General features: G+C 35.5%; 1 protein-coding gene across 1 annotated transcript; it reads left to right on the top strand.

Annotated features, from left to right (window-relative positions):
* Positions 1-482: 482 nt before the first annotated feature.
* Positions 483-42,633, top strand: LOC149777172 (sodium/potassium-transporting ATPase subunit beta-2-like). The gene is made up of 6 exons (XM_089942789.1): positions 483-668; positions 12,024-12,164; positions 18,946-19,056; positions 28,823-29,016; positions 31,776-31,877; positions 42,285-42,633. The coding sequence occupies exons 1-6, from the start codon at positions 521-523 to the stop codon at positions 42,522-42,524; spliced, it is 936 nt and encodes a 311-aa protein (XP_089798915.1). The 5' UTR covers positions 483-520; the 3' UTR covers positions 42,525-42,633.
* The last annotated feature ends 18,315 nt before the right edge of the window (positions 42,634-60,948 follow it).

Here is a 60,948-nt window from a genome sequence, read left to right as displayed (position 1 = left end):
TAACGTTTCAAAGATGCTGGCTAAGGTCTAGTACTAATAATAAATACTCATACTTCATATCGGTATCGTTATCGCGCTATTTGTACCTGTAATGTTGTGTAGGTTTGTTGTGCATGATTTTGCACGTTCATTTTAATTTACCAAACGGTATCCTAGATTGGTGCTGTCCAACGTTTTTGACACCATGGGCCACTTAAAAATGGTTTTCTTGAAGCCGAGGGCCGCAGCAGAAAACTGGAAAGCAACGACTATATAGGTGTTCGAGCTCTGGCGGGCCATTTAAAATCAGCCCGCGGGCCGCGGGTTGGACAGCACTGCCCTCGATTATAATACATATATAGCGACTTTTCTAAACCGAAAGCGACACCAGACATCAGAAGTCGGGGTTGACACAGTTATGTTGAGTCGCCTGATGAGCGGTTATCAATCAAATGTACACCGGTTACCGACGAATCAAGTGTGGTAGGTCATGATATGCAAATTATACGCAGACCAGATCGTTCCGTTGTAGTACAGCAAAATGGCATCCACTGTTGGAAGCACGGCTGTGGACCCAACAGTTTCAGGGTATCAAAAACCCACGTTGAGGAGTCGGTTTCAAGATTTTGCAACTTTTCTTTTCGACCAAGAGGAAAGCACAGTACTTGGAAGAACTGCTCGAAGCTGGGGTTAGTATGAACTTGTATATTTTATTCGCCTTTAATTGAGGGTATAAAGTGACTGCCGCGCATCGATTTAGAAACAAATATAGGTCTCTTGAGTTACAGTGGCTCGTTACGAAGAAAACTATGAATATATATCAATGGACAGAGTGCTGGGGGAGGTGTCTGTCCAACCTGTCTATACGGTTACAGGCCGATTGCTTTCTTTTGATTTTGTGCACCTTAATTGTCATGAAGACACTTCAAGACGAAAAGGATCGATTGCTGTGGAATTTTAACAGTGGTTGCCAGGTACTGAGCGGGTCAAGAAAAAAGAGCTCGTCCAGACTAATCGTCACAACATAGGGTAGTACAAATTCAGTGCGGACTGGACTGGATTACGCCTGTAGGTTGACCTCGTCCAAAAGTATCCACTACGTTAAAATTGATTTTGCCCTAGGTACTTCTCCGTGCACGTAACTAATGACTTTCTAAAAGAATATGGACATATGTGGGACAAAATAAGTGAATAATTGAAATTAAAGCATGTATAATAAAATTCTAAAAAAATGATACCCATTACTGAAATAAATGATGCCGAACGCATACATGACCCGTACGACTTTTTTTACGTTAGAAACCGCCATTAATGCAAATGATTGTTGTTGATCTAGGGTTTAACGCCATTTTTCAGCACAAGATAGGCTATACATGGCGGCCAGTATAACTGGTGGAGGAAGAACCCTGGAAAACCCAGGGAAGAACCACCGACCCACGAGAAGCTACTGGCAGGCTTTCCAACGTACCCACGCTAGCCGAGCCTTGGACTCGAACCCACGCAGACAGAGGTGAGATGGCAGTGATCCGGAACGGTGAGCGCTTTAGACCACTCGGCCACTCGGGGCCCAATGCAAATGATATCTTGTGCATCCCACAATAAGATGAAAGTTTTACGCGTTTTGGACGCATTATCGATTTATGAACAATAACTAATCGCTCCAGACACCTTGTTTGCATATATAATGTAAATAAAGAGTAGTCAATTAAAATCAATTTTTAAGCTATAAGCCTTAATTTTAGAATATTTTTTATAATTCTCATTTTGTCCACCACATTATACACAGTAATGTTATAGCTTCTTTTTTTCAGTAATCGATGGAAAGGGTTGGAAAGCCCACAGTGAATTTTTTTAAAAAGAATCTTGAAAACATTATTGACTGATGGTTAAGATATAACAGTTACTTGTGTCAAACTTAATGCAATTGTTAAAGGCATTTATAAATTACATGTAAATAATAACAATATTTTTACATAATTGACTGTAATTAAATAACGAAAATTGAACAGTGTATTCTTTATTGTGTGCTCTCGGGATAGTTTAAACAGCTGTATCAAATAGTCAAGAAATTTGATTAAATGCAGTCTAAAATATATGTACCCCCCTTGAAAATTTGACAGTAAATATGAAACGCATTAATTGTATCGCACTACAAGCTATTAATAAATTTATTTCCTAGTAAATTGTTTGAAACTAGTAATAAATGATCAACGTTATATTTTTCTAAGTTATGAAAAGAAGAAAGAACATTTAATTATGATATATTTAATTTAAAATATGTATACAAATATATTTAATTTAAAATATGTATACAAATACAAGTATGTTTTCTAAAACTGTTGGGTTAATTTTTTATTGTCCAAAAATGTTAGAAATTAATAAAATTGAAAAGAATATCAAGCTATACAAGTTTTAAAGAGTACAATTAAATTGTGAGTTTGCGGGACTTGTTAGATAAAATTGTTATTCTATTTTGGTATTAATTTAAATTTATTTTAAATAAATTGACAATGATTGTACTTTTGTTTTCAGGCAGACTGTTATCTTCAAAAAGTTAGTGAAACAGTAAACATACTTTCGCAGAGGGAAAACTTAATTAGTTTGCTATTTATTTATTTTCAAAAATCCAAAATAGAAAACAAATTTGGTCTACTGAGAATTGATAAATTACAATGCCAGACAATGTTCTTGGGGCAAATATTAGTTATAAGTGATAGTAATAATTTTTTTCTCCTCAAAATAACACTATACTGATTAATATCTTTGAATATTATTCCCATGACACGCTGTAGGACTAACTGTGACAAGAACTTGTCACAAGAAATAGAGCTTGCCAGTTGAAGACTTTTCTATATACAAAATTCTCTGTATTATAAATGAGTAATGGAGAAACTGGGTTATTGCATACATTCTTTTGAGTTTACCTTAAAACTTCTAGATTATTATGGCTCTATTGTCTAAAATAAAAGAAAAGTGAGAAGCAACTAGCTTTGGAAAATTTGGCTTACTTTCCTATACTACAAAGTAAAATGTAAAAGAAAGAACTGACAGTATTGGAAATTAAATCGCACATAATCCTAGAATTACTAATGCAAGTCCTAATGAAGAAAGTTCTGAATAAACTTTAGTGATATTCAAAAATTAGTCCAGCGTTGATGTACCTGTGATGGCCTGTGTCTTGGTGATGGGTCAACAGTCTTTTGTTGGGTCATCATAGTATAATCCAAGTTTGAATTCACTACAATTCCAAGTCTGTCTGTCTGAAAATATTTTTTATGAGCACTTGTAATTCCAGAGAAGAATAATTAAATTAAATAATTTCACCCAAATGAAAATACTGCACAACAATAATACAGCTTAATGTTAAAGCAAGAATGACTAATTAAGTCAACAAGATTTATGTAAAAACCATAGACATAAAAGAAAACCTGGATGAGGGTCAGAAGTTCATTGTTGCAGAAGAATTAGGTCTGTTGCAATAAATCATGGGGGCCCCAAGTGGAAGTGGTCTAAAGTGCTCAACTTACGGATCATTGCCAGCTACCTGTGTCTTGGGTTTGGCCAATGTAGGTATGTGTGAATGCATGCCAGTACTAGCTTCTCATGTGTTGGTGGTTCTTTCTGAGGTGTTTCCCCATAAATAATTAGACATTTTGATGCTGTTCTTTGTTTTTAATATCTAACTTAAATAAACTATTCAATATAACGCTTGAAAATAAAGTAATCAATTCACCAATTCATATTAAACACATATATATATATTTTCATGAAAAATTTTTAACTTGATTTAAATCAAATTTTACACTTAATATATTGATTTTTTTTTTCTTCTTCTGTTTTAGCTAGACTTTCTTCCACTTTTCTTTGTCTTTATTCTGTTGAGTTTTTTCTCTTTGCTGCAGCAATCTTTGAATTATTCGTCATCTATTGCTGTTATTGCAGGTGAAATCTTTACATTTGATGAATTTATTTTTTCCAACCTGTCGAGTGTTTATTTTTTATATATGTACCTAGATACATGAATTCTGCCTATCTTTAGCTGTGTGACGAAACTGTGAACATTGCTTAGACATTACTTACTATTTAGGTTTTGAAAAAGTGAGTGTGTGATTTAGATTTTTAATGGAGCTTTAACAGTTGTAGTCATATGCTATCATGTCTGCAGTATGGCGATTTATAGTGATGTCTAGCACTGGGGCATAATGTCGCAGACATGTAGTATCATGTCCCACCCAGTCACATTATCCTGACATAAGGCCAACCAGTCCTAACACAAACCTCTTAATGCTGTGTGACAAGTGAGGAAGCTGCTGGTACCATTTTTATCTCTTTGTTATGACTCGGCCAGGGTTTGAACCGTTGACCTCCCACATCCAAGGCAGATGCTCCAACCATCTTGGCAACCAGAGCAGTCTGGTTTTGAAAAGTAACTACGAGCAAGTGTCAATATTTTAGTTACTAATTGTTAGTTTTTGTCACAAAATGTCACTAATAGAAACTTTCTAATTGTAATATTAAGGTACGGAAAGCGATACATTGATCTTATTATCACTAACCTGTTACCAGCAGTCGGTTCAGCGACCAAAATCCATGTTATACAAAAGGGTTGAGGTATTTTTTGTGCATTATATCCAGGGACCATGCATGTCATAATGCATACATGAAGTTTATTCTGTTGCAGAATTTGAATGGTTTGGTTTAGTTTTGAGGGGTTTAATACAAGTACATCACAGGCTATACATGGTGGCCAGTGTATTTGGTGGAAGAAGAATCCGGGAAGAACTACTGACTCATGGGTAAGTACTGGCAAACTTTCTCACATACCCTGTGACATTGGTCAAGTCAAGACTTGAGTTCACACAGATAGAGTTGAGATATGCAAGTGATTTGTAAAGGTGAGGGTCTTAGACCATTCAGCCTCTGGGGATCCCCAAAATGTAAATGGCAGGCTCCATTTTCATGTTGCTTCATGTTGTTAACAGGAATAGGTCAAGAAAAAAAGTAGCTGTGTTTCCAGTAACCTGACCACCCTTGAAGTTTACCTGATTTTTAATGCTGACCCTAATTATTAGTCCCTAATAATTTTCCATGATATTGATGTGATGGAGGGGGTAGAGCAGGAGGAGAGAGGGTGGCTACAGCAATGTGTCATAAATGCAGAGGAAAAGAAACTTGTACCATCATGAATCCCAAGTATCAGAACAATAGATTCTTTTTTTCTTGAAGATAGCCATTCAGTTATAATACGTGTATGGTATAACATTAAAGCTCTCCTTTGGCATGAAATTTTGTAATAAGATGAGGGACAAAATACAACTATGATCTCTTCATTTTATCTGTGAGGACTCCATATCCATTCTGATGAATTGCTTGCAATGGTAAGATTACCAACACAACATATACAAATTATCAATCATGAATTGCTTGCAATGGCAAGGTTACCAACACACCAGATACAAATTATCTATCATGAATTGCTTGCAATGGCAAGGTTACCAACACACCAGATACAAATTATCTATCATGAATTGCTTGCAATGGCAAGGTTACCAACACACCAGATACAAATTATCTATCATGAATTACTTGCAATGGCAAGGTTACCAACACACCAGATACAAATTATCTATCATGAATTGCTGGCATCTATGAGGACTCTATTCATTTCAATGAATTGCTTACAATGGCATGATTGCCAACACATCATATAAAAACTATATGATGAATTGCTCAAGGACAAGATTACCAGTACACCATATAAAATGACCTTTTATCTTGGCCTTGGAGGTTTATACAATTATATAGGGTATGGCACCTTGGAATATCTTTTAGACGTCATACAGAGAATAATTGTCATTATAATTTCAGGTATGATAATATTTTTGGATCTACCTATGGTGAGAGCAGAAAGGTAGGTCAGTGCTTCAATCATTTTTGCTACTCATAACTGGAATCATACTTAACAATATTCACTGTGTGAACTCTGTGATGTCTTCAGCATGTTGTTGTGGATTTGGGAGTGGATAACATTTTAGTATGGCCTATGCAATAACTTATTTTTTTGTTTCACAGCAGATGGCACTTTAGCATTTAAGTTTGTCCTATGCAAATAACTTTTTGTTTTGCTTTACAACAGACAGCTTTTGGTTTCTCTTTTATTATTTCACACTTTATTACCAGTCTTTTGTAATAATTGTGAACAGTTCTTGCAGCTAAATTTCTAAAGGTTTTTGTTTTTTTGGTTTTGATCTGTGCTTATTTGGTGCTTAGTCCAATTATAGTTCTACTGGTTGTATAGCAGAAAAGCTTAGGTGATGTCCTTTTCTCTGGCATCTGTTGCACCAGTTTGTTATTGTCGCTTCTTTTAAACCAAAAGGAGTATTTCCATGAAATGTAACAAAACATTTGTTGTAAGAGCTACTTGTCCATAAGGAAAATGGTGCCTACTGACCAGGAAGTTTTCATTAACTTGTATGTCTGGTTTGTCCTAATTGAAAATTTTGTTGGAATGATATATGATAGAGACCCAATATGGCCACTGCAGAAGCCATCATGATAATCTTGTCACTACTACTTCAGCAATAATGTCATATTATCATGGGGTTTTCCCTTTGCTGTCCTGAATCAAAACTGTTCTCTTCATTCCATTACTACTCACAGCTCTAAAGGATCATAGATTGACACCTGGTGTCTCCTCATTTGCATGCTGATGACAGTCAAATATACAAAATTATAGTTGAGACTACCATCCAAGGCATAGAGGTGCATTTCCAGTGTGAAGTCATGCATGACATGTAACAAGCTGCAGAAGAATGATATATATTATCATGTGCAGTGCGTGCTCAGCCATTTAATAACATCATCATCAACATGCAGAGCCTGCAGTCCACCGGGGAACTTTGTCATTGGACAGTTGTTCACAATGTGTGACATGGTCTTAAGAACTCCACAGCAAACTGAAGTCATCCTGATAACTACATAAAGGCTTATTCATTTGAACACTTTGCCTCAAGCAATAGGTATCAGCAATGGCAACATTAAATTTACACGCCTAGGTGTCACTCTCAACAGTTCTCTCTCATTACACCAACATATGATGAACGTATGCAAGGCTGTTTATCTGGAGCTGAGACACCAGAGCTCCATTTGCAGTTTTCTTTCTGTTGATGCCACTGAACTGCTTGTGTGTTCCTTATTACTTTCAAGAATGGACTATTGTAATTCACTTCTATCTGGTTTATCTCATTATCTACTACAGAAACTTCAGAAAAAGTTCAAAACATGGCTTCTTGGTTCATCCTTACAGTATGAAGAACTGAACACATCTCCTCCTTGCACTTTAACCTTTACTTGTTACCATTAGATCCAGAATCAAATCCAAAATCTGTTCAGTATGCTACATTTTGTTGACTGGCTTCAGTCTAATATACCTAGCTGACCTTACCCATTTGTACACCCCATCTAGAAACTTATGCTCCTCTTCTGACACTGGCATCTTTACTGTACCCACTGTTAAAATGAAGTCAGTTTATGTAGCAGGGCCCAGCTTCGCAGAATGAATTGCCATAGATCTTTGACACAAATCTTCATGAGTGGTCTTAAAACACATCTATTTCAACCACACGAACAAACTTGAAGTCTTAAAAATGTTTACTTCCTTAATTATTGTCAGCATGTTTTTATTTTGTAATTTCTTGGTGTTTGTTTTTGTAATCTTGTTGTATATGTTTTTATGTGTTATCTAATGTTGTTAAGCACTTGGAACTTCTGAAGACAAGGTGATGTACCAAGTCCACACTATTCTTATACTGATCTGACATCCAATATGGTCATCATAGCTGCCATCTTGAAAATCTTGTTTTTGCTGCTCCTCATGAACTGATGGTCATGTAAGCATGGGATTTTCGCTAAAGAACTCTTATGCTCTCTAGTGGGTCCTAAATGATGGCGGCGATCATTAGATATCCAGTGCAGTTGTCACAGTGGTTATCTTGAAAATCATGTTACGTTATCACTAATCCTCCTAAATAGATGATAGAATCAGAGAACAGTTTTGTGACCAAATTTGTAATGTTCAAGTTCTGGTGAATATCAGAGATGTGTTCAGTATTCAGTAGTAAAAACAAAATGATCTTTTCTTGGATTCCTGGAAATTCTGTTTTTACAGTACTGTCCTTTTTTGTGGCCATCCTTTTCTTGGATTCCTCTTTGACAGTACAGCGTTGCTTCTTTTTTGGCCATCCTCTCTTGGATCAATCTTTGACAGTATAGTACTGCTTCTTTTTTGGCCATCCTTTTCTTGGATTCCTCTTTGACAGGATATCATTGGTTCCTTTGCAGCCATCCTTTTCTTGGATTCCTCATTGACAGTACATCATTGGTTCTTTTTCAGCCATTATTTCTTGGATTCCTCTTTAACAGTACATTAGTGGTTCTTTTATGACCTTCCTTTTCTTGAATTCCTCTTTGACAATACAGCATTGGTTCTTTTGTGGCCATCCTTTTCTTGAATTCCTCTTTGACAGTACAGCATTGGTTCTTTTGTGGCCATCCTTTTCTTGAATTCCTCTTTGTCCGTACAGAATTGGTTCTTTTGTGGCCATCCTTTTCTTGAATTCCTCTTTGACAGGATATCATTGGTTCTTTTGTGGCCATCCTTTTCTTACATTCCTCTGACAATACAGCATTGGTTCTTTTGTGGCCATCCTTTTCTTACATTCCTCTTTGACGGGATATCATTGGTTCTTTTGTGGCCATCCTTTTCTTACATTCCTCTGTGACAGTACAGCATTGGTTCTTTTGTGGCCATCCTTTCTTGGAGTCCTCTTTGACAATGCATTAGTGGTACTTTTGTGGACAATTATTTCTTGGACTCCTCTTTGACAGTACAGCATTGGTTCATTTGTGGCCATCATTACATTGGATACTTCTTTGACAGTACAACACTGGTCCTTTTGTGGCCATCCTTTTCTGCATGATGTGCTGTTGCATCTTTCTCTAAGTTTCTTAAGTCTGTTTGCTTGCCTTGAATTTTAGATTTGTAAGTTTAAATTTAAAAAAACAAACTTTGTATATGTATATGTATGTAATTCTATTAGTTATGCATGCATGTTCAGGTGTGTGTGTGTGTGTGTGTGTGTGTGTTCATACAAGTATGTAATTATCTGTATTTTATGCATGTATTATGTGTACATATTATCATTATATGGGTATTACAATAATACTGTCTTTAAAGTCTTGTTTTAAAAATGTATGTTGTGCATCAGTGTATGTTAATATCTCAATGCTTTATGTGTATCTTTATGTCTGAAATAATCCACTTGTTCATTATATGCTTTTGGTTCATTGTTGTGGCTCTCAGAGATAGTGTTCAAGTACCTAGCTAACATAAGGGTAGTTACCTACTAATAGTAACAAAAGATACAGTATTAACCTCAAACATAAGGATTGTTACTAATAGGAACAAAAGCACCTAAATTACATGAAAGTAGTTACTAACAGTTACAAAAATCCCTAGTTAACATAACGGTAGTAACTAATAGGTACAAACTATTTAATCATTTCCTTTCTGTTTTTTAACTTCTAAAAGATGTGAAACCTTCCAAGACATCTGCATAATCTTTTTTTTAATTGTACCCTTAAACACCTATGTAAAGGCCAGTTACTGACCTGTAAAAGATGAGTTCAAATGAAGCAATGACAATGATCTGCCAAACTCCCAGCTTGAAAGGAATGTTTTTATTAGCAATTACCGTAATGTAATCTGCCAATAGGATCTATTAGCTATTACACTTCATTACATCGTTTTCTGCTGTATTTTTGTTATGTCGTTTGGCCAAAAGATGATACTGAATAAACACAGAGATCAGAGTCAGACTTTATTTTTCGTGATTTAGGGAATTGGTTCTGGCCGTTAATTAATTTATTGATTCAAATTCTTTTACAATCAATTCCATTGAAAGCCATATGCAGGTAAAGAGCACTTTCTTGTGGAGTTGACCACAGGTGTCACTTGATGTTGTCTTCTTGATTCATAGTTTGATACACGTCTTGTATCTAAATTAAGTATTTGGAACAAAATATTACAACTTTTATGTGTTATCAGCAGACCTTTTATTGATCTAATAAATTTTGCTTTTAAAAAATATACACAAACTTGTAAGTCATATACAAATCTTAATTAAAGCCAAACTGTAAACAGACTGAAAAAAGGCCTTACAGTTTGTGTATAGAAATTAAAATTGGAAGCCAACAATACATTTTAAGTCTTTTTAATGTGTAAGGCAATTTTGGTTTAATGTTTTATGGCACAGCTACACAAGTTGTTTATTTAGTGTTGGGCAATTTGGATGTTGTAATACAAAACCAAATCAAGCAGTTAGACAGTATTTATGATTTGTTTGCATAATAGTTTATTTTACTTACCTATGGTGAGTAAAGTGAATTGTGAGATGTATTGCATCAGAAGTTATAGGCAGGCATCAGTTATGTGGAACTGCACCCACCAAATGACGCTTTGATTTGAAAAAAAAATACCTAATTATCCAGGATAGGAAATATTACATTATATTGTTGCTTCATTCATGTCTGTTACATTTTTTTATTTCTCCACGCACTAACATGTGTTGTCCAACATTTATAGTTGTCACACATTATGGATGACTTGCACATGGGTTAATTGAAAAGAAACAAATGTTTCTGCACAGTAAGTTCTCCCCAATGTACAGTTACCATACTTTGTAGATTTTTTACACTTGGGGTAATGAGAAACCTTGTTGATCTCAAGTCTAAAGGAAAACAAATTGTTTTTACAAAACAACATCAGCTTTACATCTCAGACTTGGACCAAATTGCATGGATAGCACTGCACTAAGGTTAGAGAAGCATTATTTTGACCTCAGGTCATTAGGGCAAAGGGCAAGGTCACTGACTGAAGTATAGTGGTTTTGGAACAAAAGTTTCAGTGTTGGCAATATGATTTCACACAAGTTTCTGAATGACCTGCACATGTTGTAAAATAGAAGCCTGTAAATTTTTGGATCAAAGGTAAAAGGTCAGGGTCATGGACTGAAAGAAGAAAAATGTTCTTTGTAAGTAATGTTAATTCAAGGCCATGTGTTATGACAACAGTTTGTGTAGGTCTTGCACTTAAGGTGTACAAGAGACCTGTTGATTTAGGGTGATAGGATAAAAAGGTGAAAATTCAAGGGGATTGTTTCCACAACAAGTTTTTGACTAAACTCTTTGGGAGACTAGGTAAGTGGAACAAAGGCCATGGTCATAGTACATCTAATAAGAAAGTAATGGTTTATGCCGAGTACTAGTTTTGATCAAGGCTGCCTTATTTGACCAAAAGTCAGTATCATTCAATAATGTACAGAAGCAACTATGCTTTTGTTGTGTATGCACAGAGTGTATTAAACTTTAGGTTGATGTGTATTTTATTCATTATGGTTGTAAGATAAATCCCATTCACTGGTAGAGAATTTTGTCATACTTGCAGTGTGGTATCAGGATTATTTCGCTGTTCATCCCTGACCCACCTTCTGACCCTCTGGCAAGGTCAAGGTTATATGCAATTCTTGGTTAATTTTTCAGTTTAGTGGGGTTTTTCAGCATGGTTTATAAGCCCCATACCCTGATAGGTATAAGCTGCCATGCTTAGATTGTAGAATCTATAAATTAAGGTCTCATGTTTAACGTTCATGCTGTCCTGCACTCCTCTTTACCCTCAGGCAAAGCCAGGGTGATTTGAAAGTGAAAACATGTTTCTGTACAAGGCAGGGGAGTAGAAAAGACATATAATTCATGGAATTTATTGTTAACTAGTGTATCATGAAGTGCCCACCACCAAAACAAGTAAAGTAAAATTGGTCTTGAGACTAATTAATTGAAAGTTGTTTTGTCCAGATTTTCAGTGTGAACTTTTTAAGTTAATATCTTTTAAGCATTTTGGCAAAAGCTATTGAAGTTTCAGCTTTATTTGTGAAAGTAGAATTTTATTAGGAGTTTAGTGTTAGTTGCAAATGATTTTTATGTTACAGGTGAGATTTGTCTTTTCTACCTGGTCTTTTACTCATGCCTGGCAGGATTTTTTGCTGCTATGATGGCGGTGTTTTATCAAACCTTGGACTGGAATGTTCCACAGTTGAGAGGACCAGATTCTTTACTCAGACAAAATCCAGGTAACAGTTGTACAGGAGATTTTGTTTCCTAAGTTGTTAAAAGATAATGTTATATTATTAATATTCAACCCCATGCAGGGGCTCCACTTGTAGGTCCTGCATCCTTGTGAAGTTTGCAATGCCATCTTGCATCAAAAGCTATACAACAAGTACTGTATTGTTTGTGAAACTTTGAGACTACAAGCTATAAAGAGAATAATAAATTTATCTAGTGTTTTGAAAACCTAGTAGGATGAGAGTACAGTGGAACCTGGATATAAGGAACAGTCAGGGATTTGCCAAAACTATATACAAGGTCAGTACTCTTTACCTGTATATAGAGGACAGTCAGGGACATGACATAATTATATACAAGGCCAGTACTCTGTATGTGCTTTACCTGTATATAGGTGACAGACAAGGGGCTTGATATAATTGTATATAAGGTCAGTATTCTGGATATGCTTTACCTGTATATAGGGGACAGTAAGGGATGTGACAGAATTTATATGCAAGGTCAGTACTCTGTATGTACTTTACCTGTATATAGAGGACAGTCAGGGTCATGACAAAATTATATACAAGGTCAGTACTCTCAGTGTGCTTTACCTGTTTATAGGGGACAGTAAGGGATGTGACAGAATTTATATACAAGGTCAGTACTCACAATGTGCTTTACCTGTGTATATAGGGTGAAGACAAGGGACATGACAGAATTGTATACAAGTCAGTACTCTCAGTGTGCTTTACCTGTGTATATAGGGGACAGTAAGGGATGTGACAGAATTTATATACAAGGTCAGTACTCACAATGTGCTTTACCTGTGTATATAGGGTGAAGACAAGGGACATGACAGAATTTATATACAAGGTCAGTACTCTCAGTGTGCTTTACCTGTTTATAGGGTACAGTAAGGGATATGACATAATTTATATACAAGGTCAGTACTCACAATGTGCTTTACCTGTACATAGAGGACAGTCAGGGACATGACAGAATTTATATACAAGGTCAGTACTCACAATGTGCTTTACCTGTGTATATAGGGTGAAGACAAGGGACATGACAGAATTTATATACAAGGTCAGTACTCACAAATGTGCTTTACCTGTACATAGAGGACAGTCAGGGACATGACAGAATTTATATACAAGGTCAGTACTCACAATGTGCTTTACCTGTGTATATAGGGTGAAGACAAGGGACATGACAGAATTGTATACAAGGTCAGTACTCACAATGTGCTTTACCTGTTTATAGGGTACAGTAAGGGATGTGACAGAATTTATATACAAGGTCAGTACTCACAATGTGCTTTACCTGTGTATATAGGGTAAAGACAAGGGTCATGACAAAATTATATACAAGGTCAGTACTCTCAGTGTGCTTTACCTGTTTATAGGGTACAGTAAGGGATGTGACAGAATTTATATACAAGGTCAGTACTCACAATGTGCTTTACCTGTACATAGAGGACAGTCAGGGACATGACAGAATTTATATACAAGGTCAGTACTCACAATGTGCTTTACCTGTGTATATAGGGTGAAGACAAGGGACATGACAGAATTGTATACAAGGTCAGTACTCACAATGTGCTTTACCTTTATACTGGGGACAGAAAAGTGACGTGACAGTTATACACCTCTCCCTCTATAACTTGCACACAACGGGATCCACAAACATAAACCGCACTATAAGCAAAGCGCAAGTTTTGATAATAATTTTTAATAATGCACTTTTTCTAATGATGTTGTTCGTTATTCTGTTTAAATAACATTTTTTCTCTCAAAATATCCAACATATGAAAAGATCATTCCACCTGGTTTGAACAACCATCATGTGTACACAAAATATCTGTGATCAGCCCACTGATCTGTTATTAAGTATGAATGCATCTTCTTTTCTTCACAACATATGGAAATTAAATATGAGAATGGACTTAAATTCATCATGATCTTTGTAATGCTGGAACATGATTATTTAGCTTTAAGAAATAATTTTTGTTTATGCATGTTCATGCAGCAACCACCAGAACTATGCTTTCTCAGGTTTTAATTACCCCTCTGTAATCAAGAGATTGGATGTCAGAAGAAATTGTACATTATAATTTAATGAGACCTCATGCATGGGGTAACTGTCAGAACTTATGTGATTTTATTTAACTTTAGTTCAGTATAAATGCATTTATTATTTTATAAATATTTTGGATATTTTATCTTTCTTTATTATTCTTTTCACTGCAGGGGTGAATATCCCTGAGTTTCATATAACAGTAAAGTATATTGTGCAAGCTTCAGCAAAAAAAGGAAATGAATGTGTCTGATAATGTAGTTATGAGACAGAAAGTAATAAAATTAATTGTGCAAAATGTTGTATTAGATGTATTACACTTTACGAGGCATACACAGCCTGCAATACCATACATATCGATACATATATTGATGGTCTTTCCCCATTTGGAAGGTAACAGGTGCCCTTTTATGGATCCTGACGTGCTGGTTTTATTTCCAGTATGCAGACTATCAACAGATATGTAGTTATATATACATTTATATGCAATTCTCATTGATGACAGTATAACAAAAATACTTTCAAACAGACTACCTGCTGGTTCTCATTTTAGTTTTATTCAAAGTTTTATGCAGTTTAATGGTGGCTCCATTTAACTCACTTTGCTCCAGTGTTTCCCTTTACCCTCATTTGTGCTTCAGAGACCCCCCAAATTTTTAATTTGACCCCCAGTTTTGATACCAGAGTTTGTTTTTTACACAGTCTGACTCCCAGTTTTGACACCAAGGAGATTTTTGACTCTCGGTCTTGCACCCCTAGGGGATACACTGCAGGCTCTTTGTTTCACATGGCATGAATGCTTTAAAAACTTCTTATCACCACTTTATTGTGTCACTTAAACTTGGAAGACATTATGATGTTTTCTTCAAGACAGGAAATAATGCAATTTCCTTGTGCTAAGAAAATCTCATCTATAACAAATCCAGGCATGGGAATGAAGATGAATACCAACAAAATCTAACTCATGAAAAAGTCTGTTGTGACCACACATTTTCATATGTTTGGGAGAGTTCTTTTACAAATTTTGCACGATTCATGCAATTGCACACCCTGACAGCATCAATTAATTTTGTGCAAAGTTCGTCTATTGCTTTGCCAATATTTTCTGTTTGTAACACAGGGAATAAGCTACATTATGTTCTGGTTGTTGGTCATTGTTTTACCTGGACCGGAACAAGCATTAACATATTTCACCGTGTGACACCCCGGAAGTGTTGCTTTCAAACCAACCAAAGTAGACAAGGTAGTAACTTCGTTTAAATGTAGTTATTAATTGAAGAGTAAAGGACTTCATTATATATGTGGAACACGTTTGAAAGGTATCCTATAATCTGAACTTGCTGTTGCCTCAAGATAATTATCATGGAATGCAGAGTGACAGATTGTGAACCATGTCACTGTGTTGACATTTGTACACGGCAAGCAAATATTCTCTGTAGTATTTTCATTTTTGCCAGCAGCAATGAGTGCCTGTGACTGTAAATTTTGTTTCAGAAATCAAAATTTAAAGAATACAAGGTCAACTAAAAATAATTATCCATGACTGCAGAAGACTAAAAACTAAAATAACTTGTGTACGTTAAGTATCATTTTGTATCGTTTATCCATCTCTTCTATTAATATGTGTTAAAGCAAAAGTATTGATTCATCGATATATCAATGAATTGTTTCACCGCTAGTCATCAATGGCTACTCTGCAAGAAAGCATGGTGTGCTGAGCTGTTCTCTGCAAGCTGCCATAGAAAACTCCACTAGGACATGCAGAGAGGTGGTGGACTCTTTTGGTACTCTTTTCCACTCTCAACACTGTGGTGGGGTTTCATAAAATTGTTTGAACTATACTTCTGTACAGTAACTTTACTGCACATGATCCTGTGAGGCAGGAAAGGTCTGGGTTTGTATTCTTTATAGTTGTAAATTTATAACTAATGGGAAGATGGACATTGTATTATATGGACAGGGATAATATATAATGTCCATCCTAGAAAGTTATGTGATGCAGTGTAATTGCAATAGATAAGTATTAGATCATTAAAATTAGCAACATACCTACCATCTTGCTCATGCAAAATGCACACACAGTCAAGGTTGTTTTTTTTTTTTTTTACATTGCAGTATAGTCTGAAAATGTCATCCAGCAAATGAAAACTTGTCAGGGGCAAGGGCAAAATGAACCTTTTAAAATCTCCAGTCAGCACAGAAAGATAAAAGAAATATTTGGTACTTGACCCTGCTTAGAAAAATACCAAAAGAAGTTGACAATTGCATTTATTGCAAATCATTTGTTGATTTGAGTACTAATAATAGAGAGAGATAATTGTTGCTGCAAAGAGATTAAAAACCCCATGGTCTGAAGATTAAATTGAGTTGAGAGATCTAGCAAGAAGTAATTGACCTTCTTGGGTTCTGGAAGTGCAGTTTCTTAATTGTTGTAACCAAATAGTTTGTTATGCTACTTTCTAGTTGTACATTTTATTGCCATGGAATCATTATACCACATTCAAAGATTTTCAAATGCATGCTTTCAAAATTGACAATGGCCTTACATATTTAACTGCACATTATTAAAACAAATTTTAATTTTCATTATTAACCAATTATGGACCACCAAACCTGTAAATACTCTATTATTTCTTCACCCATTTCTAGACTGGTTCACAGTTCTTCCGTATAATTAGTACCCTGTGTCCTGAAACCATTTTTAACACAGTATTCTAACATCCTTCAGCAGTAACAAGATTTTCAAGATGGCCATTCTCACAGCCATATTGGATGTATGACTGAAACCATTTTCATTTAGGACCAACTAGACATCATATGAAGTCATCTGATGAAAATCCTCCATAGATAAGAATGAACATTCAGACAGAGAAGAAATAATAAGACGGCCACTACAGCATATGTAATACCAGCACCATTTTCATTTTTTACCAACTCATTAGGAGCAAAAGACTTTTGGTTCCAACCCAGACCTGACAACTCTAAAGAGACCTCTACAGCTATACAGTCATTATTATTTCAGGATGTTGCATAGAGACATGAACTTGTCTAGGCATAGCAAAGTTTTTCACACATTTCTCCACATCCAGCATACTTAATAGCTTGAGTCATAACAGTTTGTGCATACGCTTTCTGTCTCCAACATCAATGTCAGCATTATAGGAACTTTGGATAGCTTTTTCAAATTTGTCTTTTGTTGTCCTTATGTAACATACCTCATGTTGACGTGTTATTTGGGTTGATACACATTTCCCCTCCTTGTTGTGGGGAACATTACCAGGCTTGAAGAAATTACTCTGTCTATTCTTTGCTTCCTCACCCTTCCCCATAGTTTTATACTAAAAAGTTATAGCACTATGTTATTTAATTATTCAGTATAATAAAGCTTATGGAACTCATCCTTGGCTTTTATACCTTTTTATTAACATTTGGGGGTCATGAATCACATGTGATGATAGTTTAAATAAGTTTGGAATGTCAGCATCTCTTGATGCTTCATGGGTGTGTGTATTTGTTTTAGTCACAAAAGGGCAATGGCCTCTTATTATCATTTTGACCTGTCATGTGGCACACTTATTTGTTTTGTTTGATTGATGTGAATAGGGATGCACTGCATCTTATTTCTGTGAGAGTCAGCAAGAAAAGAAATGCAATTTTGAAATTTAAAGCATTTAAAACTTGTCTTATAGCCAGTGAGAGATGAAAATACAATGCTTCATGTAATTTGATACCCTGTGATGTCATACTTGCTGATGTCAGCATGCTTGTGTTTCTTTTGTGTAGCGTGCATGCCATTGAAAGATAACATGAAGATACAAAGGCAGAAAACAATTATTTTAATAACAAGAATAAGCCACTAATAAGTACAATACAACACAGCAACATGTAATGCAGATGCAATTTAACTATAGATATTGGTATCACATAAAATGCTGTTGCACTATTATCCATGCACAAGCATGGCCAATTCTTTCTTACAATTATTCTCTAATATCAAGGAGTAAAATACACCTTTTTCTAAAAACTTTAAATCTGGTTATAGGACACACGGTACTAATTATACGGAAGAACTGTGAACCAGTCTAGAAATGGGTGAAGAAATAATAGAGTATTTACGGGTTTGGTGGTCCATAATTGGTTAATAATGAAAATTAAAATTTTAGGAAAAATATCTTTTGAGAGCTTATCCTATATGTAATGTAAAAAAAATATTGACATATTTCTACTGATGCAATTTTAGCATTTTTACAGGCTTGACTCAGGAGTACTCAATACTGAAAGTAGCACCTGATTCATTTGGTACAGAATCAATAACACGTGTTTTATGCACATGTATGTAAACAAAGTGCCGTGGGTCATATGGTGTTCTCCACACATAAGCTTGCACCAAGGTTAGATGTGCATGAAGAATTACAGGTGTCATTATCAGCACACGTAAATTTTAAGTTATTGAATTTTGAATATGATAGTGTTTCCATGTGTTTACCATTGGAGTTGAATTAGTACCGTGAGTCCTTCAACACTTAGCAGTTAACAAGAAGAAACAGTTTCTATCTTGACGTCTGAAAATTATTAGTGGTCAGTAGAATATGAGTCATATGTATGGACTCTCTAATATGGCCTAATTTCCATCATGGGGTAGGGGTGCATTGTGGAGAGGCAGGCAAATAACTCACCATTCATCTTGTTTTGATTGCTCTGTACAGTTTCTCATGCTTGTGATTTCAGGACTAGGGATGCGGCCTGTAGCAGATGCTGGTACCACTCTCATTCGCCTCGACAAGGCCAAACCTTCATCCTTTCAGCATCATGAAGACAATATACAGGGATTTCTAGCTTGTAAGTAATGCAACGGCTTGCTATTGTGCATTTACATGGATGCCCCAGTTTTATACCATTAAGAGGTTTTATTGTCTTTATAATGGCCCCATCATGCCCAGTATTGCATGAATATTTACAAGGGTAGTTTATACCTCATAAATAAAATCCTAAGAAATTGATTGGTCAGTTATCAAATTATAAAATCCAGTATTTCTGTTAAATGTTATTCTTACTAGTCAACTGTAAGAACTTAATAAAGTTGTAGGTAAATTGTGTGTCTTCTAAGTGTAGTCATTTGATATGTATATGCAATACACTGAAGGGTGAAACGAATGGCAGATAGCCTCTACTTCAGAAGTTTAACACAGACATCTAATTCATGAATCTAAAGATATCATATGATTTTATTATAAATAGAAATGACTTGCTGTTTGGTTTATTATTTGTTGTCCCTTCTCACAAAGAAGACAACATTCTAAATAACTCTTTACCTCATGCAAGTGTCTTTGGACACCTATAGTACTCCATTCTCATGGAAGCGTCTTTTGATGCCTCTACTCCATTCGCATGGAAGCGCCTTTTGATGCCTGCTGTAAACATCAGCCATTTTGAGCTGGTTTTCGTAGCACCACCTTCGGGGAAAATCCCCCTATTAGATACTACATTCATTTCTGTGGATGACAATTATGTCAGATCACGTGGTCACTGTTTATGCACTGGTTGATATCTGCTATTTAAAGTAACTGGGTCATAATCTCCACTCTACAAAATGGCAGTCATGGATTTCATTCAGTACTTACAAAGTTTTCAGGATTAGAATCACAAATATGAAAGATTCAATAACTTAGGTAAAGGCTCTGATATTGATGTAGGCAGCAATTAGTTTTTATAAATGATCAAATTCAGATGACTTAGTGATGTAGACGCAGACGAAAAACATGTAAATTTCGAGTATGAGAAATGGCAGCTACGGTTGGTCACGCTGCCTCACTGACATGACGGTGAACGAGTTCTCTCAAATTTTAAAGCACATAAAAAATTCTTCTGTGAAAAATAATTACACAGCTATAACAATTGGATTTTACTCTTAAATTTTTCCACATATAATAGATGTGTACCAAACATGTAATATGGTGGAAATTGCTGTTAAATGTAACATACACTACATTGCTTAACAGTTAACAGGCAGGATTTCATTCAGTATTTACAAAGTTTTCACGATTAGAATCACAACTATGAAAGATTCAATAACTTAGGTAAAGGCTCTAATATTGATGTAGGCAGTAATTAGTTTTTATAAATTATCAAATTCAGATGATTTAATGATGTAGACACAGACGAAAAACTTGTAAATTTCGAGTATGAGAAATGGCAGCTACAGTTGGTCATGCGGCCTCACTGACATGACCGTGAGCGAGTTCTTTCAAGATTTTAAAGCACATAAAAAATTCTTCCGTGAAAAATAATTACACAGCTATAACAATTGGACTTTACTCTTAAATTTTTCCACATATAATAGATGTGTACCAAAAATGTAAAATGGTTAAATTGCTTTTAAACAACATATGCTGTCGACTAGATAACAGGTGTTCGATTTATAGCGCACTGCACTTTGTCACTATTCTCTATGAGGTAAAGGGTTAAACAATGCTGATTTGTCAGTCATTTGGCCAGACTCTTTGAGGTCCAGAGGAGGTAACTTCTAAAGGCTCTAAAAAAAGTTCCAAGCACTAATCTCTGGGTCTAGTGAGCTGCAAGAGTTATCTGTCCTCATTATACTCAACACAGTACCCTTCTCTGCTACACTGCTCATATTTTTATAAAGAACAAGAGGTACAAAATTGTACCTGATGCAAGCTTGATGCTAAAATGTTTCAGAATTATGAAAATATGTTCTAATTCATAGCTTCTTGAATAAATGTATAATAGAAACAAGGTTAGTAATTACTACAGAAATTTAATTTACACACAGAGCCCTTGATTTCACAGTAATAGTCACATTTACATTAAAATCCTTAAGTATTCTAGGTGTTTTAAGTTTTATTTTCAGTGAACTTTATCACATTTTTACAAGTTAGGTATGGAAGAAATGCACAATATCAATGGCCACCCATTCTTGTGGGATATCTATAAAAGCCTTTTGACCTAAGGGTACTTAAGTATACTTTCCCTTCAAAAACCACCTTCTGCCAATCATTTATCATGCTATGTCACTATTGGCATCAGACCGGTAAAATTTGGCTAATAGGTTGTCCTCTTCATATCTAATTGGCCCACCATACTCATGGATTTGTTTTCATGATAAGTAAGTACATGGGACCTGAATTTCTGAGGGACAACCAGTTGGAAGAACTTAATACTCTCTAATGTAGTAAATTCCCTATTCATTACATTTTTTTGCATAAGAATTTAGAGCTCCCTCCACTTTTACAGTTTTTCACAGTATCGAACATTTTTTCTGTGGTCGTACTCAAGAGTATCTTTGCTTATGCATACTTTCATTGTGCAAGATAACAATCATGGCTGCTGGATATTTTAAGTTACAGAGCTGCTGCTTTCCCATCGGTGCCTGTAACCTAGTTTTGATCACTTGTATAATGGGAAACCAAAAATCAGATTTAGGAATCTTGAGAGCTTAACGTTTACAGTTTTTAAGTCATGTATGGGATTTCCATATACAGTACTTTGATGGTTCTGGTCAGGAATGGTGTCTTGATTTCTAATTTTGCAATTGTAAAGTGATATTATCTGTTGAGAGCATGTTCTGGACACTTCCCAAAGCTTTGGCAAAATAGTCTACCATTGTAGTCAGATCAAAGATAATTGTGATGGATTTTCCCTTGAGAAAAAGGTTCAGCTCCATACCTCAAAAGGTTAATAACTGGTCTGTATTAAAGTAAAAAGTCTGCAAGACCGTCAAATGTTTTATCTGTCTTGTTACCATATTCAACCCACCACAGTAGATAATCTGTCATCCTGACAAATTAGGTGGCTGTTTTGCTTCTCTCTGATTTACTATGCTTAAACTTCTTGCAGAACCCTTGCAGACTCATGGAGTTCCTCTCTAAGTGTGTCATACTTTAGTGCATTGTTCGCAAGGAGGTTTAAATAAATGCTGTCTTTTTACCATTTTGCAATCTGCTGAGATGAAGTAACTTTCTTCACTTCACGACATTGGTATATAAACACCGTAAATAACTGTCCATATTATCTTTATTTTCTTCGGATTGCTTTGGGTCCTTAACTTGTTTGAGGTGGAATCTTGCTCTCTGTCTCTTAGCTTGTAATAAGTCACATTTTCTTGTAAGCTTCTTATCTATATACCTGTCTTCTAACTCTATGGCTTCTAGCTTTGCTTGTTTCTCTCTCTAATTTCCTAGCTCTGGTTTTTATACCTGTTCTATTCATTCCATTTCTGCTTTTCTTTCCCACCCTTCCCTTCACTGCCTGCTTTTCTAGTTCTAACTTGTGCTTGCTTTGCCAATTCTGTCTTCCTTTCCTCAGAAGCCTGACTCTGCCTGCCATTCTATCTTTAATTTCTCCTTTAATCTGCTTCGTTTCCCAAGCCTTCTTTTCCTGTACAGATTTTCTAACGGGCCATCCCTCAGAACCAGACTGTTTTCTGTTCTCCACTAGATTTTTAACTGACTTCATAAGTACCTTATTTATTGTTTATATTGGGACACGATAAAATAATATTTTTTCTTTTAGCATGGGTTGCAAAAAGTATTATTAAAGCAAGCATTTGTTGTCTGTACTATTTACCCACATACATCAATGCCTGTTTGTATTAATTACGACTTCATCTGCCAAGCAAATAGAAACCCAGGTGGTGAATAAACATAACTGGCAGGGAGCAATAAAGTCAATTGTTTGAACTTACCAACAAGATATGAAATACAGATGTCATTTTATTACAAAGCAGTGTGACATCTGAAGCTGACTTTTGATTCTTTTTAGTGTGCTGATTATTTTTTTTAAACATACAAAGTAGGCCGATGTAAGGAAGCCATCTTTGGTTCCTTTTTACTGATATTCAAAGAAATTTTGAAAATAAATTGAAACAATGGAAGAATTTTTTAAAGTGACACAATATAGTGCTTCTTGCATGGACATCGATGATGCAGCATTGCACAGAAGACTTGGAGAAAATAAATTCATTTGATGGATTTGTGATGGCCAGAAGAGAATTAGATGATTTCGCCGACAATATGATCATTAACAGGGATGAAGTTCCATTGTAGTTTGATCTCATTTCTGGATGGGCTGTCAATAATATCGGGATCAAAAGTTTGAGAATTAGCACAAATGGTGCAGAGTTTTTAAAAATCTGACTTTAGTCCTTGTAGTTTCCACTTCAGGAGATTTGTTGCCTCTATTAATAATTTATCACAGCACGAGAAACCTAAAAAATAATCATGCTTGGAAAGGATGGATCATACATGCACAGGAGAAGGATTGGGTTGATGAGATGATGCTGCCATGGATTAAAGAATTTCATTTCAAAAGCACAGTTTTTAATTTTTTTAAAAATAAAATTTAAGCTGGAATGCATTTTTTGATATGTAATTTTCGAATGATTTAAAAGGTGTCCCGCAACTTACATGTACGACTAAAAAAGGTGATGTGTTCCAGAACATACAGTGCACAAAAAAATTACTTTAAAAAGTTAATCCTGGTGTCCTGACAAATACGGTGTCCCAACATACACAGTAAATATGGTAAAACTGCTAAAATAATCTCCAAAGTACAATTTCATTATGAAAATGCAGTTATGGTAATCTCACACATACCAATTGTATCTTCCTTCTTGGAGGGTAACACAATGTGTGTGTATATATATTTATATAAGTAAAGGACCAAAACGATATTTAATGCGAGTGAGATATATACTGATCACCACTCATGTTCTCTGTTACCAGGAGGGTCACAATCTGAAACAGATAAGTGAAGAATATTGGTCATAAGTAAACTAACTTGAACACTCTGCCTGATCCAATCACACTTCTGCATCCATCATAATGAGATTAAGCATGGTTGGTATTGGATTTGTGTGTGTGTGTGTGTGTGTGATTTGGATTTTTAACGTAGATTTAACAATTGTTTAGTCATATCGCTACGATGTCTGCAGTGTGACAGTTTATAGTGATGTCTAGCTCTGGGGCATCTTGAAGCAGCCATGTAGTTAGATGTCACACCCAATCACATTATCCTGAATTGGCCGGGTATCGAACCCATGAATTCCCGCATCCGAGGCGGAAGCTCTAACCACTAGGCCACCAGAGCAGTGGTATTGGATTTAGCAAGGACAATGAAAGCAGTTTCATGAATGAGACATTTATTTTTAATATAATCTGACACCATATTCATGCACATTAAGACCATCGATGGATTTAACAGAATCATGTTCACTGAATTCAACAAAATATATATAAAATGCTATCATTCGTAAATGAAACTACTTATAATCAGAACATGTAACTTGAATAAGTAATCAACCAACGATCAACATATGATAAATGTTAACAATGCAAGATTGATATATGAATTTATGACCGTGGATGATCAGAGTATATTATTTATAAACAAATATGAATAATGCATGATTCTATCCCAAAGAATGATCAGTGTATTGGATTTGTACAAAACTGAACAGAGTATGGTTCATGTTCAAGTAACATATATAGATGTGTAACACTGGACAACAAATTTTTACAAAAGTCATGTTACTGAAATAAAATTAGTCAATTCTTATCAATTTTTATGTGCTGAACACAAATATGACAGTCAAATTGCAAAATTGGCTCTAGTTTTTTTGTAATCTGCAAGAAATTAATGTTTACATAACGAAATGCATTGCAATAGTAAAAGGTCAACTGTAATAGCCTACCTATAAAAAATCAAGTCATTGACTACATCTTAGATTTCTTCGCCTGTCTCTTGTACAGCTGTTCGGGAGCATCTCTGAGGAGTGTCCAGCAGTAGTCAGCCAGCATTGTAGTGGACCATTTTCCCTGGTATCTTTGTTCCATTGTTGCGATATCTTGATGAAAACGTTCGCCGTGTTCATCACTAACAATACCACAGTTGCTAGGAAAGAAATCCAAATGGGAATGAAGGAAGTGAATCTTTAGAGACATATTGCAGCCAAGTTTCTTATACTTCATCAACATGTCTTCTACTAGTTCCTTATAGTTTTCTGCCCTAACATTTCCGAGGAAGTTTGTAGAAACTAGGCGAAAAGCATTCCATGCTTGTTTCGCGTCACCTTCCAGCAAGTTGTTGAACCAGTCATCTTTGAAAAGCTCTCGAATCTGAGGACCCACAAAAACTCCCTCTTTAATCTTTGCTTCGCTGAGTCGAGGGAATTTTTCATGCAGGGATCGGAATGCTGGCAAAGTCCGGTCAATGGCTTTCACGAAGTTCTTCATCAAACCTAGTTTGATGTGAAGGGGTGGTAGCAAGATTTTCTGAGCCTCAACCAGAGCTGGGTGTTGGATATTCTTCTCTCCAATGGCTACATTCTGCCTGTGAGTCCATTCCTTCCTCATGTAGTGCATTTCCCTTGCTCGGCTATCCCACTCGCATAAGAAACACATGTATTTTGTATATCCTTGCTGCAGTCCCATTAAAAGGGCAACTACCTTCAAATCAAAACAGAGGTGCCAGCTGTACTTGTTATACTCAATGGAATTCAGTAGCTGCCTTAAGTTATCGTATGTCTCTTTCATGTGGACAGCATACGCTACTGGAATAGATGGAAGAATGTTTCCATTGTGCAAAAGCACAGCCTTGAGACTCAGTTTCGAAGAGTCCACAAATAGTCTCCATTCTTGTGGGTCATGAGTGATTTTTAAAGCATTCATGAGGCCCTCAATATCGGAACAGAATATCAGATTACTTTCCTTTCTGAAGAAAGGCTCCAATTGCTGGTGGCGCTTTCGATATGCAGTAATTGTGACATCTTCTTCTAGAAGATTCCATTGTTGGAGTCTTGATCCTAGCAATTCTGCCTTGTTCTTTGATAAGTCCAAATCACGAATTAGGTCATTTAGTTCTTCCTGTGTTATTCTGTGTGGGGTTGATGATGCATCACAGTGAAAATCTGGATCACTGCATGCTGATGGACCAGGAGAAGAACAGGTCGACTCACCTTTGTCTTCGTCAGATGAATCAAGAGAATATTCTGCTGGAGGTTCTGGAATAGGAAGTCCCTCACCATGTGGAACTGGTCTCAATGCAGACGGAATGTTTGGGTAGACTATTCTCGACTTCTTTCGCTTCGTTATTCCGCCGGAAAGAGGAGGAACCAAGCAGAAGTAACAGTCATTTAGGTGGTTGCTTGGCTCTCTCCACACCATTGGGACTGCAAACGGCATTGATGACCTTTTGCAATTCAACCACTGTGAAAGCTGTGTTGTACATGTAGCACAGCATATATGCGGAGCCCAAGGCTTGTCTTGGTCACCAACCTTGCATCCGATGTAAAGATGATATGCCTTCTTCACTTGAGAATTGATACTTTTCTTCTGGTTGGCAAATGTCACTTCCCCACAAATATAGCAAAAATTGTCCGCGGTATTAACACACTTTCGAGGCATTACTGTTCTTTATTGTACGTAAATGGATAAAATAATACGTTTTATGTAACAGTAGCTTGAACTGTCTCGCACAACGTCTAAAATATTTTAAATGCTGAACCTATCTGATTGGGCTTTATATAGTACACTGCTTACGTCAGCTTCAGCAGCCGCCTGGCATTAGTATAATAGGCCTACACATGTATAGTACACTGCTGACGTCAACTTACTTCAGCAGCCGCATGGCATTAGTATTGCATTGCATCAGAAAATGATGCAATCAACTGTGGATGATGTGAGCATGATGGTATTATGCAATGTTACATCATTATTCCGGATGTTGCTGCAGTCCTACTGGAGAAATTTACACAGTGAAACATAGAAAATGAGGTATATGAATATCTTCAAAACGAGAGCCAATACAAATTTTTCACGGTTATATTCGTGTTCGGCACACCAAAATACTACAGATTAGGGCCTTTTCAAGTCAGTAATGATTTCACTGTTGACCAGTGTAATTGATTTTTACTCATATAATGATATTGAAAGATATTGATTCAAAGATGGAACTTGTGTATCTTGTGGCATCCAGCTGATGATCACAGTCTTTCCAGTTCCACAGCTCTTGTTCAATGGTCAAGGAGCTACCATGCATGGCCAGCACCTTCCAGTCTGCCAAAGGAAACCGTGTGAACATCCTTTTTTCCTGCAGACCTGTTCATCACAAAGCTTTATACTGTCACAGCAAGTAAACTTAACCAGTCCTCCGAACTAATGTGGCTGTTGACCTCAGAGTCCAGGTTATATGAAACCACACTGAGTTCTACAACTCTCCATCAAAAACTTTTAAAAGTACAATACTGAACCATGTAGTACATGAAACATGATTGAGTACGAAGTCAGTAATATTCATTACACATGCATGCACATTAATCATGACTTTGTGCTTATGACTTCATTAGTAGATGTATGTGCTACTTGAGCCTCAAATGAAAATTATATAGGCTCCCATAGACTTACATTGGAGGACCAGAATGGCCACACACAAGAAATCCTGTTAAACTGGTCCATAGGTTGAACATCTGGGTACCATGGTAGCACTGTTAGAAATAGCTGACTTGAATATATGAGGATGTACAGGAAATCCTGTGTTAAATTTGTCTATAGGTTTAACATGGGAATGGTATTATAGGGATATAAGTGTCAATAGATAGAGAAAATGTCATGTTTACTTTGTGATTGTTCCGCTTAAAATTTTATGGGGACAAATGTGAAATGTATCAACATTTTTCTATTACAATCCAGCACACCAAATGTACTATCGCTAATTTTTTAAATTACTATCCAGCAGCACCCCCCGCACTCCAACAAAAAAGGGTAAGAGATACCCTTATGCAAAAATACTATACAATCCCACACAAGTAAACAAGGGTAGGACTGCATGCATGCACTATAGACATTACCTCCATAAAGTTTTTGTTGTAAACATAGGCATAAAGAAAAAAAATACAAAATTGGTGGTGATTCAGGGTTGACAACATTGTAATGTAAGATTAGAGCTCCAGTGATATATCATTTAGCACAGTGTCATTTTGTATTGATGCACTCTTCATTTTTGAGTTAAAGACAATAGAAAACCATAATGTTCACCAAATCACTTTTTTTTTATTAACCTTTATCATGGCTTGTGGAGTATTTTAACCTTCTTTGCAAGCATAATACACAGAAAGTAGCATCACTTGCACATTCTTTCACAATAATAAAGATAAACTTTAACTTAGGCACATTTATGTACTAAAAGTGAGTACATATAATGATATATGGAGAACAAGAAAACAAGTAGTCTGTTCTACCTTCTGTGTTATATTAACTAAATGAAATTAGGATATACTGTATATTGTTATAATTTTACTTAATCGCAACCCCATATACATGTATTGGCTCTAAAACGAGAGTGGTACAGAATAAGATGAGACAATTATTACTGTACATAAAGAGCAAATGTTCAGTCCTGTTGCCACGTTTACCTTGCAGAAATGCGGATCTACATGGCATTAAATAACAAATATGAAAGAAAGAAAAACTCTTACATAGAAATGTAGCATTAAGTTGGAGAATTGAAATTTAATTTCTGAACACTTTAAGCTCCTGTCTTCCAGTGTTATAGACTTTTTCATAACACATGCAGCCATTCCGTCTTGCAGTCTATGAAAATGAGCTGCAACAGGCTGATACTGGTTCGTTGATTGACTGTGAATCCGTTGAAGGGATGCGCCGACCAGAGGACTGGGACAAATCCTGCCGATTTGATGTCTTGCAGTTGGGTGCTGACTGCGTCAAGCAGCAGGGATTTGGATTTGAAGATGGACTGCCTTGCATTCTCTTGAAGATAAACAAGGTAAGAGGAACATATCTTGGGTATATGGAACCCATACTCTCAGAATTTTGTTTTATTTCTAACATTAATAGGAAAAAAAAGGTTTATATCCCTTCAGTGGTACATAAGGAGGTGTATAGCGATCCTTGCATGGATCCATTCTTCCATTAGTCCCTCTTCCCTCATCAGCTCACAGTGTTTTTAATAAAGTAATCCTTCAGTTTTTGACAGACACGGTGAATATTATGGTCATGGTCTAAAGATGCACATCGTAAAATATCACTTAAGAGTTGGTGCCAGAGTTCATCTTGAAGTCTGAGTCAGCGTATGACAGCCTTGTTAGCGCAACTACTGTTCTTTTTAATGAATTGCCATTAAACTTGTTAAATATTATAGTAATCACTTGAAAAGCTGCATATTCCTTTGTCAAATCAGTGTGTTCTGTATTTTTACAAGTCACTGGATCATGACATTTTTATAGTCATCATTTGAAATTGCACATATCAACAGATTTTTGTGTGCAGTTTTTTGTTGTTGCCCATTTTGTCTGTGTAAGACAGAATCGTGTGAACACAACTCATATTGCATTGTTTAGCTTACCTGGCTGTAAGGCATGTCCCTGCACCCATCAACAATGCTAGTTAATTCAGAATACCAATTGTCCAATTTTGACCAAATTCGGCACAACATGTCCTGTCTTGAAGAACTGCCAGTTGATGTCAGCTACGGCTGCCATTACCAAAAATAGTAAAACAGCTGTCCAGAATATGATAAGATTTGAAGGAAAGCTAGCAGGAAGTATTTTGTACAAACGAATCTCACCTGCCTTCAATTATGGCCACCATTACTATAGATGTTAAAGCTGCAATTTGAGAACAAAATTAGCAAAGCCTTTAATCAACTTGTCCTCCAATACTGCTTACTAGCATGGTATTGAACTTGACAGCATCCTGGTTTTGTTCAGATCGTGATAGTACACCATCAAGTGATGCCATATTACTAGCATTCAAGAAAAGGAAAACTATTAATGAATTTGTATAGTAATAAAAAAATACCAATAAAATTTGACCGAATCTGAAAAAAAAGTATTCTGACATGAAGGTCCTTTAAATTTGTTCCCCATCAAATATGGCTATCATTGATTTAAACCTTACAACAACAAATCAACATCCTCAACAGAATATGACAGAAAGCATTCTGGCATGAATATATTAAAAATTTATTCAGCTGATGCCAATCTAACAGCAAATATGGCCACTGTGGCTAAAAAAGAGAGATGCCATGGGTGGCCACTTGATAGAAGGGGCTAACCTTTGCATATCACTTTCACATGTAACCTGTCAGCATGAGTGTGACTCTCTGCTCAACCACTGTATGTGGAAAAGCTTGCCAGTAGATTCCTATGGGTTGGTGATTCATCCCGGATTCATCCTGCACCAAATATACTGTGATATTGCAACCAGCCATCTGGTCTGATGCCAGTTAAAGCCCTAATGCTGCAATTTATAATATATTTCACCATTTTTCCAATCAACTAAAGTTTGGAAGGAAGCAAATGATTTGTTAAAAAAGTTATTCTGACATATACCGTTCTTTGAAATAATCATACTGGCTACCATGTATAGCCTATCTTGTGCTGAAAAATGGCACAAAGCCCTACAACAACAACAACAACCAATTTGTGATCTTAATAGTAACATCCACATAATAATGAATTTAACAGAAAGAGCCCCTGCGACCATCCACTGACTTTGACAGTATACTCTCTTTCCCCTATCTAGGATCTTAAAAGGAAGGGTCCCTTCCCCTATTCACTAACTTGACAGAATACTCCCCTTCCCCTATCCATGACTCAACAGTTTTAGGGTCTCTTTTTTTCCCCCATCCATATGAATTATATAAAAAAAGACAATAAAAGCCCCTTTCCCTTAAGCAAAGAACTTATCAGTCCGATATCCACCAATGAAGTCAAGAGTAAGATCCTATTCTTTGATCCAAGAACTTAACAGTAAGACCCCTTCACCCATCCTCAGTTTTGACAGTAAGCTTCCCTTCCCCCCATCCCCAGTTTTGACAGTAAGCTCCCCATTCCCCATCAGCAAACTTAATAGTATGGCCCCCTGACTCACCTCTATGATGTTAATGCTCAGATGCCTTCTTCCTGTACCCACAAACTTAAAAGTTAGACACTATCCACTATCATAACAATAAATTTCCATGAATTTAGCAGCAAGACTTCATTACCTTATCTAGGAAGATCCCTTTTCCACAAATTAAATGCCAAGAAGGATGTTATTCCTTTTCAAAACCTTGAAAATTGTAAATAATTTAATTCTGTATAGTATAATTGTATACACATAATCAAGCTATATATTTTCCAGTTGATTGCATTTTATGATGGCTGTTCCAGAGATATAGGTTAGGAGGGGATGGTGGAAGGCAATTTAATTAGTGAGTGTCTCACCATTGAGAAAGTTCTTGACTCTAAGAAAAGTGAGAAAATTTTGTTTGAACTCTCCATGGCTCTAAAAAGTGCTGTTATGTTCACAGATTGGGACTCTTGACTGAATTCTATGCAAGAACCTAAACGATATCCATCATGAAATACATGAGGTGTGGGGGTAGTCCAGACCATTCTCATTTAAAATTTGATGTGTGAAGAAGTCCCTAAAATGGTGCCATTTGGTTTTCATAACATAAACACAGTTTCCTTTTATTTGGGGAAAACCTTGATGCAAGATGAATAATGCTTCATACAAGTCACCCTTTTTTCATTTTAGGTCTACGACTGGATTCCTGAACTTTACACTAATGACACAGTACCAGATGAGATCCGTGACAACTGGGCTGAAAACCATATCACTGTCCAGTGTGAAGGAGAGGTATTATTGATACTTGATTATTGTTATTGAATGCCCATGCAGTATCTATGGACGCCTCATTTAATTATAATCCATGCCCATCCATACAGCTATGTCATGTCTGATATGTTAGTCACAAATTTTCATTTTGAGTCAGTAACGTTAAAAGGCTTGATGGACTGAAACCTGGGTCTCTTAGATTCTCATCTTTTCTGAATAAATTCTCATCTTTTCTGAGTCAAGTCCCCAATTTGTCTGCGAGCTTTTTCCTTCAGTTGCACCAGATTGTCAGGGGCATCTGTGTTCTATACACCCATCTCATTTTTCTCTGACCTATATGTCTGTTTTAGTTTTTCTTTCCCGTGTATGTACTGTCAAGAGATATAGCTATTGCTGCAAAGATTCTGTCTTTTAATAAATAGTAATCATTTCCTTTTGATATCTCTGCATTAAATATTGTTACTAGCTTGTGCAAGCTTGTTACTGAATTCATGAACAGTTCATAAAAGTCCACAAATTGGATCATCATTCATGAACAAGTGCATGAACATATTCATGAACTATGATGAACAAAGTTCCTCAATGATTCATGACTTCATGAACAGTGCCTATAAAAAATATATATGATTACCTGACAAGTCACAAATACCTATTTCATCCTGAATCTTACAATAACCTTAGATGGGGGGGGTTAATATAGTATAAAATGCAACATTATTATCTTAAAAACTGTATTTAATTTCAGATAAATTTAAACTAACAAGCGATATTCTTTTTTTTACCCTTAGCAACACTTTTTGTAAGTTTTCTTTGACAAATTTTCAAGAGATATTGGGGCAGTTGCCTGCAATCAACTGTTGAAGCATATTTCATTGTCAAGGGTCTGTCTTTCAACTGGGGTTTCTCCTGACCAATCTTTTTCCCAGAGACTGACCTGTCTGATAACTCTTTTGTGAAGATGTTCAGGGCCTATAATTTAATCAAATCCTGTCCATTGTCACTACTGGATGTCTCCATCTGCAACTTAAGCTGTTCCATCCAATTACTGTTTGGATCTTTAACATTGTTGCAGCAGTCACAATTTAATGTCTCTTCCATCTTGGCCATAGGATCCTCCAGTTTTCAGATTTTCCTCCTTAACCTACAAACTTCATCCTCTAATAATTTTACTTTTCTGCTGTCTGGTCTGAAAAAAAAGTGTAAAGTTAGTTAATTACAGATAATCTCTGATCAACATTGTTTTTAGCTTTTAGCACATTATCATTGTACCCCACTTTACTTACTGGAATAATATGATCCAACTCAAAAATGATTTAATCCCTTACACATAATACTGAACATTTATATTATTGCAGAATTTTGTCCCTAGTTTTATATTAATTGAAGCTGTCTAGCCATAGATATAGTCACAGGAGTCGGATGTTTTAATCGGTAAAATATGACAATTTTTTTTTGACAACATCGTTACACTAAATAACTGTATCTGTGTGTGTGTGTGTGTATATATATATATATATATATATATATATATATATATATATGTGTGTGTGTGTGTGTGTGTGTGTGTGTGTGTATATATTAGAGATAACGGTTATTTCATGCTTTCAAATATTTTCACCATTTTTTATTGATAAAACGCCAGACTTGTGTGGTATAGGCCCTTAGTATGTCACTAATGCATCCACTCCGACTCCGCATGTTGCGTATAGCTGCTTCCAGTTTCATCACGTTATTTGCACCTGTATTGTGTACAGTTTCACGCATTAACTATTTTTTTGAGTTTGTTTTTTTTAAATTACCAAATTACATCAGATTATAGAAATAGTGATGTCATGTAAAAGAAAACAATCTCGAACATCTCAATTCCTATCGATATCATACCACATCTGGTATCGAGAACTGGGGGGTGGGGGTGATGATGTTTAGTGATTTTCAAAACTTCGATGAGCAAGTTTAAATTAGGTCTGAACAAAATCGTGTCATTAACTTGGTTATAAATAATATGATGATATATATAAACCAATAAAATATCCATATAACTTCTACTGAAATAATCACGAATGACCAAGAAAAAGATACTTACCGTAATTTTGGTCATCCAGGCTTGGTATGCTTTTCAGCCTAATTTTGCTCTAACCAAATCATTTCCTTCATATTCTTCAAAATCGCTTCTCTGCACTTCTACTTGCCTAAAAAAAATGATATTGAAAAGATTCTCATCTGTCCATTCCACGGAGTCCACGGTTTTTTGTTCGAGGTTTTTGCCTAACCATCTGCATGATCTTTGGTTTCTGAGGAAGCTTAACTGTTGAAATCTCGCGCTTATATTAACCAATCATATCATGTCTTCTTCCATAGTCATCCAATCAGGATAATCATTGTTAATATATTTCGGTTTTTACTGCAAATTGGCAACCAGTGACTAAGTCAATAGAATATGATGTAATGGAGAAAAAAACAAACGTTAGGACAAAGTCATTGAAAGCTTTTTAAAGCAAATACATTTTGTTGATGCTGGGCAGAAAATATTTTCCCATATTAATCCAGAAATACTCAGGTTAAGTACACAAGTATTGAATTAAAGATCTGTATGAACATTTTATACAGTATCATATCATTTAAAAAAAGAAAAAAAATATTCACCTTTATTTAAATTTCACTAATATTGTGAGAAGTTTGTATGATGAATTTTCATGAACATTTTATGAATATAATGATAGAGATGTTTAATATACATTTTTTAAAGAAATATCTTGGTATTGCATCAAAGTACTTGAATTGTTCATGAACCATTAGCTCATGACATTTCAGGAACTTCAAAAGATATTATAATAGTTCATAAAAGTTCATCAGTGTGTTCATGAACTTCAAGTACATGATTCATCAAATTCTTGAAGTGTTCATGAACTTAGTTGAGGAACTTTCATGAACAGTTCATGATTGTACATGAAGTCATGAATTTGTTTTCATAGGGCAAGCTAGTTTTACTTTCTGAAGAAAACAAGCTTGCGCAAGCTAATTTTACTTTCTGAAGAAAACAAGTAAGCTTGCGCAAGCTAGTTTTACTTTATGAAGCAAACAAGAAAGCTTGTGCAAGCTAGTTTTAATTTCTGAAGCAAACAAGAAAGCTTGTGCAAGCTTGCGAAAGCTTGTGCAAGCTTGTGCAAGCTTGCAGTTATACCCAGCTATCTTGCCTAAGCCTGCACTTGCTTGTACAAGCTTGCGCAAGCATCCATGTTAGCTTATAAACATCAAACTAGCTTATCGTAAGCTTACTGCAAGCTTGCCACAAGCTTTCAGCAAGGATGCATTTTGGTTTGACTTCACTAACTTAATCTCAAATGATGAAAACTGGCCCCAAGTTTCCTTATCATTACCAGATCTTACTTTGAAAGAAACTGTTTTGCAGGCAGACTGAAAAAGTTTTCAGCTAACTTTTATTGAGATTCTTTTTTCTGCTATCTACGGGGCCTGGAGTGGCCAAGTGGTCTAAAGCGCTTTCTGTTATAGATCACTGTCATCTCACCTCTGTCTGTGTGGGTTCGAGTCTCGGATTTGGCCAGTGTGGGTATGTGAGAAATCCTGCCAGTAGCCTACTTGTGGGTTGGTGGTTCCTTCCGAGGTTTTCCTGGTTTCTTCCTCCACCATTAATACTGGCCGCCATGTATAGCCTATCGTGTGCTGAAAAATGGCATTAAACCCAACAACAACAACTGTGGGAGTGTTAAATGCACAGTGCTGGAAAATTAACTTTAACATTATATCAAGTGGCTGATTGTGATCTGCAACAAAATTGCAGAAAAGTACCTTCCACTCTTGTTATATAGTCTATATATGATTGTTTAAATATGTTAGTGATGTTTGGGATTGCACTCAGCATTAGTGCATTGTCCCCATGCTGGGTGATGGTGTTACATCACCAGTTGTCGTGTTCTTTGGAATGAATTCATGTCAGTATACTGTTTGCAGTATGTGTAAAGAATAAAAAGCTGTCTCATTGCAGCTGTGCTTCACAAAGTCCGACTGTCAACCAAGAGTTATTAAATTTAGTATTGCTGGGTTTGTTTGCTTCCTTAACTGAATCAAAAATGAATGACATTATTCCTCCTGAACAGAAAGTTTTTCCAGCATGGTATTTTCACCTGAAGTTTTTTTATGATGTCTTCTTGGTACTAAATGAAATGGTGTAGCCCAGACATCCATTGAGGAGGACAACATCAGCCGCTTTGAAAACCATTTTGCTACTCCACCTGAATAAATGGTCACATCAGTGTGGGGCTTTTTGCTAGAATACTTCTTATGTCTAGTTTGTCCTAAAGAAATATGGTGCAGATTTGAAATTCAGTATGGCCACCACAGCAGCCATATTTAAAATCTTCTTGTTGCCACTACTCCCATATGGAAAGTCATATCTTACGGTGATTAGTTGATTTTGAATAAAAACTGAGCTGATCTGATATCCAATGTAGCCAACACAATGGCCATCTTTAAGACCTTAACACTATGCTTCCCAAATGAAAGTAATATCAACATTGGATTTTCACCAAATGACTTTTTATGATAATTGGTAATTATCAATTGAGCACTGAGTCACCACTACCCGGTCTGTATAACTAGACATGTTCCGAAATCATCTAAAAATGGCCAACACATTGAAATACAATACAGGGACTTCAAACAGTTTGATGAGGAAATGTTCTTAAATGATTTAGTTTGCAAACCCTTCCAATCAGTCTGCACTATAGCTGATGTCATCACTGCCTTGGACAAATGGTACCAGATGTTCACTGCAGCCTTAGACAAGCATGCCCCAGTTAAAACAAAAAGGGTTAAACACCAAATTACACCCAAGTGGATTACCCGAGATCAATGAGGCTAGGCACCTAAAAAATAATTTCCACAAGAAAAAAGACATGAAAAGCTATAGAAAGTGGAGAAATAAAACTAAGCACCTGATAGATAAGGCAAAAGAGAACTGCTATAAACAGGCTATTAATGAAAGTAAGAGTACCAAAACATTGTGGAAGCATCTAAAAGAGCTGAACCCACACAAGAACAGTTGTCTTCCCCCTAGACTTAAGCAAAATGATGATATAGCAACATCTGTACAAGACACTGTGGAAATGTTCAACAATTTCTTCATAAGCATCTCCAGTAACAGTATTCAGAACCAGACTAACATCCCAATTGAACTTGATGCTCTTCTGTTATTTATAAGAGCTAAAATTCCTGATGATAATTATTTTTCAATAGCTAATGTTAATGAAGCTGATGTTTTTGATATGCTAATTAAGGTTAATATTAATAAATCCTCTGGATTGGATGGTATTGGTCCACAAATTCTTAAAATTGCTGCACCAGTAATAACAAAGTCACTAACGCATATCATAAATTTAAGTATAATGAGTGGTAATTTTCCACAAACATTGAAATGTGCAAAGGTTACACCAATCTTTAAGAAAGGAGAAAAGGAGGATCCAGGAAATTACAGACCAATATCAATTCTACCTGTATTGTCAAAACTATTTGAAAAGCATGTAGCCATTCAGGTCTAAAAAAATTTTGAAACATACTCTCTATTTCATAAAGCTCAATCAGGATTTAGAAAGTACCACTCATGCCAAACAGAACTTACCAAATTAATTGATCTTTGGCTGAAGGAAATGGATAATGGACATATGACTGGGATTGTTTTCCTTGACTTCAAGAAAGCCTTTGATCTTGTTGATCATGAAATTCTGCTTCAAAAGCTGAGCTGTTACAGGTTTGACAATCCTTCTTTAAACTGGTTTAGATCATACCCAAACCAAAGGTCTCAACAAGTAAGCATTGGCAATATTAGCTCTCAAACTCGCACTATTCATTCAGGAGTCCCTCAAGGCTCAGTTTTGGGCCCTCTCCTCTTCCTTATCTATATCAATGATCTACCATTAAATAATGAATCCACAAACACAGATTTGTTTGCAGATGATGCAACCTTGTATACATCTAGTTCTGATACTGAAGTTATCCAAATGAGATTAAACTCAGACCTTATCAGAGTCCAAAACTGGGCACAACAAAATAGGATGGTAATTAATGAAGGTAAAACAAAATGTATGATTTTGGGGACATCACAAAAGCTACACAAGTCAGGGAACCCAAAACTATCTCTTGCAATAAATAATCATCCATTAGAAAATGTTAAAGATGAAAGACTTGTAGGTGTGTCTGTAGATAATAATTTATTATGGAATGACCATATTGATAAGCTTTGTAAAACACTGTCATCCAAAATTGCCCTTCTCAGCAGAATCAAGAAACATTTACCTATGGAAACTCGCAATCTATACTACAAGTCATATATTCTTCCAACAATGGATTATTGTTCTAATGTATGGGGAAACTGTGCTAAATCTGAGCTTGACAGGATTTATAAACTTCAGAAACGAGCAGCACGTGTAATTTTAGATGCATCTGTTGATCATGCCTCAAAAGCATTATTTACAGAACTCACCAGAGTATCTTCAAGACTTATTCAGGCCTCTTTCAACACAATACCAGTTGAGATCAATATCACATGGAAACCTTCTAATACCAAAACCAAGAACAGAGCAATTTAAAAAGAGTTTTCAATACTCTGGTGCAGTTCTGTGGAATAAGCTTCCACTACATGTAAAATCTGCTGAAAATGTTATTTAAGAAAAGATATCATGAGCATGTATGTGTTTGTAACAGATAATGGAATTTAGTATTTTAATACTAAACATGTTAAAATAAACAGTAATTATTGCCATCTTCATATAATGTGCATTGTTATACTCTCCTTAAGAGGGCCTCTAGGGAGAATAGTCCTTGACTAATGAGTCACCCTCTATAAATAAAGCATTATGATTATTATTATTATTATTATTATTATTATTATTATTAATTGGTGCCAATCTAGCAGACAACATGGCCACTATGGCAATCACCTTGAAACTCTTGTGACTGCTACACCTAAATGGAAAGTCATGTTAGCATCAGGTTTCACCAGAACAATTATGATAAATTAGTTCTTCCTGAAAAATAATTCTGTTGATCTGACCTCAACATAGCAGTCACGCTGAACATATTGAAAATCTTGTCATTAATTGAGCAGAAGGGATAGTCATTTTAAAGTAAGATTTTCTCCAGAAGTTTTCTAATGGTGTCAGACTTGTCTTAAATGAAAATTGGGCCAATCGTGCATCCATTATGACAGCTCCTGGACAATTTGAAGATCTTATCACTCAAAAATATCAGAGATGGTATTTCAACACTTGACAGCTAAAAAGAATTATTTTTATCTTCAGTTTTACAAAAGGAAATTTTTATCACAAAGCAGAGCATCAGTTTCTTAAAAGTTCTCTTGTTTTACCATTGACATAGCTGCCAACCCTCACGAATTTGGTGTGAATTTCACGACTTGTTCAGCAATTCACGGATTCACGCTGTAAGCCAAAAATTCACGAATTTCCAATCTTCAGTTATTTTAAATCTTTAATAAAATAACCGATTTCCCGTTAATCGCTAGTCGTGATATTCGCAGTTGCCGAAACGGTCCGGTACTGCTGGTCACGATATTAGTAAATCTACAGCCGATCAGTACAGTTGGCCCGGTAGCAAGCATTTTAGCTTATTTTAATCTATATGTATAAGAGTAGTTTTACAAATGGTTTTGAGAGAAGCTGGGGCCTAACCGGAAATTTGCTCCGCACATGCGTCAAAACACTGATTTGAGTTACCGTTCAGCATCGCATGTAAGATGTTGAAAATGTCTTCACCACCAAGGAAAAAGAAATGTATTACTCAAAAAGTGAAGTTTAATTTGGAATATATCAAAACTTGGTCGTGCATTCTGCCATTAAACATTGATATTCATTCATGCTTTTTGCACTCAGTGTGCCATCACAGAGACGATGTGAGGAAGAATGTCGGTTGCAAAAAACATGTAGACGTTGGGAAAATTAAGAATTCGCAGATTTCAGCTCTGGAATATTTTAAACCATTGGTGGAAGATCTGCAGGCTACCAGTGCTGAAGCATTATCTGTGAGTTTTCTTGTCGAACACAATCTACCTTTATCAGCTGGAGACCATGCTAAACATTTGTTCTGACAAATATTCCCAGACTTGAAAATCGCTTCCAAATCGTCCTGTGGAAGAACCAAAAATGCTGCAGATCCTGTGCATTCCTCACAGCAAAAGTGACAGCGAAAGAGTATTTTCTATGGTGAGGAAAAATAAGACAGACTTTAGGGCCTCCTTAGCTGCAAAAAATTTGTCAGCAATTTTAGTCCCCAAGATCAACCATCAGGCAAGAGGTCGGAACTGTTTAGAAAACAAATTTACGATCAAGCAGTTGAGGAAGTTCAAGTCTGCCAGAATATCATGTCTTGATAAATAACTATCTCTGTGTATATATGTAGTGTTTTGTTTTTATTTTGCGAACTTGATATAGTGTAGTATTGACGGTCGGAGTGGATGGGGTGGTCAGAGTGGATGGAGTTATTGTCATGGTATTTTTCACGAATTCATGTCCAAATTCATGACTTTTTATCCCTATTTTCACTAATTGTGAGCCTGGAAGATTGGCAGCTATGCATTGATACTGATTTGCCATCAAAATCACTGTCATTACTAAAATAGACAAGTTTTAAACTACATCTTTGAAAAAAACTGCTTTTCAGAATTCAGTCAAATATAATGGAAGGCATCATTGCATGAACTTCTTCAGGTATGCAATTGAAGTAAATATTCCATCCAGTATGGCTGCCATTCCAAAGAAAATAAAGGCTTTTAACACATTAACCCTTGGAGGTTTTTGTCATATTCACCTGAAAATCGAGTAGGAAACACATTTTGAAAGCTATTTCTGAATAGATCTGAAAACACCATTTCCCCAGTGATCTTTAAATAACATACCACCTAGTTGTGTTAGAAACATCATTTTTCATCGGCTATTTGACTTAAGCATGAGCAGAAGGGTTAAAGTTGGAGTTTTTGTTGTTTTTTTTGTATCGAGACCACTCTTTATTCCAAATGCCCATCTTATCCTACTTTTTGCAAAGGTTCATCTGTCTGTTTGCAGTTCATACCTGTTTGCCTTAGATCTGAGACCAGAAAGTCTAAAATCCAAACACAATTGGATTCCAACCACGGGCAAAATTTAGGTAGAAAAAAGTCGTGTCCAAAAAATGAGTTTTTTTTATCTGTATTTTATAGTGCACTAGATATTTCAGATTTTTTGGTATCATTGTAGAGCTACATCTGTCTACCTTTCTATAATACCACCCACTTTAGTGTATCATGCATGACCATGATGCTACAGAGCTCGGCAGTAGGCTTCTACCTCCTGCCACGTTAACTCATTGCTAGGGGTTAATATGTTGAGCAACATCTTCTAGAAAACCAGTGTTTCGAATTTTGACCAAATTATGCAGAAACATCCTGACATGAGAGAGTTGTAATTTTTATATAAATGATGCCCATCTTCAATTGAATAAAGCTAAATTTCTTAAGTCAAAAAACATTTAAATTATTTGTTCTGGTCAATAGATTGACAACAAGCATCTTAAATATATCTGTATTCTGTGCATAACTTCTGTACATGATTGTAGATTGTACTTTAAGATAATGGCAAACATATTTTCATAGTATTTAAGTTCAGAATATTCTAGAAAAAATCTTGTTTACAATTTGATGAATTTTCCAGTTAGAAATGACTCACATCTAGGGAATTCCATAACATTCAACTGCATAAGTATAGAGACTTTGTTAAAAAAAAAATGTGTTCATTCAATCTTTGGGAATCTATGATCAGAGCTTGTATTTATGTTCCGATATAATTCAAGAGGAATTGTTTAGATCATTCATTGGAATTACTAAAGTGCTCATTGACTGGATTAATACATTATTTGGGGACTATTGAGAACTCAGGCATTCTTGATTAAATCAGTGTGATACAGCAGGATATTCAATACTATTGGAGTTCATTTGGAACATTCTATACATTTGAATTTAGGATTATATGGGATTCAATTCACAATAAAGTGCTTCTTAAATTTACACTTTATAACTTAGAAAAATAAGTTACTTGTTGATTTTACTTAAATTGTTGTGTTCACATTTTTGTTACCTTGATTCATAAAAATGCTATCGCAAAATATCACAAAATACTTTCAGTATAGGACAGATGGTGCTAATATGGATGCAAGGATAAGACAAACAAAATGCAACTTGAAACAGTTCTTTTTATAACATAGCATACACAGTAACTTTAGAGTAAATGTATACAGAAGGCATCCTAGTACCAAGATTTCTTGGCCTGCTACCTAGACAGGTGTCAGCCATGTAAGTGATTTTGTGCCCACTTGGGCCTCTTGTCTTTATTTCTATACTAAGGCAATTTGTTTTTGTATCTACTCTAGAATCCTGCGGATAAGGACAATATTGGACCAATCGCATACTACCCACCGCATGGTTTCCATGTCAAGTATTTCCCCTTCCGTAACCAGCAAGGCTACCGTTCGCCCCTCGTCTTTGTCAGATTCGATGGACCTGTAACTGGTGTTATCATTATGGTAACCTGCAAAATCTATGCAAGGAATATTTATCATGATACCCATGAGAAAGCTGGTCAGGTACATTTTGAAGTGCTGGTTGATTAATTATAGAGTTTTGCTTGAATATAATATTACATTGTACCAATCCTTTTTCTTTTCTGTGCATTTTATATTTTGCTTTGAGACTACACCAGAATAAACATAAAAGACCTAAGTTGTCATTTGTTTGATCTCTAAGAATACCCTTGTGGTATACTATTAAAATATGATTATTTGTGTTGTGAAGCCTCATTTTGATATTGAATACTTTATGAGTATTACATGCATGCGCTTGACATCATTTTCATTCCTATGTCTGATGATTTTACCATTTCTCACTAGAAGTAAATATTTTCTGTTTTTCTTGGAGTAGATGCATTGTACATTTCTTGGTATTTTGGTGACATTTTCCAAAGTTTTGTGGAAGTTTATCTTACAAGTTAAGGTGTATAAACTTAATATGATACATTAGTAAGAACAACTGTTAAAAATGGTTTCAACAGAGCATTTATAAATATTAATTTTCAAATGAACCATGGAATTGCTGGTAGTAAGAGTAAAACTATATTCAGATCGGTGTATGTTGGTTTTTTCCCATGTAACAATTCACTGATAATTTTGTTAGTGGTGTATTTATTCCAGCCAATGTTAATCCTTAAGGTTCCTTCAGAATACTCACTCTTCTCTAGATTCTAATAGTAGTCTTGTAATTGTTTGAATAAATAGGATATGAATATTAGGTCTTTTTTAATATGGAACTGGATAATTATTTGAATAAATAGGATATCAATATTAGGTCATTTTTAATATGGAACTGGATAATTATTTGAATAAATAGGATATCAATATTAGGTCATTTTTAATATGGAACTGGATAATTATTTGAATAAATAGGATATCAATATTAGGTCATTTTTAATATGGAACTGGATAATTATTTGAATAAATAGGATATCAATATTAGGTCATTTTTAATATGGAACTGGATAATTATTAGAATAAATAGGATATCAATATTAGATGATTTTGATATGGAACTGGATAACAATTAGAATAAATAGGATATCAATCTTAGGTCATTTTAATATGGAAGTAAAATTTCTATGTTGGAACAATATAATTTATTAGGTGTATGACTGTTCTATTTAAAGAATGGTTTTCAATCATAAATCTTTGAAATTATTGTCAGTCTTGATACACAGTTAAAATTCTCGAAGATTTGATTTAAGAAAACATCAATAACCAGCCCTATCTGAGTGACAGTTAATACAAAATTTACTAGTAAATGTATTCTAATATTTTATTATGATAAAGACATCCTTGATAGTTTCAGTTGAATAGCTGTAAAGGACATGGCATTTATGTTTGAAATTTTTGTTAACTCTTTGTTCATAGATCATTTTGTGAGGATTTGGACTTTTTTAACGTAGTTTTAACAATTTTTCAGCCATATCGCTACGATGTCTGCAGTGTGGCAGTTTATAGTGATGTCTAGCACTGAGGCATCATGCCACAGACATGTAGCATGATGTCCCACCCAGTCACATTATCCTGACACCAGGCTGACCAGTCCTAACACTAACCTCTTAATGCTGAGTGCCAAGCGAGGCAGCTGTTAGTACCATTTTTGTAAGTCTCTGGTATGACTCGGCCGGGTATTGAACCCACGACCTCCCGCATCCGAGGCGGACGCTCTAACCACTAGGCCACTGGAGTGGTTCATTTTGTGAGGAGGCCTGCTGCCTGTTTGCACTAGAGTGTTATGGCAACTCTTGAAGGTTTATTATCAAGCTTTGTACACACATTCATCCCATGGTGTAGTTCGTTCTAAATGAAAATGGTGCTGCTTGGATATCATTATGGCCTCCACAATGGCCATCTTCTCATCCACAATGGTTAATTAATTAGATTAACATGAAGTTTTCACTGTAAGACTTCAATGACGTCCGGTTGCGCCTGAACAGATATAGTGCCAGTCTGACATACAATATGGCCACAATATTGAAAACATTGTTATACCCTGAAGTTCCCATCTTAAACAAAACATTATATTGACATAAACATTTGCTAGAAGACTTCTTATTCCAGTTATTGAAACTGATGCTGTACGGTCATATTTTGTGATGGCAAGATTGGCACTATTTGTGACTGAAAGTTAGAGGAGAGAATCTGTATGTTTTGTCACATTTATGAAAATGAGTAGTTGTGTAGGAGGATTTAATGTCATTTTAGATAGCACAAATAAAAAGACTTCTTACTGTCTATAGACTTTGTCAAAAGCCGATCACTCTAGAGATGTAGGCCTATCTTTAGAGGAATGAGATCAAATTAGATTTTTAGGTATTTTCAAAGCCTATGTTATTTCATTATGCCTTTTTTGTGAGACTGCATGAGATTGCTATGTAGTAGCCTTTGTTAAAATCATTCATTAGTGAGAAGTGAGGTTTTGATGGGGGTTTTTTTCATGTGCAAATATTTCTTAAACCCTGAGACTCATGTGAGCTGTCTTTTATTTTGGGTTAAAATGATAAGACTCACTTGCTGATTGTAGGATTTATTACGAGATGAAATTGTATGAAATAAATCTAAAACAATACTAAACACATACTTAAAATACAAGACAAATTCAAAACAGGATATAACCAACACAAATACATTACACAGTATACGACCCACCCATCGACATTTATAATTTTATCACAGAAAAATATAAATGATAACCTTACCAGACTCGAAGGGTATAATTTTTCAAAAATTATATATACTCGTACTGTTGGAGGTGTTGTCTGTCTCAAGAACTAGAGTAGAAATGTCAGAAGCTTTTGATAGTTTGGCAGGGAATTGATTTTAATACTTGTGAAGCATGGGAATCCTGCATCGTGATCGATCACTCACTCGTGACAAACACAGACATTGGTACACGACACAAATCCTGGGTTACATACTCCCTCCCAATGTGTAAATGTCTCCTGACATTTAGCAAATTTGCACTTGCTACATAAAAAGTACAAGAACAATAACCATTCGGAAGTTACTATCCTTCAAGTCTTTTGAAAAAACGAAAGGAAAAACTATTAATCCATCCTGTGAAATAATTACAACTACAGAGCTTTACAAGTTTACTCTCCCTGCAGACGATACATAAAACCCTGACATTGGGAATACAGCTAGTCATTTAAAATGATAATTGAATTGTCATCCTTAAATACCCTTGCTGTATTTAATTTACATTAAAGGAGCTCTTCTGCATTGCTCCAACTGTCAACTGCAAAAAAACAGGCCTGAAATTCATAGATCTCAGTAACTCGCACGTAGTAAACCATTTGCAATTACACCCAGTGGCCCTGCCAGTCAGGCAGTTTTCAGTTTTGGTAGGCTTAGGATCAACCTCAGACTGGCAGTCCAGGTCTCCCTCTAATATGGTTGGGCTTCGAACTGACCTTTTGGCAGATATCTCTAGGGGACTGAATTGAGTAGTCTCATGTGAAACATGAGGGAGTAGAAAAATTACTTGTGTGTTCGCTTAAACTACTGCCATATTGCCTAAACCTACTGGTTTGAAAGTTTATGCTTTTGAGAGGCTGGCTAATATCAGGATCAATAATAGATGGTGATCTACTCTCAGAGGCAGTTTTTGTAGAATGTTCACAGAATTGAACATTATCTTTCCTGGCCCAACCAGGTCGTCTTTGTGGTATAACATGCCAGTCAGAGTCGAAGTCAGAACTTGAAGATTCAGAGCTCAACTCAAAAGGGGTTGCCTTTGGTACACCCGGGATGCATTTAAGAGACCCATTCCTGACCAAGAGGATCACATTCCTGAGTCAGTCGAACAATGAGAATGTAACGCATGCACGATCACAGCTTTCGAATTAGTAGAGCATACTACAATATGGCGGCTCTGAACAACGCTGAGGTCTTACTGCCAATTTGTGAAGGCATTTTTACAGTAGAAGGAAAAGAAACTGACAGTGTATAAATTTGATGATATTATTTTGCTTGGCATATTGGCTCGTCGAGATGATGTGGCCAAAGTGAAATGCTTTGCTGAGGAAATTATACCTAATATGGACGACCACGAGTTCTGTCGACATTTCAGGATTGGGAAAACTGTTAATAATTTGTTATTGGCAGAGTTTGTGCATGCTTTGGTCAGGAAAGGTGGAGGACAGGACGCAGTTTCTCCCACTAAACAGCTACTAGTGGTTCTATGGCATATTAGTAACTTAGAGAGACTGCAAACCTATGTGGTATTTTCCATAGTACCATCTAAGGCTGTGTTCATTCTGTCACCAATGTTATAGCAAACAGTGCTAACAAATTTATTAAATGGCCTGATCATGACCGCTGTCAAGAAATTGTGGTATCTTTATTTTCAAGCCATCAGTGGTATTCCCGATGTTGCAGGGGTGATTCATGGCACACATTTTAGATTAGTCAATCTTGTGGCTGGGGAAAGAGACTAATTTAAGAGAAAAGACTTCCCATCAGTACAGCTATAAATTGTTGTAGCCTTAAAACGGTTGCATTTGTTGGATGGCCATGATGCAAGGGTTCTCAGAAATTCCCCTTTGTTTGAGAAAGCAGAAAACAATCAAATCTTGAGGCAGGAGCTTCTAGTCGGAGATAGTGCTTATACTCTAGAGATATGGCTACCAACACCTTTCCAGGACAAAAGCCACTTGACTGCACAGCAACAGAGATACAACAGAGCCATATCAGGAGTCAGGCAAACTGTAGAAAGGGCCATTGGTCACCTGAAGGGTCGGTTTAGGCATTTGACTGCACTTCACTGTACTGATGTTGAAAAATTTGTCATCTTTTTATGGCAGCATGTGTACCGCATAACTTGTGTATTTTAACAGATGATGATATCCTCATTTTCATGGAAGAGGCAAAGGATGCCAATCAGTACCTTAACATTTTTCAAAAGGCAGTAATAGGAGAACAGAGGAGAAATCAGCTCCTTAACTTATTCTGAACTGGGATTGAAGCTTAAGTCTAGTCCCCGTACAAAAAGTATGGGCGTATTGCGCCTGTACAGGAGCAGTATAAGAGGCATAACACGCTCAATTTAAAGGCGTAAAGCAACGTTTACAGGCGTACAAGACCCAGAAGCGTAATACAAGTATGAAATACAGGCATCCTTTGTCTAAGAGTTTTGAAAATTACAGGCGTATTCTAAAAACAATGCTGGCGTACTGGCAAGAAAAGGCGTATTTTGAAACTTAGCAAACTGACCATACATATAAATAAAGATGATCAGATATAGCTGACCTATGTGCACTGTGAACAATTATGCCTGTCTGACAACAAAAAGTTCCTCAGTGGCTCATCATTGTATTTACTTATAACATGATAAGAGTAACAGACTATTGATTATTTCTATTTTGAATAAAGCACAATTGAGTTGTAATTGTCATGAGGTGATATAAAGTTGCCTTATAACCTCGTAATTATGTTTCTTTTGTAGTGACCTCTCACTGTCAGTAGCCTTGTAAGAAAATCTGTGTCCCCCCCACCAACTAAAGTCTGGGGACCACACCAATAAATAAGGTGTTTGTTTAGAATTTAGGGTCCCAACATGACCTGGGCCCTCAGCAGTTATGTGTTTTGCTTGGGAGATTGCTACACCACTGATCACAATCATGTAAAAAAAAAAAAAGTGGTTTCAATCGATAAAGCCCTGCAACAGTTATTGAGCAGAACAAATTTCACAATACAGTGTATAGTGACAAGATGGATTCACATTGGTAAAACTGTTTGGCCTCACTATATAATATAGTGGTGGGCTACCTAAATGGTTGATAGACATGCGTACAATTTTATGGTCATATAATGGTGGGATTCTCATATCATGCTTATTATGTATGTCAGCATCTTTTCATAAATATAAACCTTTACACACAAATTCTCATAATGCCATTGGTCTTGTCTTGTGATATGAAGTATCCAAATTACCTGTTTTTCTTGATACTAATGCAGTCAACAAATTTAAGTCAGCTTACCTGTATGAAATAATTAGGCAGATTCCACCTGGAACTTAAGCAGACTCCAGGCGGAATCTGCCTAAAATGTTAAAAATCTGGTTACTATAAAGGCGGACATGGAAAATTTGAAAAGTCAAAGATGAATCCATCTAAGAGTCTGTCTAACTCTAAGATGGACTTTTGTCAAATTCCTGCTATAAATACATCTTTAGACATAATTTTGGACTTTGTTGATTTTCCACCCACCATCTAGGTGTCATTAGGAACTTAGTCACTGGCATCTATTATATGAAAGGAGGAATCAGGACTTAGTTTATTTTCTAACCAACATCTAGGTGGAATGAAGAACTTAGTCATTTACATCAGTTAAAGAAGGCATAATTAGGACTTGGCTTTTGTGTGTCTGTAAAGTTAAATGACTGAAAATATAGTGATATTTTGTGATTGTAATATCACTGACAGTTCAATAAAAATATAAATAAAATTTATTGTTTCTGGTACAATTTGAATGATTTTCAGCAGCATTTAAAATTATTTCCTGTTTCTGATAGCTGTAAATTTTTATTGTTTATTTTGGACACAATTTTTTTAATAACTTCTTTCCACAGCTTTCCTTGTTAAATTTCTTTTTCAAATTTGTTGTTGTTGTTGTTGTATTTTTATTTAACTTCAATTGGATTTAACTGCCCTCGAACAAGTTTTCATCATGTTTTCCGTTTTAAAACATAATTTCGCTTTTCTCCTGACCTGAATTTCCTCGATATGGACCCATTTTTTAATATCGTCTCCGAAACTCCTTTTTAAATAATGCTCTATCCGGTCCCATTCCACAACGAGCTTTCAAATAAGTATTTGTTCCGTTTATTGTTTAACAGAGGATCGTTGTATAAAGCTTTCTGATTGGTCAACATTTTGTAATTGCCCAATGAATCGTCGCGTAACAGAAACTGATTGGAAAGAGCATGTTTACCAAGCATGGCGATTCGAATTTTCGAGCGGGACGAGAGATTGAATAACCATTTGAAAAATGTGCGGCAATGAGAATACCCTAAACGCAAATTTGATGGGAACATATCTGGTCAATCTGTATGAAAACTGAACGCCAGGACAAGCATTTTGCTTTTTGTGCCACAAAGAGCTTTACAGTAGCGGCTAACGTGCTAAATAGGACAAGGAATTGAATCGGGACGATTTCGAAGTAATATACAACTCCAAACTGATTAACTTCAGAATTTAAGGAGGGGCAACGTGTAGATCACTGGTGGGAATGGTTGCCAGATATCCATGTCTATCAAAGATAGTCATATCTTTGCGGAGTTTTCTTGGTCGAAAAGTAGAATCTACTTTCAATCTCGTGAGGCATTATTGTGTATATTATCAAAATATTCTTGGTGTGTTGGAATTCAGTGTAAAATAAGAGTTATTATATCATGATAAACGTTTTTCGCGGCTGCTTTTGGAACAAGGACTAATTCGAGAGACCACAACAGCATCATAGTTTGTGCAATCAAAAATCCAGTCTACAGTACAAATGACAAGGCAGGCTCCTAGCTTTTCTTCTTCTCATAATCAAATTGGCTCAGATGGATGCTTTTCTGTAATTTTGCATTATTTTCACGGCAGAATTTTTCAATGCAGATTAGTATTTAATATTTTATATATGTTTATGTGTTCACAGATGCTTTTGCATATGTTCCAGACTTGATACTTTGATTTTTAAAACCACTTAATTATTTAGGGTCAGATACTTCATATCATGTTGTATATACTGTATATGTTGTACATCACAGATAGAAGGCCTCAAGGTAGATTAGTTATGTAACTAATTGAATTACCTTCTCTAAATAAAGTCATTATTATTATTATTGTTTTTATTTGTATTGACTCCAATTTCTCTTGCCTTGGATGTCATATAATTACAATATCAGTATCATTGTTTTCATGCACACTTAAATATCACCTTGGTTAATAAAGTCCTGTTTAATTCATATCCATTATTTCTTTGAAATGTCTGAAACACTAACAAAAACTTCAGTAAAATACTATATAATGATCAAAATTTTAGTGAAATCTTACAAAAGTTTTAGTCATTTTTTTTGTGAAACCTCACAAATATTTCAAAGAAATTTGAGTGAGACCTCAACATAATTTCAATGGAAGTTTTGGTCAAAATATGTGTGAAATCTCACCAAACTTTAAAGTGAAATGAATATTACTAAGTGATGCCATGTTGGATTAAATTTTGTATGCAAGAAAGAAAATGGCATTGCCCCTTAGGACAAGTAAAACCTAAATCTTATTTGATAATGTCTGTCAAAATAAAATTTATGATCCATTTTAAATATTTACTGTGAATATTTATCATTGATTCCCAATAATATCTTAAAAAAAATCATTAGGCAGTTTAATACATAATAGAAATCTGAAGTATATTTTTTATGGTTTTAGGCAGAATATGCTTAAAAAAACACATATGAAATCTGCCTTTACATTTTCATTATTGTATGGGGTTTCTGCAGGTATTTCCATGTAATTAGGCAGAAATAAAGATTCCACCTAGCAACAGTAATTTCAAGAAATATTCCACCCTGAATCTGCCTAAAAGTGAATCTAGGCTAAATAAGCGGAATAAACAGATTCCGCCTGGTAGACGGAATAAACAAATTCCACCTAGTAGGCAGAATAAACCAATTCCGCCTAGTAGGCGGAATAAACAAATTCCGCTTAGTAATAGACGGACTAATTTGCATATTTCGAGCTGTATTCCACCCTGAACCCACCTAAAATTTATAATAAGTGGAATCTAGGCTTTAAGGGAAATCGCTTTAAAATTCCACCTGGAATCAGGTTAATGTCAGGACGGAAGTTTTCATACAGGTATAATGAAAACCTACAAGGAACTTCCTATTAGATCTCGAAGCCAACAGGAAATGAAAAAAATGCAGATATCTCAAATAGACTAATATCTAAATGGAACAGTAACAGTACTGTCTTGTGTTTCATTGCAAATAAATAAAAACGATGAACATTAAAAAATGCAAAATTGAAAAAATGAACCCTTTCCAATAACTGAATTAATAACAGTATTTAATGTAAAGAAGATGGCATCATCTGTATCCTTTGTTTCACCAATAATGTATAGTAAGGAAAATGAAAGATCTGTAATTGGAAAACTATAATATATGGGTGGGAAGTATGAACATTAGATTTAAGTCCTCTAATTGATGGAAAAATATTTAAAATTTTCTTGCCCTGATTATCTTGAGGTAAATGAAGAAAAATTCCAAGTGTAATGAAAATACTAGGCCTTCTCTCCTTTCCCAAGGAAATGAAACAGTTGATTCATTAAACATCTTTTTTCTTGCACTGTAGAAATAAAACTAACCACTGATAGATGGAACCCATCTCTATAACCACTGTCAACTTCACTTTTGGATAATGAACAATTTCTTGTAAAATAAGGGTGCATTATGATTTTAACAACACAGACAAATCGGACTCCATATGCAATGTTCTGTCATAAAGCTGAAGAAAGTATAATCTCAAACAATATATTTCAGTATACCAGCTATTAATAAGATCACTTTATTTTCAATCACTAATACTGTCTGTGACAATCCTCATCAATATCATAACTGTCTAATATTCACTCTCATGATGTCATTCTCCTTATGGTTGGTTGTTCTGCAAAATATCTAAAAGCCGGTCAAATTGTTCTAATCTTTGGTCTTGTTGTTCTCGTAGAAACTGCTCTTGCCTTCTCAGTTCATTTATTTGCCTCTCACTTCGTTCTTTCAAAAATTCCAGAAAAGAGTTTCCCTTCCACTTTTGCCGGCCAGGAACTTTCTATTTTTAGGGACTGAAGGAGCTATGGTCTCAGAAGTTGAACTGTCACTTTCCAAGTTGGTATCTTCTTCATCCTTGTCTTTACAGACTGACATATATGTAGAGGATGCATCAGAAGATGAACCGTCAGTTTCCAAGTTGGTATCTTCTTCATCCTTGTCTTTACAGACTGACAGATCTGTAGAGGATTGCATCAGCAGATGATGACTGACCTGATGAATGCAAAGAAAATGCTGGTTGGGTACTTAGTTTGTTACCAAACAAATGATTAATTTCTCCAAAATATTTACAGGTTTTTGGATATTTGCCTGTTTTAGAATTGTAATCAAGTTTCCATGTAACATCTTTTCAGAGATTTCCATTTGTTTGGGCCCAGCACTCACAGTATATCCTTGTTTTTTCCATATCTGCTGCTGTTGAGTTCCATATCAGAGCATGCATTTTGCTCTTTTTGAAGAACTGATCCATCTCTAAGCATAAAGCAAACAGCAAATCTGTCTCTCCAGATGTCCAGACCTTGGGTGTTTTCTCTGAAGGGAAAAAAAAGCCTAAATAAATTTCACCATTACCCTTAACTGTTGTGGTATATGAAGAGCATATTGAACATCATGATTGTCAACCAGAGTACACTGAAAGCTTCTAAGAGAGAAATTAAGAATTGCTTCATAAGTATGGGTACTGAGTTTGATTCCAGTTACATCCAAATTTTGCAACTTGGGAAGGCTTGCTGCTGCCTCTTGAACTGCTGTTGCTGAAAGACAGTTGAATGATAAATAGAGGTATTCAGGGTTTTTGTTGGCTTTTAGAAAATTCAAACTGCTATCTACAGTTAAAGAGGAACTCAAGTCAAGTACTCTCAATGCTTTTGGAGCGGACAATAGAAACATGTACTGGGCAACTTTCCAAATACAGTTCTTCCAAACCAAGAGCACTGTTCAAATTTTGTAAACGGTTGTTAAATTCCTCTATGTCGGTGCATTTTGTCTGGCTTGATAAATTCAAGACACGAAGAGAAGAGCGAACACTTAATATAAATTCCAGTATATCCATGTTTATATTTATCTTCAAATATCACTTCTTGTACCAAAATTACAGTATTCAACTATCCATCGTAGATGATTGTTGATGAACATAACAGTCGTAAGTAAATCATGGACTCCAGTGTATTGCAGAACCCTAACAAGTATTTCTACGGACAGGCTCATTAAACCTACAAAAGATGGGGTAGATGGAGTATGTCATGATTGGCTGGGGTTACAGTGGGTTTAAATGAGCCCCCCACCCCACGCCCCCGTGGGCATTACCACATACCCACTGGCATTCATTGCTTGTATCATTTCCTTATCTGTCATGGGGTTCTTACTTGTAGCCATCATGAAGAGAGCCTTAAAAATATCGCATGTATATCTAACCACTGTAAACAAATCGTAGAACAGCGATCGGTTGTATAACCACGATTCAGGGAAAAAATCAAACTATTTACCAATGCTAAAAAAAATTCAATAAAGGCCTGTCTTCTTCAAAGTAGACATATCAATATCACTTCAAAATTGCTTTACGTATTGAAATATGCTGGCAATTCTAAATAGCTCCCTAGAAACCGTTGGGCATGCCTGATAATATCAAGCACAAGCTTATACATATAATAAACACATAATGGTGTATACATATATAACCCAAAACATACATGTAAACAGTACTATCACCTAGCTTTCTGCCACTTTCACTCAGGCATTGAAGCTCTGTAATTTTTTTAAAGATTATGCCTTTGTGTTGTTGCTAAAGATTGTGCCTTTGCGTGTTATAATCAATATGTCAACAGGCTGAATTCATAACAATGACCTTAACCGCAATTTGAACTAAATGAATAGACCGTTTGTGCAATGTTAGCGATAAGTGCAAGTGCAGAGTTAGAACGTCATAACTATTATGTGCAAATGACATATTGAATAAGCCAACAAACATTGATGGAAAAAAACACTTACAGCATTTCCTTATACAAGAGTCCTTCTTTTCAAAACTATGACACTAACTTAACAAAACACATAACACAAAACACGCATTACTCCGTGTCCTATGGATACACAGTTAAATGTTCATCAGCGATGAACATAATTGTCTCCACTTTTTGTGACCTCATCCTACTGTCATCAGAGTTTGGTTTTCATTTTCCAAGAAACACTATGAAGCACATTTGTATCCTCAAGTATGCTGACACTTCCCAATGCAGACTTCTTTTCAGGATCCATTGGCGGTGGCCCTGCAGTCTGATTCAACTGTCAAATATGATCTTCTCTCAATCCCACATCCCACAGTGGAAGACCTATGTGAGCTGTCTTTTATTTTAGGTTGCAATGATAAAGGGTACAGTTTTTCCAAATTTAATCCCTGGTCTTTCACTTGAGTGAAAAACAAGTGCTCTTCATCTTCACAACTCGTACTGCTCTAGGTGTTGTCCGTCTCAAGAACTAGAGTAGGAATGCCAGAAGTTTTTGTTAGTATGGTAGGGAATTGATTTTAATACTCGTAAAGCACTGGAATCATGCACCCTTATTGATCGCTCACTCACTCATGACAAGCACGCACATTCAGGTACACGACACGGCACAAGTCCTGGGTCACACACATTAAACCGGATCATTGCCATCTCACCTCTGCGTGGGTTCTAGTCTCGGGGTTTGGCCAATATGTATATGTGAGAATGCTTGCCAGTAGATTCTTGTATGTTGATGGTTCTTTCTGGGGTTTTCCTGGGTTATTCCTCCACCATTTATCTTGGCCTCTATGTATAGCCTATCTTGTGCTGAAAAATGGCGTTAAACCCTACAACAACAGCGTATTAAACCCTAAGACATATTCTCATACTTTGCATTCTGAAATTTAGGCAGTTCATTCTATGAATTATTCATTCATCCCTATGATCTTTGAATCTAAGTCATAGGCATTGAAAATTTGTGTTAAGATTGCCACTCTGACATCCAATATGCTCAAAACGGCAGTTATCTTGAAAATCTTTGCCACTGTTCCACCTGAAAAGATGGTCATATCACATCTTCGCTGAAAGACTTCTTTTCATGGGATTTTTCTTTTAACCAATATGGTGACCATGGAAACCATCTTAAAAATCTTATCACTATTTTTCCTGACTGAAAAGTCATATTAACATGGGGTTTTCACCCAAAGACTTTAATGTCTAGTTTTCCTAAATGAAACTGGTGCCACTTGGACATCCAGTATGGCTGTTACAATGGCTATTTTGAAAATCCTGTTAGTCTCACATCTTAATGGATCATCATATCGACATAGGGTTTTCACTCAAGGACATTTAATGCTGTTTAGTTCATCCTAAATGAAATCGTGATGATCTGACATCCAGTTTGGCCACCATGTCAGTCATCAAAAAATCTTGATATTGCTTCTCCTTCTATGTAGAATGTCACATCAGCATAGGGTTTTCACTAGAAGACTTCTTAAGACTTTTAGTTAGTCTCAAATGAAAATGGTGCTGATCTGGTCTCAGATATGGCTGACATGATGGGCATCTTGCAAATCTTATCACTACTTTAGTTTAGTTGTAATTATATCGGAATGGGATTTTCACCAAATGACTTCTTGTGATATAAAGTTGGAAGTAAATGAAATTTCTGTTATTCTGACATCCAGTATGACAGCTGTCATGAAAATTTTGTTTTGTCTACTCCTTTTTTTGAATGAATGATTATGAAGCTACTGAACTGAACGGAAAGTAACAATGATATGGGGATTTTACTGAGAGAATTTATATTATGTGTTGTTGGTCCTGAATGAAAATAGTACTATTCTGACATCGAATATGGATGACATAGCAATTATTTAGAAAATCTTTGTGATTTTTCTCTCAAATGGGTGATCATGCCAACAATCAGTCTTCACTGAAAGACTTATTGCAATGGGGCCAAACTTGTGTCTCATATGGCTGTTATGGAAGCCATGTTACAGCTCTTGTTTTCACTATATGTTCTTGATGGAAAGTCATATTAACTTGTTGTTTTCACCAGAAGAGTTTTTGATGTCTAGTTGGTCCTCAATGAAACTGCTGCCACTCGGATATCCAATATGGCTTACACAAATACCATTTTGAAAATCTCGTTATTCCCACTTCTCCTTAATGTATCATCATATTGACATGGCGTTAACGACTTCTTGTGATGTCTTGTTGGTCCTGACTGAAATCCTGCTGATCTGACATCCAATATGGACACCATGTCAGCCATCTTTAAAATTCTTTTAAAAGGCATGACAGCATAGAGATTTCACTTGAAGAATATTTGGGACATATTGTTAGCCTCAAATGAAAATGGTGCTGATATTGCTGGCATGCTACTTCTAGATGGATGGTCATATCACAGATGTTTCTCCAACTGACTTCTTGTGATATGAAGTTGGAATTAAATGAAATTTCTGCCTTTCTGATTTAAAGTGTAGCAAAAATCTTGTCACTACTTTTAATGAATGATTATGAATTTTGCTGCATGCATACTTACTTTTGCCCTTGGAGTCTGCGTAACATAATTTGCAGCAGTGCTTTGATCATGGACTTAACATGCAGTCTCTGTCCTTGTTATTAAAAGACTAATTAGAAGCCCCAAATTATTTGCCATTATTCACATGAAATTGGTTCAGGAATCACACAGACATGTTCGTACTGATCCATGCATGCAAGCACACACACTTACACAGTTATGTTATTATCAATTTTGAATCTGTATGTACATTAAATTATTTTCTATTTTCAGTTAATTTTCAGGATACTTCATACATGTTTGGGATTTTTTTAGGCAATTTTGCCCTTCTATACCTACCAGAAAGAACATTTTCCATCAGGATACTTCATTCATGTTTAGGGGTGGGGGTAGGTAAATTTCCCATTGTATACCTGCCTGAAAATGAATATTCATGGTGATCTTCTTCATTAAGAATGTATATTTCATGCAGTTGATTCTGTTTTCATGTATTAGGTTTGAGCCGACCATTCTTCGATTCCATTTTGAAAATTAGTATTGTTTATAGCCTTGCAGTGAGTTTGGAATTGAATAGTGTCAGTCTAGTGATAGAATATATAATTTGTTATGCAACATTAATAACATGTACTCAGATTAATTTTTTAAAACTCGTTTACAAATATATTGTATAAGAAACAATACCTGCACATGCCATGATAAATAACCCCACCCCATGCCTGTTCTTTTGTTAAGTTGCAGGAAGGGATATATTCTTAAATTTGAAAGGATAAGAATAATGATAAGTTGTAGGAAGAGAATTCTCATTTATGTCTGTAAGGGTAAGAATAATGATAAGTTGTGAGAAGAGAATCCTCTTTAAATATGAAAGAGTAAGAATAATGATAAGTTGTAGGAAGAGATGTAAGGGTAAGAATAGTGATAAGTTGTGAGAAGAGAATTCTCCTTAAATCTTAAAGGGTCAGAATAATAATAGGTCATGGGTTCAAACCCCAGCCGAGTCATGCCAATAGAATTAAAAAAATGGTACTAACATCTTTCTCGCTAGGCGCTTGGCATTAGTGTTAGTGTTAGGACTGGTCAGCCTGGTGTCAGGATAATGTGACTGGGTAGGACATCATGCTACATGTCTGCGACATGATGCCCCAGTGCTAGATATCACTATAAATTTCCACAATGCAAACATCATAGCAATATGACTGAAAAATTGTTCAAGCTAGGTTTAAAATACAAATCACAAATCAAACAATAATAATAAGTTGTGGGAAGAGAATTCTCCTTAAATCTAAAAGTGTAAGAATAATGATAAGTTGTAGGAAGATAATTTTCCTTTAATCTGAAAGGGTAAGAATATTGATAAGTTGTATGTCATGAATTCTCCTTAAATTTGAAAGGGTAAGAATAATGACAAGTTGCAGGCAGAAAATTATCCTTAAATCTAAAAGGATAAGAATAATGATAAGTTGTAGGAAGATAATTTTCCTTTAATCTGAAAGGGTAAGAATATTGATAAGTTGTATATCATGAATTCTCCTTAAATTTGAAAGGGTAAGAATAATTACAAGTTTGTAGGAAGAGAATTTTCCTTAAATCTGAAAGGGTAAGAATAATGATAAGTTTTGTAGGAAGAGAATTTTTCTTAAATTTGAAAAACTAAAAATAGTGATAAGTTTCTAAGAAGAGATTTCTCCTATGATTTGTACGGGTAAGAATAATGATAAGTTTGTAGAAAGAGAATTCTCCTCAAATTTGAAAAGGTAAGAATAATGATAAGCTTGTAGGAAGAGAATTCTCCTTAAATCCAAAAGGGTAAGAATAATAATAAGTTGTATGTTATGAATTCTCTTTAAATTTGAAAGGGTAAGAAAAAAATCTTATGTTGAGGGTGGAGCATTCTTCTTAAATTTGAAATTGTATGTTTGCAGGTCAGAATCTCTTGAAATGTCCAATCAAACTGTTAGCTCTTGAAATGTCCAATCAAACTGTTAGCTCTTGAAATGGCCTATCAAACTGTTAGCTTTTGAAATGGCCAATCAAACTGTTAGCTCTTGAAATGGCCAATCAGACTGTTAGCTCTTGAAATGGCCTATCAAACTGTTAGCTCTTGAAATGGCCAATCAAACTGTTAGCTCTTGAAATGGCCAAACTGGTAGCTCTTGAAATGGCCAATCAAACTGTTAGTGACATGGTGTACTTCTACTGCCTGTGGTGAAGAGCTTGTGTAAACAAGCCAGGTTATCACTTGGGTGCAAGTACGATTGCTTTTATTTCATTGTATTGAAAAATTGATATTCTACATGTATTTTAAATAGATGTTTCTAATTCCCTGCAAACTCTCAGCTCATTATAATTATTCTATGTACTAAATTTGACTTGATGTTACTTTAAACTGTACATTGTACATAAGTTCAAACATTAGATGCATAATTTGGACTTGTTTTGTGAAGTACTTTAGACTCTAATTGCATACTTTCAGAATGCTAGTTGGGTTTTATATGTTATACCCTGCAATGAATCTCGGAATGTTGTATGTGTACTATTTTGATCAGATTTGTGGAAAACTATGACAGGGAATTCAAACAGATTTCTTCTGATAAACAAAATGACATATTAACAACCATATGTGTGGCTTGGAGATGTCCCTTGAAATATATGGCATGCCACCTACTCTTCTCTACTTCAGTGGTATGTTTTGTATACTATGCTTTTGGCATTTGAAATGTTAGGGATCCCACACAGCCTGTGTCATACTTCATACCTTCTAAGTATTTTGTGTTTCTACTTTTGGCATATAAAAATTTAGTCTGATTCTTTAAAAGGATAAAACTATATCTAATCCTAGAAGAAAATGATTAGACTTTGTGGTTACATTTATTCATGTAGTTTAATAGTTTTATTACAATACTTAAAACATCATGTCAATAGAAAATGTCATAAAGGTTATTGCTTCCATATTCATCATTTCAACACAAAATGTTATAAAGGTAAATGCTTCCCTATTTTCTGTCAAAAGGTATGACTTTTTAAAGCAATTTTCTGTTGAGCACTTAAAGGCAACAAAACACCAAACATTTGTTTCAGGCTACATGTATTTAAGGGATATTGGTATATGAATATGGTAATAAAAAGAAACCTGATTATCTCGTTAATTATATATATATCCCATTGATTCTGTTTAATGTATCATATTATCAGAATCATCCATGTCTTCAGTACTCTTAATTCTTTGATTTTTCAAAGTGTCTGAAATTAGAAAGAATTAAAATGTAAGACATGGTAAATTAAAAGAATATTTCTTGAAAACTTAGTATTAAGGAATGATTGTAATTGTAGCCATAAGTCAGTGTAACAGTAGTAAAGTTTGTATAAAAATAAAAGTGTAATGACGAGTTATTTTCCGTGGCTTTTGTTTTTACTGTCTGTAAAAAATGTATGTATTCAAGTTTTCCTGTTTTATTTGGATAACATCTGAAGACTTGGCAAATAATGTCTGTTCTCCATTAATCCCAGCTAAAAAAAAATGATGTTGTTATAAAAATACACAATTTCAATTATTATATATAGATGAATTTGTAAACTGTCATGGTCCTAAATTGTACCAAATTCAGGACCTCTTTTGCAACCACTGAATACTTTGGCACATATTGGGAGGTGGGTGCGAGGGTCCATGCAGGATTATGGATTTTGAATTCAACAGTAGTAAAAGCAAGGCATTATTTCGCTTGTGAAGTTAAATCAATTTGTAATCTGTACTGTACCTCGTGACAGTGAAACATGTACACAACAAATTTTCCTTTTATATTTCATATTTAGATGCTGAAATGTTTAAGTGGGAGAAAAATTATATGCAAGTGTGGAAATATTGCTTGTATCATTTATGGTTCTTCTGCTCCCCTTTCTCACTGCCTCTGTCCCCCTCACTCTCAAATTTGGATGAACAGATTTTCAAATGCTACGACTAAAGGCCATCTTTGTACAAATCTTTGTAGTCAATTAGAAGGCGCCATCAGAAAATGGCTGAAAAGTTAACTCCAAGCAAAAGAAGGCAGGCATTTAGCATTATTTTTTATATTATCCACATCATTCAGGCAAATTATTAGTTAGTGAACGTGTGTGACCTATTGCTTTTTGGTATTCCGTCGCCCATACATTATT

This window comes from Sinohyriopsis cumingii, chromosome 18 (assembly GCF_028554795.1).
Source record: "Sinohyriopsis cumingii isolate HCF-2022 chromosome 18, ASM2855479v2, whole genome shotgun sequence".
Taxonomy (NCBI): domain Eukaryota; kingdom Metazoa; phylum Mollusca; class Bivalvia; order Unionida; family Unionidae; genus Sinohyriopsis; species Sinohyriopsis cumingii.
Note: the sequence above shows the minus strand (reverse complement) of the source record. Positions and strands in the feature narration are given on the sequence as shown.

Bases quoted from the DNA above. Each gene is read 5' to 3' on its own strand.
- LOC149777172 (XM_089942789.1), top strand. From the start codon at position 521: ATGGCATCCACTGTTGGAAGCACGGCTGTGGACCCAACAGTTTCAGGG. The intron at 29,017-31,775 runs GTAAGAGGAACA...TTTTCATTTTAG, and splicing joins TTCTCTTGAAGATAAACAAG to GTCTACGACTGGATTCCTGA. The intron at 31,878-42,284 runs GTATTATTGATA...TATCTACTCTAG, and splicing joins CTGTCCAGTGTGAAGGAGAG to AATCCTGCGGATAAGGACAA.